Here is a 72,089-nt window from a genome sequence, read left to right on the forward strand (position 1 = left end):
CATTACCCCTTTGGATGGCCAGGTCAGCTGGCAGGCTAGCTGCCAGCTCTCGGGTCCCTGGTTGACTCGACAACTCTTTTCGCAATTTCCTCAAAAAGAGCTCGAGCCCCCGGGCCCCACGGCCCCAAGGTCTCCACACCAAAAGACATGAATACGAAGCTCCCATCGAGGTTTTCATATTTGCGCCTCTTGGCCTGTTTCTATTTATTTTAATTTCCTATTATATTATAATAGAAGATTTATTTATCTTGATAGAAAGTTTGATATGGGTCACTAATTTGGTAGCAGGAAAATCTTTTGATGTTATATCCGCTTCGACTCACTTAGACTTCGTTATGAAAAAAATGGTACAGCGAACAATAAAATGGGAAATTTTCCTATTCTCTTTTTTGAAGTGAGCTCACTTCAAAAATGGAGGAGGTTCTCAATTCGTCGAAATCTTTTTTTATCATGATATCAATGGATCTCGATTTTTATTAAAGACTAGCTGACTAGCTATGGCTCCGGCTTTGCTCTAAGTTCTGGGCGTCTACGTTTAAAAAAAATCGTGCGGTCGGTCGGTTATAGAATAAAAAAAGGTTGGACGAAGAGTTCCTTAGAAGATAATAACATTTTTAATTTTGTATTTTTATGGCGATCATTTTGAAATTCTTATTGTTTGTTGTTATAGCGGCAATAGAAATACAAATTCTATAAAAATTCTAACTCTCTACCTATTTACGGTTCACGAGATACAGAAATCTGACAGACAGACGTACGGACGGACGGACACCGGAGTCTTAGTACCCTTTGCACATGTAAATAGCTAATAAGTAATTATGTTTACTTTGGATTTAAACCAACGTAATAATATATCTAGCAAGCTGTGATAGCCTAGTGGTTTGGACGTGCGCCTTCTAATCGGAGGTCGGGGGTTCGATCCCGGGTACGCACCTCTAACTTTTCGGAGTTATGTGCGTTTAAAGTAATTAAGTATCACTTGCTTTAACGGTGAAGGAAAACATCGTGAGAAAACCTGCATCCCTGAGAGTTCTCCATAATGTTCTCAAAGGTGTGTGAAGTCTATCAATCCGCACATGGCCAGCGTCGTAGACTATGGCCAAAACCCTTCTCACTTTGAGAGGAGACCCGTGCTTTGTAGTGAGCCGGCGATGGGTTGATCATGATGATGATGAATATTATCCCAGAATAAGCAAAATATCATGGACATGATTCAATATTTATTGTACGCACAAAAACGAAATGAAAACCAGTCGACATCACAAAAATGTGTTTGGTTTTGGTTTGTCCTTCAATCACGCCGCAACAGAGCAATGGATCGCGATACGTGATTTTTACATGGATATAATTAAAGACCTGGAGAGTGAAGAGGGGAAGGGGGGAAGCCGACATCCTGGGGGTTGGGACTTTTTAGGATATACCTACTTCTAAGAGCATAAGGAACACGTCATGCGCCAAAAATTAAAACTACGTTATTTATTTTGAGGAAGATCATGCCGGTATGCGCGTGTATCTCATCCGAGCGTTATACGCATACTGAAGCGAAGCGCCGCGCCGCTATGTCGTACTAGCGTCGCTGCACTGAGCTTCGCTGCGCTTCACAATGGCACCGATTCTAAGCACAACCTAATTTTAGAGTATTCGCACCCTCTTCATACTATTGTAATATGAAAAGGACAGAAGCAGTTTGACATTTCTAAATTTAATTTTTAGATGGTAAAACCCGTGTTTTTAGCACGCACTCGCGAACCTACTGTTTAATTTTGTATTGTGCACTAAAATTTACAGTCTCGAAATGTGAAAGTCATGTTCCGTTCCTTTTTTAGCATTGTTAAAAAGAAAAGGATGCAGATACTCTAAATTTAGTTTAGAGTAAGACAAGGGAATCGGTGCCAATATTCTCTTCAGCTGCAACGCGCAGCGACGCGCGGTGAAGCGCTGTGCAGGGCCGCTCTAGAGTCTAGTGCGATATGCGCCATACAAAATGATAGAAATAATATTTTGACGCTCTGTGCCGCGCCCTGCAGTGACGCGCAGCACAGCTCAGGTGCGTACAGATCGTTAAGCTACTTTTATCCCGGAAAATCATAGAGTTCCTGCAGATTTTTTAAAAAACACCTGTGTATATTCCACGTGGATGGAATCTAAATCAGCAAGTAGTGTATTTCTACGGTTTATGCATCATTTAATCAGGTGAACTTTGTTGGGATTAAAGAAATCGTGCTTCTTAACGTGATCCTGTGGAGAATCGCATTTAATTAAACTTTAATATGTTTTTAGACATTATACCTATTTGCTTAGTTCCTTTTATTGGGTTTTGATGAGCACTGTAGACTTAGGTAGAAGTAGGAGGTCCAACTTCCAAGTAACGTTTTTTTTGCTTGCACACACAACATAAAGTAATCATAAAAAAGAACATACTTCTACTAATGATCTTCATCTAATGGTTGTAGCATGCAAAGGCGGCCTTATCGATCCTTAATACTTAATAAACGGAAACTCAAGTTACAAGTTGGCCATTTGCGTGGGTGATAGGTCTGACTCCTAACTAGGTTATCTGTATTTATTTATTCAGATACAGGTTAGCCCTTGACTGCAATCTCACCTGGTGGTAAGTGATGATGCAGTCTAAGATGGAAGCGGGCTAACCTGGACAACCAACTAGTTAAGCTGACAACAACGACCTAAATAGTAAATACAAGCTATTTTATTGAAAAGAAATACGAAAAAATCTTTTACTAAATCGCATTTGGTCAGTTAAGCCTACTTAAGTCGAGTGATATTTACTAAGAAAAATAGAAAAGGAAAGTCATACTCAATTTCCCGTTAATCATTTCTTAATATCTCAGTATGTTGCTGAAGCTTATAGGTAAATATAGGATCAAGAGAAATCCGTCGGAATTGATTTAGGTTCCAAATAGTGGGTTACTGGAAAAGGAAAAGGTATAGAAAAACGGACTTTCGACAAACTTTGTCTTTTTTCAGATACTTATTTACCCTTGATAAGGGTTCCGTACCTCAAAAGGAAAAACGGAACCCTTATAGGATCACTTTGTTGTCTGTCTGTCTGTCCGTCTGTCTGTCAAGAAACCTACAGGGTACTTCCCGTTGACCTAGGATCATTAAATTTGGCGGATAGGTAGGTCTTATAGCAGATATTAGGGGAAAAATCTGAAAACCGTGAATTTGTGGTTACATCACAAAAAAAATATGGTCATAAACTAATAATTAGTATTTTCAATTTTAGAAGTAAGATAACTATATCAAGTGGGGTATCATATAAAAGGGCTTCACCTGTGCATTCTAAAACAGATTTTTATTTACTTTTATTCATCATGGTTTTTGAGTTATAATGCAAAATGTCGAAAAAATACGACTGGATTACGGAACTCTCATCGCGCGCGCCTGACTCGCACTTGGCCGGTTTTTTATTTAACATCACGGTTGGGTCGAGTTTCTGAAATTCCTTTCTAAATGTAGATTAAAGTTATAGTAGGTACGCAACGTTTGTGGCCTGGAGAGTTACATAGACTACTTTTTACCCCGGAAAGTCAAAGAGTTCCCACGGGATTTTTAAAACCAAATATTAGGTATCTAAGTAGTTTAATTTTATTGTGGCTAATTCCGTTGTACACAAACACTAAACTAAACTGGCAATTCTAAATCTATTGCTATCCTTGTCATAATGTTGCTTGCAGAAAAGGATAGCACTAGAGTTAGACCCGTTAATTTAGTTTAGTTTAGATATTATAGTGTACTAGAGAATCGGCCCCGATGTTGGAGTTAACGCTGTAATTTCCACAGTGGTACTGATTCTGAGCACAACCTAATTTTAGAGTATTCGCATCCTCTTCTTACTAATGTAATATGAAAGGGACAGATGCAGTTTGCCAGTTTTAAATTAAATTTTTAGATGTTAAAACCCGTGATTTTAGCGCACAGTCGCGAGGCTTCTGTTTAAAGTAGCGTGCACTAAAATTTACAGTTTTTAAATGTTAAGTTCATGTTCTGTCCCCTTTTAGCATTGTTAAAAAGAAATGGATGCAGATACTCTTAATTGAAATGGGCCTAAATAGCTCAACGGGTAAAGGAGTGGACTGAAAACTGAAAGGTCGACGGTTCAAACCCCGCCCGTTGCACTATTGTCGTACCTACTCCTAGCACAAGCCACGCTTAGTTGGAGAGGAAAAGGGAATATTAGTCAGTTAACATGGCTAATATTCTTTAAAAAAAAATAGTGTAGAGAAAGACAACGTCGGCCCCGATGGTGGAATTAACGCTGTAATTTCCATAGTATTTACTATGCAGGGTTTAATTTGTTTTGTTAGAGTGTCACGTGCTTGTATTACACGAGTCACGAGTGTACTGATAACAAAATAATTATCTTGAAACCCACTGACGGCGTTCGTCACTTTTAACGAGATACTTTATAAACCAATTTTCTCGTGTATTTTTGAAGTATTAAAGTAACTAACAGGTTTGGTCTATCATCTACTAACTGAAACTGTAACCCAATAACGAAGACAGGTGATAGTACTGATGATTACTGATATGATACCAATAACACATGAAAAGAAATAAAAAAAAATCATATATTTTGTAAAATTTCACGATAATATATTGCGAAAACATATTATGACTCATGAAATGAAACATATTATGTCTTTTTGTGGTATCATATCAGTAATCATCAGTACTATCACCTGTCTTCCTTTTTGCCAGCGTTCTGGTTACACCCTGTATATTTAGATTTAGAACAAAAAAAACTGATTCAAAGGGCACGGGCACCATTCGGTGCGCAGATAGGTACGTTCTTATTTTATAAACTCAATTCTCAACACGTTGCCAGGGCCTTGATAGAATTTTATTCTGTACCTAAATAAATACGCACGTAAATATAGCACGATATTTAAGGTTTTTGTAAAGAAATCCTAAAAAGAAATATTTTTTTTTCAGAACACTTAATGATAAGGCACGAGGAGGCACGCGTAGCATTTAACATTTTATCTAGTCTTGTTTATAGAGGTCAATGCTCTGTTAGTATAGTTTCATGTTTCAGGACTATCTAGTAGATACTAGTTGTAAAGTTTCAATAAACTTTACCGCTCTGTAGCGTTTATTTTAGTGGTACTGAATAAATAGTAGTAGTTGTAGCGTAAACTAGCTTATGCTCGCGACTTCGTCCGCGTGGACTACACAAATTTCAAACCCCTATTTAACCCTCTTAGGGGTTGAATTTTCAAAAATCCTTTCTTAGCGGATGCCTACGTCATAATAGCTATCTGCATTCCACATTTCAGCCCGATCCGTCCAGTAGTTTGAGCTGTGCGTTGATAGATCAGTCAGTCAGTCAGTCAGTCAGTCAGTCACCTTTTCCTTTAATATATTATACTAGCGTATGCTCGCGACTTCGTCCGCGTGGACTACACAAATTTCAAACCCCTATTTAACCCCCTTAGGGGTTGAATTTTCAAAAATCCTTTCTTAGCGGATGCCTACGTCATAATAGCTATCTGCATGCCACATTTCAGCCCGATCCGTCCAGTAGTTTGAGCTGTGCGTTGATAGATCAGTCAGTCAGTCACCTTTTACTTTAATATATTATATTTAGATAGAAGATAGATAAATAAGCTTAGTATTTTGTTTTTTGTACATTTCGGAATAAGAAAGCTCAGAGTCACTCAGCGGGCGATGGAGAGAACTATGCTTGGAGTTTCTCTACGTGATCAAATCAGAAATGAGGAGATCCGTAGGAGAACTACAGTAACCGACATAGCTCAATAGTTACGGGTTGCGAAGCTGAAGTGGCAATGGGCAGGGCACATAATTAGTTCGAGAAACCGATAGATGTTGGGGTCCCAAGGTGCTGGAATGGCGACCTCGCACCGGAAGACGCAGCGTTGGTATACCTCCCACTAGGTGGACGGACGACATCAGAAGAGTCGCAAGGATTCAGGCGTAGCAAGATCGTGGTATGTGGAAGTCCCTACAAGAGATCTATGTCCAGCAGTGGACTATGTCTATCGGTTGATGATATGATGATATAGACATCTGAAAATTGTAACAGTTAACGAATTTTGCTCTAGTCGAGTCGTCTGTAAGCTTATTGCATAATATAATAATTCTAATATATTATGCAGTAGTACGTGAACAAAATTTGAAAAACTGCATTAGCATTCAATTAGACAGGTCCCTTGAACTTTGAAAGAAATCACGAGCGAATCAGCTTATTATTTACTGTTTGGTATTTTCATGCGAATTCAAGTGCCAATCACAAAGTTACACTGTAAACATGGTAGGCACCAAGGTCAGGACAAAGATTAAATTATTTGCAGACAACAAACACAATGAAAGATTAATTTGTAATGTTTCTTTTTTAGGGTTCCGTATCAATAGAGAAAAAAAGGAACCCTTACAGGTCTATCAAGAGTCAAAACCCATCAAGGAAATCCAACCCTAAAGGGTTCCCATTGTCCTAGAATCATGAAAGTTGGCAGGTCTATACAAGTAAAGGAAAAAATCTGAAAACTGTAAATTTATGATTACTATAATATTAATTGTAAAGGTGTTATTTTTATACGATATGTAGTAAGTACGGAACCTTTTGTGAGCAAGTCCGACTTGCACTTGACCGGTTTTTAATGAATTTTGTCTCTTGCTTATCAGGCAATTAAAGAAAGATTGCGATTAAAGTTAGTGACCACCATATAAGTTATAGTTGATTGCACATCAGTAATCTGTTGCCTTTAAGTAATTATAATAATTAATGAATAGTGATTAATTAAACAAACTTGTGTTTTTTAATTATTATCACTTGTTTACGAAGTTTCTTAACGGAAGAAGTTTCGCTTCAAAAATTATAATAAAATAGTTTGAATTTAGTAAGGGTAATAATTATCGCACCTGTTCACATTCAGAGTTAGTCAATGACTTCAATGCGGTGCGCCCTTGGTACCTTCGTATAGATCGCCACCCGCATCAAGCATGTCATCTTGGCTACATTCACCAGCCGTGTTTATATAACATTTATTTAATACTTTTAAGGGTTACCGCACCTGTTCAGTTTCAGAGATTATCAATGACTTCAATTCGGTGCGCTCTTGGTACGGATCGATCGCCACCTGCATCAGGCATGCTATCTTGGTAACATTCACCAGCTTTGTTTGTATAACATTCATTTAATACTTGTAAAGGTTACCGCACCTGTTCAGTTTCAGAGTTTATCAATGTAAGGAGACCACGAAGGAAAAATAACTCGAAGACGATTTCACAAGTTTATTTGTCGGTTTTCATTACAGAACTACTTGCCTATTCGGCCACACGGCTTTTTATATCGTTTATCATGAATGAACTCAGACATTAATCGAAATGACGTGAAGTTACCTTCGTTCATTCCTTAAGATTCGTTTTCAACGTATCTTAATTAAAGTCATTATTATGTTAACAAACAAATATATGTAATACTACTTTGATAAATAATTGTAGTAATTTTAACGATTAGCAAACTTAGTAAGTAAGTTACTTTAAATAGATATGCAATTTAGGGATGTGTATTGTCAACAACATTTGATTGAATGAATCACATAAGGTTTAGGTTGCAATATTCTACATTCAATCAAATGTTTCCTTCATATTATATTTAATGCGCTCTATTAATTATGGCCATAGTATTTAACTCTACAAATTTTAATATTTATAACATGATTTCTAACATTTCGGCCATTCTGATAATCATAGTTTGTCCTCAAACTTTTAATTGCATAAGTAGATAATTAACTATAATTGACATTATTTCAGCACCTTTGAATTAAGTGAGAAGAGCGTGGTAAAGAATTTAAAATTTAAGTAGAATTTCCTTCTATTTTCACATAATGTACTTATGTCCACTGTGCTTTTGCTTTCATGAGACTACACCCTGACTACCTCAAACTCAAACTCAAATTGTTTATCCAGAATTGGTAAAATGATATAGTGGTGATAATTAATACGTACTTAAAACAAAAAGAAGAGAAGAGAAGAGCCCACAACAAACTCAGCCGGGTATTCTTTTTATTATCACCACTTTACAAAATCACCTAGAACTAACACAAAGCTGTTAAGCAACTCATTCCCAACCAAGCTTTCTTATCATTCAAATAGTACTTTAGGTATTATTGTAATAGATTTTTTTTTTTTAATAAGTTTCCGTTTTATGAAGACTTTGAACATTGTTGAGAGACACCTCCAATATGTCTTCTGGAAGCTTATTATACTAGCTAAATGTTTTATTACCAACTAACTGAACTAAATATAAAATCCTTGAGATTATTTAAGATCTATTTAACTAATATTACTAAGATTTTAATTCATCTTAATCTTACTCAAGATTTTTAGCTTCCTTAATATTATTTTATACATTTAAAGCAGGATTAAAATAATCGTGAAACTGTAACAATTAAATCAGAATTACAATAATCAAATGAGAATGGATTGATACATGAATAAAGTAATAACTTTAGTATTTGAGTAACGAAACATAATTAGATCTTGAGAACTTGTGTCGCAAAAAATCAATAATTTAATTTATCATAATCTGAAGCATTAATTAAAATTACACTGATTTAAATAAAATCACAGAGAAAATAAAATTCTCATACATATTTACCAATTCTATCTATCTATCTTGTATACATTTTTTATTTTTTTAAATCTCTCGTAGGAACTTCCATAGTCTTGTGCCGCCTGAATCCAGCAGCTCCCTGCTACTCATATCATTCAATTTTCAAATAATGCTTAACATTTTCTTTAAGCATCCCTAATTCTATGCCTGAAATTTTCTTTAGACATGCCCTTAATTTCGTGTCTAGAACTTCTTCAGACATACCCTCATTTTATGCTGGAAGTTCTTTCAGACACGCCCTTAATTCTATGCCTGAAATTTTCTTCAGACATGCCCTTAATTTCGTGTCTAGAACTTCTTCAGACATACCCTCATTTCATGCTGGAAGTTCCTTCAGACACGCCCTTAATTTAATGCCTGGAACTTCTTCGGACATGCCCTCGGTTCATGCCTGGAAGTTCATTTGACATGCCCTTAACTTTATGCTTGGAATATCCTTTGATCCCTTGATTTTTCCGTTAGGTCTTTACTACATTTAATAATGATAATAATGTTGATATTATTATAATTATTTATTCTCTTCACTATCTGTACTATTATTCATTGATTCATTGAATTTGGTTAATGAGTGTACTAGTTCAAGATTTTTCATAGATTACTTATTTATATATAAAAAAAAAATAGAAATGTCATTTTTTTTTCATTTAAAGTTAATATGGCATAATCCAATAAGTGAAAGATTTCTCTAATTTATTAATCCCTTCATCAAAATCTTTAAAAAAAAGACAGTGCTTTAAATAATATTGTTCTCTGAGACTCAACTAAACTAAAACAAATTATCGGGTGTCATAAAATATCATCGAGTGAGAGTTCTGAGTCTATGCATTGGGTTATGGGTACTTCCACTGTTATGTTCCCTAGTCCCTACCCATGTCTTTCGAAAACTCAAGCAAATCTACAATATCCACACAAGCCCTTAAGGTTTTGCGATTAATCGATTGTAATTAGCATGTACTATTTTTTTTTAACATGATCTGAGTCGGGAATGCAAAAGTGGTATATAATTTAGTGCACTCATTAACTTTTGTTGTTGAATCAAATTTAGAGATTATTTTATTTTCATCATAATGCAGTTTTGGAGATTGATCATTGATAAATCTACAAAACTCATGAGCCTCATGAAATCTATATAACTCATATTAACATGTTTACATCGATGCACAATTATCACCATTTGAATTAGCAGATTTTTCTGCTTCCCTCGGTTGCTCTGGTTGGACTACCAGCCGCACCGCGGCGGCCGAGCTCTCGGCCGCGCCGACGGCCGCGCGCTCAGCCACGCCGACGGCCGCGCTCTCAGCCGCGCCGACGGCCGCGCTCTCAGCCGCGCCGACGGCCGCGCTCTCAGCCGCGCCGACGGCCGCGCTCTCAGCCGCGCCTGACGGTCGCGTCCCCGGCCGCACCGGCGGCTGCGCTTCCGGCCGCGCCCACGGCCATACCAACGGCCGCGCTCCCGGCCGCGCCAACGGCCGCGCCGACGGCCGCACTCCCGGCCGTACCAACGGCCGCGCACCCGGCCGCGCCGACGGCCGCACTCCCGGCCGTACCGACGGCCGCTCTCCCGGCCGCGCCAACGGCCGCACTCCCGGCCGTACCGACGGCCGCGCTCCCGGCTGCACCGGCGGCCGCGCTCCCAGCCGCGCCGACGGCCGCACCGACGGCCGCGCTCCCGGCCGCACTCCCGGCTGCGCCAACGTCCGTGCTCCCGGCCGCGCTCCCAGCCGCATCGACGGCCGCGCTCCCAGCCGCGCCGACGGCCGCGCTCCCGGCCGCACTCCCGGCTGCGCCAACGGCCGTGCTCCCGGCCGCGCTCCCAGCTGCACCGGCGGCCGCGCTCCCAGCCGCGCCGACGGCCGCACTCCCGGCCGCACCGACGGCCGCGCTCCCGGCCGCACTCCCGGCTGCGCCAACGGCCGTGCTCCCGGCCGCGCTCCCAGCCGCACCGACGGCCGCGCTCCCGGCTGCACCGGCGGCCGAGCTCCCGGCCGCGCCGGCGGCCGCACTTCTGGCCGCGCCGACGGCCGTGCTCCCGGCCGCGCTCCTGGCCGTGCCAGCGGCCGCGTCAACGGTCGCGCTCCAGGCCGCACCAGCGATCGCGCTTCTGGCCGCGCCGACGTTTGCGCTCCCGGCTGCACCGCCCAGCTGTCCTGCCGGCTGCGCTCCCAGTCGCATCGCGGCGTGGAGGCCGCGCTTCTGGCCGCGTTGCCAGCCGTGTTCACGGCTGTACTCCGGTCACACCGGCGGCTGCGTCTCTGGCCGCACTTCCAGGCTGAGGCTTGCGGCACATCATCGTCCTCGATATGAAAGAACGAAAAAAAAGGACGAATTGAACATTTTGACCATGTAAATCAATGTAATGCGGGTAGATGAAAAACACACATTACTTAGAAATAGATGTTATTGCGTTAGATTTTAACATACTTAATTATTTATAGTTTCAAAATCGGTTAGCTACGTAGATCGGTTAGAGACGTTAGTAACACGGAAAGATCAAAACATGGAACTCGATGAAATACGGGTAGATTAAAAAAATCACTCCTATCTCAGCAAAGTTTCATTTTGTTCCTTTATCCTTTTCGTAAATTATCTTTTGAAGGTGGTGGGTACTTCCATAATTAACTCCATAAATGGATATTAATGAACAGGTTTAAAACACAAAAAAAAAAACATCTCAATTTTCAAATCGCTTTAGACTTATTCACACAATAAAATAAATCACTTATTACCTGCGTTCAGCCGATCGATCCCTGCTTCTGATGTAAGGAGACCACGAAGGAAAAATAACTCGAAGACGATTTCACAAGTTTATTTGTCGGTTTTCATTACAGAACTACTTGCCTATTCGGCCACACGGCTTTTTATATCGTTTATCATGAATGAACTCAGACATTAATCGAAATGACGTGAAGTTACCTTCGTTCATTCCTTAAGATTCGTTTTCAACGTATCTTAATTAAAGTCATTATTATGTTAACAAACAAATATATGTAATACTACTTTGATAAATAATTGTAGTAATTTTAACGATTAGCAAACTTAGTAAGTAAGTTACTTTAAATAGATATGCAATTTAGGGATGTGTATTGTCAACAACATTTGATTGAATGAATCACATAAGGTTTAGGTTGCAATATTCTACATTCAATCAAATGTTTCCTTCATATTATATTTAATGCGCTCTATTAATTATGGCCATAGTATTTAACTCTACAAATTTTAATATTTATAACATGATTTCTAACATCAATGACTTCAATGCGGTGCGCCCTTGGTACGGATCGATCGCCACCCGCATCAGGCATGCCATCTTTATAACATTCACCAGCCTTGTTTGTATAACATTCATTTAATACTTGTAAAGGTGACCGCACCTGTTCAGTTTCAGAGTTTATCAATGACTTCAATGCGGTGCGCCCTTGGTACGGATCGATCGCCACCCGCATCAGGCATGCCATCTTGGTAACATTCACCAGCCTTGTTTGTATAACATTCAATTCGATCATTTTATTTCAAATTTCCGCAAACGCCCTTTTCGCGACTACGGCAAAATACAGTAAGTAGGTATGCAGAAAATAATGTAGACGTGTAAAAGGAGATAGCGGATTTGTAGGGCATTGGCTCTGTCGTTGAGACCGACAAAACGTCAGATAGGTATAAGTGACAGAGACAATGCTTTAAAAAGTCGAAATGTTATTCTAAAAGCCGATGTACATTATTTTCTGCCACGTACTGTAAGAGAGAGAGCTATGATAGCCTAGTGGTTAGGACGTCCGCCTTCTAATCGGATGTCGGGGGTTCGATCCCGGGCACCTACCTCTAACTTTTCGGAGTTATGTGCGTTTTAATTAATTAAATATCACTTGCTTTAACGGTGAAGGGAAACATCATGAGGAAACCTGCATGCCTGAGAGTTCTCCATAATGTTCTCAAATGTGTGTGAAGTCTACCAATCCGCATATGGCCAGCGTGGTAGACTATGGCCAAAATCCTTCTCACTCCGAGAGGAGACCCGTGCTCTGTAGTGAGCCGGTGATGAGTTGATCATGACATGACTGTAAGAGAAGGGCAGTATCTGATGTTTTCATGTATGTGAGTTTCTTTACTCCACCTTAACTTCTAAAGGATTTTCTTCTGAACAGATTTGGATGCATTAGAATAAATATCGTTTATCATCCCGAGTGCGGAATGACACTGGCTATATTTTTTTGAAAAAAAAGCAATACCTATACTTACTGTATTTGCATTCTTTATTTTAAAATGCGAGTCTTCAATTAATTATGTGTTGACAGCTATAGTGTTTTAACTACACTTCTCTAAATAATTTTAAAATATAATCAGAAATATCGGCTCAATAGTGTATGAAGACGGCCAATCTACACTTGACCAGCGTGGTACACTATAGCCAAAACTTTCTCATTTTGAGAGGAGAGACGTTCTCAGTAGTGAGCCAGCGATAGGTTGATCATGATCAGTGATAGCTTTGCTTGCGCTGAATAAAATAAAATAAAAAATATTTTACTCAATTAAACTTTTACAAGTAATTCTGAATCGTCAGCTGCATCTACCACTGGTTCGGAATGCCTTTCCTACCGAGAAGAACCAGCGAGAAACTCGGCGGTTGCTCTTTTCAAAGATTTGATATACAATATTATGCCATGTATAAAAAGTATTTGTAGTCCTGCGCCAGAATGCCAAGCATTTATGAGTTGGCCATCGATATAAATGACAAGATATGCCCAAGCGAACAAAATTTTTTACGGTTTTGGAACCAAATAAATCAGCGCCACCTCTTAGATACTGTAAATGAACGACCCGTTTGAAATACTTACAGACGTCACTGAGGTTGCATTGGTGCTAAAGCACCAATGAGTCGGTGCCATTTTGTTTGTTCAATGCAGCAATGGCTCTGTCGATACGAATCTTTATATAGTATAAAATAAAGTCGCTTCCCGCTGTCTGTATGTATGAACGGGTAGATCTTTTAAACTACGCAACGGATTTTAATGTAGTTTTCACCAATAGATGGAGTGATTCACGAGGAAGGTTTATAGCTAAAGTTTAACTCTCAAAAATTAGAGATCCCTAGAGAAATTGAAATAATGTGAATTAGGTCGGAAAAAAATCCTCTCATTTGAGAGTTTCCGAGGCAATGACACCTCAATGACACCACATTAGTGTCTACATTGCACCCATGCGAAGCCGGGGCGGGTCGCTAGTAATATATAAGTCAATGGAGTTGGCAGAGGCCAATCAAGCGCTTCCCGCCGTCAAGTCCCGGCGCGAAATGCACCGTTCTTTGCTAACACAAGTTCAGGGCCTTGCATTGTCGATTCATTTAGCTTAGACATAGACAAATGGTCTTTTTGTTTGACAGCTACCACCTTGTTTTGATTGCGTTTCGCTATGGTTTCGCTATTAGGTATGTGTCGTATAGAATGACGCACGTTTTCAGATAAGCTTTTGGCTTCTTTACGTCCTCATTCATCATCATCATCATGATCAACCCATCACCGGCTCACTACAGAGCGCGGATCTCCTCTCAGAGAGAAGGATTTTTGGCCATAGTCTACCACGCTAGCCATGTGCGGATTGGTAGACTTCACACACCTTTGAGAACATTATGGAGAACTCTCAGGCATGCAGGTTTCCTCACGATGTTTCGCTTCACCGTTGAAGCAAATGATATTTAATTAATTAAAACGCACATAACTCCGAAAAGTTAGAGGTGCGTGCCCGGGATCGAACCCCCGACCTCCGATTTGAAGGCGGACGTCCTAACCACTAGGCTATCACGTCCTCATTACTTCAGGAATTTCACAACTTTGTTCCTCTTTCACCGTTCTACTACTGAACAGTGAGAAATTGTGTTTTAACAGTTTCTCACTGTTCTGTGGTAGAATAGTCAGCCGCCATTCTTACAGTGTGAAAAGGCTCTCTTGGCACTTGAATGACATGGACAGGGGGGCGATGTTGGTGAACAAAGGCTTAGAATATTCAAACAAGAACAAAGGGGGCACTTGAAGGCAACGTTAGTTCCGATTTTCGCCACGCGCCAAGGTAGCCTTGTCGCACTGTATGTGGTCGACATTTGCTTTTTTTAGTTCGTTTTTAGGGTTCCGTACCTCAAAAGGAAAAAACGAACCCTTATTAGGTCTGTCTGTCCGTCGTGTCTGTCGACAAAACCAATAGGGTACTTCCCGTTGACCTAGAAACATGAAATTTGGCAGGTAGGTAGGTCTTATAGCACAAGTCACTTATTATAAAAGCGAAAGTGTGTTTGTTTGTTGGTTTGTCCTTCAATCACGCCCCAACGGAGCAACGGATCAACGTGATTTTTTGCATGGGTATAGTCAAAAACCTGGAGAGTGGCATAGGCTACTTTTTATCCCGGAACATTAAAGAGTTCCCAGGGGATTATTAAAAAGCCTAAATTGACGCGGACGAAGTCGCGGGAATCCTCAAGTATTAGTACATAGTGAGGATTACTGATGATAGCTTTGCAGCAGATTGAGGCCTGACACGTTCTCTGAAGTAAGGATTTGGTTAATGTTTAATCTGACATCCAAGCCCGAAATCCCTTAAACGAAATCAATGACAGGATATTCTAACCCATAGACAACATCTAACAAGTTCTTACGGAATTATTGATGGATGTAATTAACTGCTACGTAATTGAGAAGCTGGCGAACAAAACGGTGTGGTTCCACTTGTGATCAAAATACTTTTTTCTTCTTTTATTTAGCCAGTTGTTTTTGGCCCAATGAATACAAATCCGACTCATTTCCAAGCAAAACGGCCTAAAACTGTGCTAAAACTGTAAGAGAGTCCAAAGTTAGTGATTTCAATCAAAACGATACAATTACAGTAAAGTTTCAACAGCTTTCATTCAGTTTTTAGGGTTCTGTAGTAAACAAGGAACCCTTATAGTTTCGCCATGTCCGTCCGTCCTCGGTTAATCTCAGAGACTATTAGTGCTAGAAATCTGTAATTTGGCATAGGTATAAATATTAATCACGCCGACAAAGTGGTGAATTAAAATTATGATAAATATTTTTTTAGGGTATAGCTCCCCTACATGTAAAGTGGGGATGATTTCTTTTTCTCGTCTACCCCATAGTGTGGGGTATCGTTGAATAGGTCTTTAAAAAATACTGTGAGTGTGGGAACATCATTTTTCGATTTCTAGCTCCGTTTGTAAAATATGATGTTTTAAAGTGCTATATTTTTTTTTGCTATGTAAACCCCCGGGATGTAAACTAACTCTGTACCACATTTCATCAAAATCAGCTGTTGGGCCGTGACAAGCTAGCAGACAGACAGATGGACGGACGGACGGATCGACGGACGGAAGGACGGACGGACAGACAGACAGACAGACATGGCGGCGTTAGTTCCGATTTTGGCCACGCGCCCAAAGGATCCTTGTCGCATACCTAGTATGTTCCTACACTGAAACTGTGCAAACTATCGGACAATATAAGTCATGTCAACAGTCGCGGACGTAACCTTGAGCGTTTGGGCGTCTTTAGGGTGAGATTTATGAGATCTGACTATGCTTAGACTTAAGACAGAATTAAAACGAGACAGATCTAGATCTATTTATCTCTCACATAAATGTGTGTTTTAGGCTCGTTCTAGGAAAATCAAAGTGCGCTCTATATTAGATCTCAGCCCTAGATATATCACGCAACCCGCTTCCCAAACGGCTGTGCCTTGGATATCAGCCTTGGATGTCAGCCGCTGCTTACAGAGGCGTCCTATGGTTTGTTCCCGCCTTTCTTGCAACTAGATTCTAGATTATATATTACTAGCTGATGCCCGCGACTTCGCACACGTGGATTTAGGTTCTTAAAAATCCTGTGGGGACTCTTAAATTTTCCGGGATAAAAAGTAGCCTATGTCGTTTCCCGGGTTGCAAGCTACCTCTGTACCAAATTCCGTCAAAATCGGTGGAACGGTTGAGCCGTGAAAAGCTAGCAGACAGACAGACAGACAGACACACTTTCGCATTTATAATCCATACTAATGTATGGATATATTTCTACTCACGTATCCAGTCGACGTTAGCCCGACTAGTTTCGAACCCATCCGGGGTCCTTATCAGTTCGCGCACGCGTCGGGTTAGACTGACTAGTCGGGCAAACGTCGACTGGATACGTGAGTATAGCCGTAGAAATATATAATGGAAATCACTCACGATAGTTTAAACGCTAAAATGGATTCTAGATCTAGAATCAACGGTAAATAAGAATGACGCACAGACGTACAGCGAAAACAATTATCGTCCACCCGTAATTGTGGGCTAATAGCCTCAGCTCAGCGTATCCTTATTACATGACATAGAACTGCAGTGGAATTTCTCCATTTCAGGGTTCCGTATCTACAAAGAAAAAAGGAAACCTGTTTTTGCTCTAGATATAGTATCTGCTGAAACCCGACAAAGGAATCAAAACTTATAGGATACTTCCCGTTTACCTAGAACCATGAATGTCTGATGTCTGTCCGTCCGTCCGTCCCTCCGTCCAGACGTTTAAATGTTAATAAGTTATCAAACTTTTCAGGGAGTTGCCACCACACTAAGTGTGTGGCAATGTATGACGTGATTTCTAATAGGTAGGTACTATTTAGAAGAAAATATAAAAAAAATTACACTTTATACTTTGACGTAAGATTTTTTACGCCTTTCATCATCATCATGATCAACCCACCGCCGGCTCACTACAGAGCACGGGTCTCCTCTCAGCGTGAGAAGGGGTTTGGCGATAGTCTAGCACGCTGGCCATGTGCGGATTGGTAGACTTCACACACCTTTGAGAACAATATGGAGAACTCTCAGGCATGCAGGTTTCCTCTCGATGTTTTCCTTCACCGCTAAAGCAAGTGATATTTAATTAATTAAAACGCACATAACTCCGAAAAGTTAGAGGTGCGTGCCCGGGATCGAACCCCCGACCTCCGATTAGAAGGCGGACGTTCTAACCACTACGCTATCACAGCTTTTACGCCTTTATTACCTGTTATCTCCCAAAGCCACCATGATCCAAAGAAACATCCAAACAAACGTTCCTCCCAGTGTTTGGGGACAATACGCAGAGAAACTTTCAGCTTTTATAAAATAAGGAAGTCTGGCACGCACGGGCTCTTAGGTCATTATCATGCTAGCTTAAGGTATGATTCCGAACCACGCTGCACTCAGCAGCGCTGCCGCAACAGTGCTGTCACCAGCTGTCACAGTCCTGTCGTGGCACTACTGGTTCCCATACAATCTCTATAAGCTTATATGACACTAGCTTATGCTCGCGACTTCTTCCGCGTGGACTACACAAATTTCAAACTCCTATTTCACCCCCTTAGGGATTGAATTTTCGAAAATGCTTTCTTAGCGGATGCCTACGTCATAATAGTTATCTGCATGCCAAATTTCAGCCCGATCCGTCCAGTAGTTTGAGCTGTGCGTTGATAGATCAGTCAGTCAGTCAGTCAGTCAGTCAGTCAGTCAGTCAGTCAGTCACTACAATGTTCCGCTACATTGCTGCCGTGACATTGCTGCCTAGCTCGGAATGTAATGTCATTTAGCTTATAGAGATTGTATGGGGACCAGTAGTGCCGCGACAGGACTGTGACAGCTGGTGACAGCACTGTTGCGGCAGCGCTGCTGCGTGCAGCGTGGTTCAGAATCATACCTTTAACCTATAGAATATGTAGGTACGTGTTTGTCTATTTTTAGGTATTAAAGAAGTTTTCTTTCCAAAAATAACCACTGAGCTATTGTAGCTGAAGAATAACGTGTTAGATCCACCGACGCATTAAGGTAATTAGATTACTTTGCCGGCCGAAACGAAACCTTTCAGTGTCTGGCCTGCCTTCGGTCAAGCTGGCGATATCGATATGGCGGAAGGTAAGCAAACAAAATAGTTCATAATATTGTAATATTGTAATTTTGTGGTGCTGGAGGCGGATGCTACGGAATCCGCGGACTGCCAAGCGCACAAACGTGTCTATCCTTTCGCAACTCGGAATCACTGCTCGACTCTCCTCCATATGTTACCAACGATTGCTCTCATATTTCGGCCACATCATACGGCGGGGGGATGACAGCTTAGAAAAGCTCATAGTGACGGGCAACACTGAGGGCAAAAGAGCGAGAGGCCGCTCACCAACTAGGTGGGGCCGACCAGCTAAAGGAGTCCAGCAGGTGTGGATTTTATCACATTGCGAAAATAGCCACCGACAGAAGCCGATGGAAACAGATAATCCATTCGAGGGCAGGTTGCCAGGACCACGATCTTCAGCAATGAAGGAACAACCGGAGAGAGAGAGAGAGAGAGAGAGATTGTAATTATTCTAATTATCATTAACTAGCTTATGCTCGCGACTTCGTCCGCGTGGACTACACAAATTTCAAACCCCTATTTCACCCCCTTAGGGGTTGAATTTTCAAAAATCATTTCTTAGCGGATGCCTACGTCATAATAGCTATCTACATGCCAAATTTCAGCCCGATCCGTATAATAGTTTGAGCTGTGCGTTGATAGATCAATCAGTCAGTCAGTCAGTCAGTCAGTCAGTCAGTCAGTCAGTCAGTCAGTCAGTCAGTCAGGCAGTCAGTCACCTTTTCCTTTTATATATTTAGATTAATGAAGCTATTCATCATCATAATCATTATTATCAACTTATAGACGTATCCACTGTTGGACATAGGTCTCATGTAGGGAATTCCTGCACACGCCAGTCGCCACGGTCTTGCGCCGCCTGAATCCAACTGCTCCTTGCGACCCGTCTGTTCATCTCGGTGCGAGATCGCCATTTTAGGATCTTGGGACCACAATATGTCTGTCAATTTTTGCCCTGCCCTGCCCATTCAGCTTCACCACCAGTTGAGCTGTATCGGTTACTCCAGTTCTCCTACGGATCTCCTCATTTCTGATATGATCACGTAGAGAAACTCCAAGCCTCTCTCCATATCTCTCTCCATCGCCCGCTAAATGACTCTGAAAATTTTATGAGGCCAGAGTTAGCGAGCATGTCTCGGATCCATATGTCATCACTGGCAACATGAATGGTTCGAAGACTTTGATCTTCAAGCACAGGAATTTCGACTGCCCAGCAGAGTTGGATCTCGAAATTTTATCAACTAGCTAGGGTGTGACCCGCGCCTGTTTGCGTCCACTGCTGGACATAGATCTTCCTCTCGTGAACTATTCTAAACTAGCTGACCCACCCCGGATTCGCTCGAGTGGAAATTTTAAAAGTAGGACAGCAGGAAGAAATTCCATACAACTTTTTAATTTTTTCCGAAAGGACAAATACCAATTTCCATAGATAACTTGAAAAATAACGGACCACAATACAAACGGAAATATAATACGATATATCATATAACTGATTTCTAGAAATCCTGAACGACAGAAATTATTATTTTATTATTGATTGCAAGACCAATTAAATACCAGTTTTCATAGATATTTAAAGAATGACGAATTTTCATACAAACTATCCCCAATTTAATCCCCTGAGGTATAAAAATGTTTTTTTTGCTTGGATATACTGTTATCGATGTGGAAAGTGACTGGTTAATTTTTTATCCCACAAAATTAAATATTTGCCATGGAATTTCAAAAATCTAAACCCATGCTGATGAAGTCGCGGGTATCATCAATATGTATAAACACATAAATTCTACTTATAGATACGTTATATATTTTGAAACCATGCAACTGATGTGCTTGAGGAACCGGTTACTAGAAATCCTAATATCCTAAATGTGAAAGTATGGATGTTTGGATGTTTGTTACTCAATCACGCAAAAACGGCTGAGCGGATTTGGATGAAATTTGGAATGGAGATAGATTATACACTGGATATAACACATACCTAGGCTACTTTTTATCCCGAAAAATCAAAGAGTTCCCGAGAGAGAGAGAGAGAGAGATATGAATCCACGCGGATGATGTCGCGGGCATCAGCTAGTCTAATATAAAATGAATCCGAAGAAAAACAATAATAGGGGAAATTATAATAAGTCATACCCGAGGAGCCGATATAACTGTTGCCCTTTATGTCATTATTTTTCGCTATTACCGAAATTGGATGTATTAGGTTTACCCTAAAATAAGAAGGGAAAACAAGGAAAATTCTTTTCCGCAAAGAAAATCGTGAGGAAAATCTCGAATCCTTTCTAATTTGTTCAGTGAAATTTTCTTTTACAATACTTTTAAACTGACATTGCCAGAAATTTACGGTTTTCCTATCAAATTAAGGTCAGTTGCGCTAATAGTCTGGGAGATTGTGGAACATTTTTGAGAGCTGTTGAAATTAAAAGCGTAAGTACTAGTAATAGTACAATATTAAAATTCCTCTAGGTAGGTACATATTTACAATGCCATATTTTGTCCTAGTGATCACAGTGTTCTCAAAAGTGTATGAAGTCTGCCAATCCACATGGCCAGCGTAGTGGACTATGGCCTGAATTATTTTCCTTCTGATAGGAGACCAGTGCTCAGTAGTGAGCCCGTGATGGATTGATGATGATGATGATTATTTGCCATAATCATGCCATGGTGAAAGAAAATATCGTAAGGAAACCTGCATGCTTGAGAGATCTCTATAATGTTCTGTCTGATGTAGGTACCTACCATATCTGAGCAAAATAAATAAATGAAATGAAAATTAAATGAGGTATAACTTGAATATAGTTTATCTTGAATGACGAACTTTCATGCAAACTTTAACACCCTATTTGACTCGCTTGGGGGTAGAATTTTTAAAACTCTGAACACGTTGGGGTAAAATAGAGGTTTGAAATTTGTGTAGTCCACGAGAACGAAGTCGCGGGCATAAACTTGTTAAACTATACGCGCAAACCTTCATTATTCATGAAAATCGCATTAAAATTCGTTGCGTAGGTTAAAAAAGTAGATTAGGGTAGGGACAGACGGCGGGAAGCAACTTTATTTTATACTACTACTAGCTTATGCTCGCGACTTCGTCCGCGTGGACTACAAAATTTCAAATCCCTGTTTCACCCCTGTAGGGGTTGAATTTTCAAAAATCCTTTCTTAGCGGATGCCTACGTCATAATGGCTATCTGCATGCCAAATTTCAGCCCGATCCGTCCAGTAGTTTGAGCTGTGCGTTGATAGATCAGTCAGTCAGTCAGTCAGTCATTCAGTCAGTCAGTCAGTCAGTCAATCACCTTTTCCTTTTATATATTTAAAGACTACGTAGAGATAAATAAAAGAGCTAATTTTTATGAATTATCAAGCACCTTTATAAACTTTCCCACTGTGTCTGCAGCTATGTAGATAAAGTGAGGTTGGTCGCTTGGGCCGTCAATCGGATGAAACTCGAATAAGTACATTCACAGTGTTCACAATGGGCTCAGTTTGATTAATTTCCATCTTTTGGGTACAAATTTACTTATATTTTAAAGGACTTCAAAAAGGAAGCAAGCAAGCTTTCAATTTGAAGCAATTTTAACGTTGTAATTTAATATTTCTAAGGCTGCCTTAACTCTGTTCAAGTTCGGGAAGTAAAGGATTTGATACCCAATAAATTAGATTCATTTTCACAGCTCACCTTTGTTTCAATGAACTAGGATAGTATCGTTAGGTATTTGTTATGCAAGGCTGCAAAGTTTTTATTTTTATTTTATTTTTATTTTGGAGTTTTTATTCAATTCCGAACCAGCAAAAGATTCTAAGATTTCAATCTTAGAATCCTCATATGAACGAAGCGAATAAAAAATTTTTTTCAGGTGCGTTCAAATTCAATTGGGCATCAGCTAGTGATAATATAATAACTATAAAATAGGTAGGTAACTTATAAGTAAAAAAATTTGCGCGGGCAAACAATGTATACGGTGAAAGAACTACGGGTTTTATTATACCTCGCCTTTTAAATCAGCTGCCTTCTTCTCTGGCGGAAAAGGTAACGCGAACGAATATTAAACGGAAGCTGAAGGGATACTTCCTTGGCAACCTATGAGCATGCCGGGTTGCGTCGGGGATATCTCCTTGGCTCCTGTCGTGACGATATAATAGTCGCACGTATAATACATAAATAATAATGTCACCTGTTAAATTATATGTGTATCTGCATGTGTGTGTATATGCATATATGTATGTATATACATATATGTGTAGGTATATGTATTATATGTTCTTTGTTTTTAACATTAAGTTAGTATATTATAATATAGTAATTCTAATTTTCTTATTTCTAATTTTGTTTTTTTTGACAAAAGTAGGCATGATGTAATGCGCAGACGTACGCATTGAGGGTCAAACCTCTGTGGTTTTTTTACAATGCGTACTACCTACCTAATAAATAAAAAAAAAAAAAAAAAAAAAAAAAAATTTACATATATCACATAATAATTAGGTAACTTATAATATGTGACGGTATCACACCCTTCCTTCATTACGCATCCCTAGTCCCTACACATTCCACGTAGAAAATACAACGTTTAATGTACCTAGTTAAAAAGTTTTACGCCCACCGAACGTTAACTGGAAAGTTATACAAAAAGTTCCTGTTTTTGTAACGAAATTCCATAAAAGTTGGGGTTCTCAATTTAGGTTCGTATTTTCCCCGAATTTTTCCGAGATATAATATTATATAAGCATTTGTGTAATCGTTTTTAAGATACCGTACGGTAAGGGTGCCAGCCGCAGCGGGACCCTATTACTAAGACTCCGCTGTCCGTTCGTCCGTCCGTCTGTCTGTCAGCGGGCTGTATCTCGTGAACCATAATGGGTAGAGACCTAAAATGTATATTTTACAAAATGTGTATTTCTAATGCCGCTATAACTACAAATATTAAAAATTTCAAAATTGCCGCCTTGAAAAAAAAGTATTGTCCGTGTACGATGGTACGGAACCCTTCTTGTACGAGTCCGACTCGCACTTGGCAGTTTTTCTTCGATACAGAAACTACTGAACAGATTTTGAATATTCATTCACCGGTAAAAAGCTACACTATTCCCGATGACATAAGATGTTTTTATTTTCAAAAAAATCCCTACGAAAATTGTAACTAATAAGCAATCCGTGCGGAGCTGGGGCGGTTCGCTAGTCTAAATATATAAAAGGAAAAGGTGACTGACTGACTGACTGATCTATCAACGCACAGCTCAAACTACTTCGTCCGCGTGGACTACACAATTTTCAAACTCCTGTTTCATCCCCTTCGGGATTGAATTTTCAAAAATCCTTCCTTAGCGGATGTCTACGTCATAATAGCTACCTGCATCCCAAACTTCAGCCCGATTCGTGCAGTAGTTTGAGCTGTGCGTTGATAGATCAGTCAGTCAGTCAGTTACCTTTTCCTTATATTATGTACTAGCGTATGCTCGCGACTTCGTCCGCGTGGACTACACAAATTTCAAACCCCTATTTTATCTCCTTAGGGGTTGAATTTTCAAAAATACTGTGCGTTGATAGATCAGTCAGTCAGTCAGTCAATCAGTCAGTCAGTTACCTACCTTTTCCTTGTATATATTTATATTATGGGTTCTTGTTGTATATGCGCCTGTGACATAAACATAGCAAAGTGAACTTTAATATAAATCTAATAAAAATAAAATTATAGCTCTTTACTGTTTAGAATAGAATAGAATATATTATTTTTATTCAAGTTAACTTTTACAAATGCTTTTGAATCATCAACTAGTTTAATTTAACCACGGGTTCGGAATACCGTTTATACATTTTATGATTTTACAAAGAATGAAAAACCTTTTGTTTGCATTTTGAGCTCGACTGTTCCGCCCGCCCATTTTATTCTTTTTGAGCGTAGATATGCCTCAGAAAGTACCTACTTTAGGGATTTTCATTCGTTTTTTAGGGTTCCGTACCTAAAGGTTGGCAACGGGACCTGCGCCTCCGCCTAACTCGGGTAGTAAGCTCCGCTCTCCGTCCGTCAGTCTGTCCGACTCCGGATGTCATTGGACTGTATCTTATGAACCAGGGACAACCCTGCACCTCCCATGGCCCCACCAATTTCTGGGTTATATGGGCCGGATTGCGGGAGGGCGCCAGTTCTATACTTGCTCTTGGCGTTTTCCCAGGGCGTCTTCATAACTTCCTACAAATTATTTTCTTCTTCCTCCTTGTCCCTTATGCTCGTCTTCCCCCCTTGGGGGCTAGACATCACTAACCAGCTGAGATTCCCACTGCTGCTCCTCTGTGGTGCCTGAACGCTCCGAGCTGCTTCACCTCTTGTGCCAATGGTGTGCGAATTCCCGTAGTTGTCCGTAGTAGCGGAACAAATTCAAAATGGCAGCCATGCAAATTTTCATAAAATAAAAGTACTTACATAGTGCTATTTTTTTTTTATTCAGATACAAGTTAGCCCTTGACTGCAGTCTCACCTTGTGGTAAGTGACGATGCTGTCTAAGATAGAAGCGGGCTTACCTGGAAGTAGTGTGGCAGTTTTTAATAAACCCATGCCCCCTTGGTTTCTACACGCAATCGTACCGGAACGCTAAATCGCTTGGCAGCACGGCTTTGCGAGTAGGGTGGTAACTAGCCACGGCCGAAGCCTCCCACCAGACCAGACCATAAATTTGGAAATTATAAAATTCCAAACCCCTGCCAGGAATCGAACCCGGGATCTCCCACTAATAAGACCACAGCGCTTACCACTGCGCCAAGAGGTCGTCAAGATCTTGTACGGAACCATTCGTGTGCCTCCGGCTCGCACTTGACCGGTTTTAATTAATTTCGTTTGTTTCAGCAGCAGATACGGTGGTGGCCAAAACTGGTGCCTATAAGTATGAAGATGGTACTCGGTACGTGGGCGAGTGGAACTCCAAGGGCCAGAAGAACGGGACGGGACACCTCATGCTGTCTGATGGGACGAGATACGATGGCGCCATGGCGGCTGGCCTGTGCTCTGGACTTGGAGTCATGGCGTTCCCTGATGGAGCTAAGTAGGTTATACAATTGCTTTTTCCCACGATTTTGCGTAATTTATAGCCTCATAATATATCATCATCATTATCAACCGATAGACGTCTGGACATAGATCTCTTATAGGTAGGGACTTCCATACGCTATCCTCTTGCGTTCCCTAAATCCAACGGTTCCCTGTGACTCGTTCGATGTCGTAGTGTGTGGGCCCGAAAAGTTAAAGGCGTGTGCCCAGGACCGAACCCCCGACCCCCGAATTGGGGGCTGACGTCAAATATTGCTATTTTATTTTAATAGGTGTTACAAATATCAGATGGGAATTGGGAAACCCTAATCTACGCGGATGACAACTAGTAATATAATAGCCTAGAGCCTTAATAGCTCAACCGGTATAGGAGTGGACTGAAAACCGAAAGGTCGACGGTTCAAACCCCGCCCGTTGCACTGTTGTCGTACCTACTCCTAGCACAAGCCTGACGCTTAATTAGAGAGGAAAGGGGAATATTAGTGATTTAACATGGCTAATATTCTTATTAAAAAAAAAAAAAAAATAAGGTCCTTTAGGCTATACCTAATATCGACGTGGCGCGGCGGTCAACCTCTACTGTGATTAGCCATTTATGCGCGGGTTATATTATAGAACAAGTGTGTGCACTCTCTATAGTCTGTTTCCTTATTCTTATGTCCGATGGGATGGCAATTTAGACACGACAGTGGAGAAATTAGGCGCAGAACCGACAGTTGTACGTGCTCCCCAAAGTACAGGGGTAAAATACCCCGTCACCTTCCTAACTTCGGGCTAATATTGAGAATAGGTATTTCTTGACAGAAACATCGAATAAGTACCTAACCATTTCAACGAGACAACGAAGAAGTTTTAAAACAATATTAACTGAGTAGTTTATTCCTGCGACTTCCCTATATTTTACCCCCTTAGAGAAAATATTTTTGAAAAATATACAACCCTATTTTCAGAAATCTTTTCTTAGCGGTTGTCTACGTCTTAATAGATAGCTGCATGCCAAATTTCAGCCCGATCCGTCTAGTAGTTTGAGCTGTGCGTCGATAGATCAGTCAGATTGTGAATTTTTGACGAATAATTTTCTAAATACACTGACTGGCATTCCTGGAATTCGTTAATTAGTAAAAGTAATCCATGAGTTTAATTAACACGAATGCGCGAGATAGACGTTTACTCGAAAAGAAAATTAAATATTTAAACATGGTTGTGCAAACAAGGGAAAATAAAGGCAGTTCATTTCACGAGTTGAAAATGTTCTGAAAACTTGTTTTATTATTTTCCATTTAAAAAGGTTTGCGAATCTTGTGTGTGTGTTAGGATATGAGAGTGAGGGAAAAGATATACAGGGTGTAACCAGAACGCTAGCAAAAACGTTATTGTTATACTACCTAAACACAATCCAATACTAATAAACTAAATTGTCGGAAACACAACTGGGTTTCTTCCAGAAATCAGCGTGCTGTGGCTCCTGTGGCTTCATGGTGAATGGGACACATTATTAAGTTCTATATCGATTGTTCAGTTCATAGAATCACTTTACCCTTTATAAGCATGAATATCGTAAATGTTTCATGAACAAATGAAATGACTTTATTTATTACTAGCTGACGGCCGGGACTACGTCCGCGTGGATTTTCGTTTTTCATAATCGCCCGGGAACTCATTGATTTTCCGGGGTAAAAAGTACCGCGGGGTATTAAAAGCACCGTATATGAGGCGGGGGGACGTCTCGCACACCCGCACAGCTCCAGCACACGAGTAGATCTCCAGTGCTATCCTGGTGCAGGCGAGCGCAGGTGACGTGCGGGTGTGCGGGGCGTTCCCCCGCCTCATACCCCATTTCCTATCTCGACCTGTCGCGTACTAAGTATATATAGTTTGTAAGATGAATCTTGTTATATTCCAGATATGAAGGTGAATTCATGCAAGGCTGGTTCCACGGTCACGGAGTATTCTGGCGATCTGACGGGATGAAGTTTGAGGGGGAGTTTCGAGGCGGCCGTGTGTGGGGACTGGGTCAGTTTTTCCTATATCAAGGCACTCCAGGATAATGTAGCTAATGTAATCAGTGAAAGAATTTTCAGAATCATCTATTTATATTTCAGTCTCTGAAATATAAATTGACTAGATATATTTATATTTCACGGAAATATGCACAAAACTCGCTTTTCTTCATACATTCGATTATCCGGATTTTCGATTATCCGAATCCCTAACGACAACAATTAGTCCGGTTAATCGAGTTTCCACTGTACTAATACTCACTAATGTTCATAGCTTTTCTTATAGCAAACTTCGTGCATGCAGGCTTTGCTCGGATGAAATTCTGAAAATTATTATTTATTTCTTTACTCTACCTACATTATACAGGGTGTAACCAGAGCGATGGCAAAAACGAAGACAGGTGAAAGTACTGATGATTACCTACTGATATGGTACCACAAAATGTGTGTGCGTTTAATCAGTCAAAAATTCCTTTTACGTTGCAGGAAAACACCATGAGAAAACTTGCATGACCGAGAGTTCTCCATAATGTTCCTAAAGGTGTGGGAAGTCTGCCAATGCGCACTAGACCAGTGTGGTGGACCTGCGCTGAATAGCAGACTGGCGATGGACTGATCATGATAATGATCAATTTGTTTGCTTCAGGTCTGGTAACCTTCAATGATGGCAGCAACGGGTTCCCGCGAAACGAGGGTTACTTCCAAGACTGCAAGATGGTGCGTCGCAAGCGTTGCCCAGAAGTGGTGCAGCGAGCACAGAAGGTGGCCTACATGGCCCGCGCACAGTGCCAGCAAATGTAGCAAACAGTAATAAAATAATATGAATAAAACTTAAAGCTAGCCTTATCTAATTGCTATACCCGGTCGCGTGGAATGATGCCAATAATACTGGCTGCATTTCCGCGCTGGACAACCAGGCTGATCCGTTGCGCAAAAAATGAGCCGGCCCTTCTGTCACCAGATGAGGCTATTAGTCGCGGTGAAATGTCTCGTAATTTTTTTTTTTTGCACCAAGACTTCCTGGCCACAGGGTCTCCTACAGCAAACGGAAAAAATGTAACTCTTGGTAAGAGAGGCATACTTGCGCCACTTGCCGTTTTTTAACCGACTTCAAAAAAAGGAGGAGGTTCTCAATTCGTCGGAATCTTTTTTTTTTTTTTTTTTTTTATGTATGTTCCCCGATTACTCGAAGACGCCTGGACCGATTTTGAAAATTCTTTTTTTGTTTGAAAGGGTATACTTCAAAGTTGGTCCCATTTAAATTTGGTGAAGATCTGATGAACATCTTCGAAGATAGATACTGGAACTCCTCAACGGATAAGAGTAAATTGCTCGCGATCAGTGTAATAGCTTAGTAAACAGTCGATTTTTAACCAGTCATAGCATAATTCCATGGGACCACTAAAAATTGTGAAATAAAATTTTTTTACAAAAAAAATAAAAACCGACTTCGATACACAAATACTAAAAATTGAAAAATAATTTAATTTATTACCGAATATATTATGTATACAAGAGTTACTATAGTTCCATAATAATACTTTTTGTATACATAATATATTCGGTAATAAATTAAATTATTTTTCAATTTTTAGTGTTTGTGTATCGAAGTCGGTTTTTATTTTTTTTGTAAAAAAAATTTATAGCTGTTTCTGCTGCGGCTCCCGGTCTTGATGCTAAATTAAAGAGTTGGTTTGAACGAATTACCCGTGTTACCCCCCAAATTTTGAGAAAAACATCAGAATCGATGCCATTGATCTGCTGAAATTATATAGAGACTAGCTGATGTCCGCGACTTCGTACGCGTGAACTACACAAATTTGAAACCCCTATTTCACCCCCTTAGGGGTTGAATTTTCAAAAATCCTTTCTTAGCGGATGCCTACGTCATAATAGCTATCTGCATGCCAAATTTCAGCCCGATCCGTCCAGTAGTTTGAGCTGTGCGTTGATAGATCAGTCAGTCAGTCAGTCAGTCATTCAGTCAGTCAGTCAGTCAGTCACCTGTTCCTTTTATATATATAGACTAGCTGATGTCCGCGACTTCGTACGCGTGGATTTAGGTTTTAAAAACCCCGTGGGATCTCTTTGATTTTCCGGTATAAAAAGCATATGTCACTCTCCAGGTCTTTATCTATACCAATGAAAAAAAAAAATCACGTCAATCCGTTGTGACGTGATTGAAGGACAAACCAACAAACCAATAAACCAAAAAACCAACAAACAAAAACACTTTCGCATTTATAATATATATACTGAGATACTGATACTGGTTATTGTAAAACGTTATGTAGATTACTGTAGGTACAATAATAAAAATGTACCTAATAAAAATCAAACAAATCTCAACCCAACATAATAATATTTAATTGCCATCCTTTACAATTATAGTTACATAAATACATTATAATTACTTAACTAATTTATTATTTATGTATATACATTAGCTTATAATAAATTATGAATAATTTGGGCGACGATCCCACGTTCAGAGGTCTAGAAATCGGTTAGTTCAGTTCTAGAAATCGCAAGCAAGTAGCGTCACCCTATGACAATATGCTACGTACTTATAATTTCCGGTGTTAGCCCCCCAGAGTTCACAAATCATTAAAAAACCGGCCACGTGCGAGTCGGACTCGCGCACCGAGGGTTCCGTTCCACAGTCGTATTTTTCAACATTTTACACGATAATTCAAAAACTATAACGCATAAAAATAAATAAAAATCTGTTTTAGAATGCACAAGTGAAGCCCTTTCATATCATATCCCACTTGATATAGTTATCTTACTTCGAAAATTGAAAATACTATTTTTTTATTTCATGATCACAATTTAATTTTTTTTGTGTGATTTAACTACAAATCCACAGTTTTCATTTTTCCCGTAATGTCTGTTATAAGACCTACCTACCTGCCAAATTTCATGATTCTAGGTCAACGGGAAGTACCCTGTAGGTTTCTTGACAGACAGACATCAAAGTGATCCTACAAGGGTTCCGTTTTTCCTTTTGAGGTAACGACCCTTAAAAATTATGCAAATACGCCCTTTTACTGACAGACAGCGAGAAAATCTGCCAAATCCAGCAAGAGAATCAGACAACCAGAGTCGGTAACTGATATAGGCTCAGCAGGTTGCTGAAGTGGCAATGGGCAGGGCACATAGTTAGAAAAACCGATAGAAATTGGGGTGAAAAGATACTGGAATAGTGACATCACACCGGAGAGCGCAAAGTTGGAAGACTCCCCCACGGTGGACAGACGACATCAAACAAGTGGCAGGGAGCCGCTGGATTTAGGCGGCGCAAGACCGTGGCGTGTGGAAGTCCCTACAAAAGACCTATATCCAGCAGTAGATGTCTATCGGTCGATAATGATGACTATAATCTACCTATATTTTTTTAAAGGTCGCCTTTGCATAAATAGTTATTCACTGCTGTGAACTTACACTCTAAACTAAACTCAGACTGTGGGATCATCGTCTAATTTACTGATACAAAGTATGACGGCATCTGCCCGGCAGTACGTCACACTGGCCGCGCGCTTACATGTGTATAATGTTAAGAAACGAACTGGAACAAAGTGGCACTAAACATAACGTCTCATTCACACTATTCACAGGTACCTACACTGTGTAAATGAAATCGAATGATTAACGCTACTTTTTCTACTATGCGGTTTCTTTAGAGCAGTTAGGGATTAGCGTTTTTCGGCGCATATAAGCATGTACGGCGTACGCGCGTATATTATTACGTGCGCCTTATGTCACACGCGCATCTCGTACGTGTAACACCATTTATAGGTAAGCTCGTGTGTAGTGTCTACACGCAAGCCGTGAAATACGCCATTCCATATTGCTACTGACAGACCCACTGATCCACGCGCGCTCGGTAAAGCGCGAATGGAGCGCCCATATAAGCGCGTAAGCCAAAACAAGCGTGAAATGTGCAGGAAAACGCTAGTCTAAGTCTGTGGCCCAGCTGGAAGCGGGTGCGTCCTGCGGAGCGACCAGCTGGCACGATACCATACTCTCCGACCCGCTGTTGATTAGATAGCGTCCGCGCGTCTTCCTACCAATTTCTTGTCAATTTTTAGGGTTTGCTATACACGCTGGCCGCTCAGCAGGACGTACTCGCACCCACCTGGACCGCAGACTAAAATTGGCACGCGCTATACGCGCGCTACAACTTCTAGGAGCCATGGACACGTTGCTATCGCGCCGCGTTGCCGTCGCGCATTTTGTGTGTCGCAGCTTTTACGGGTCAGTTGTCTTTTAGTTTTCTCCTTTGGATCGTTTCCTCGTCGTCTAAACATTGGCCATATCTTACTTCCATACATTTGCTTCCCTGTAAGAAAAAAAACGTATTACTTACGAATATTTTACACAAATATTGATTGGTGTTTCGGTATTAAGGTTAGAGTTTCCTATCTTTTTTCTTACCGACAAGACCTACTTAATAAGATCAGTGTGATTAGTATGAGATTTTGCATCTCAACAACGTTGATAGAATTCGCGCGTTGAAACATCAAAATAAAATCAGTTAAACCACCAGTTCCGTGCCATAAACAATATTTTTTTCATTTCATATTTTAATTTTCATGGAAGCCAGTTTGAAATTTTTATTAAGTAAGTACCTGTTTGTTGTTATAGCGGCAATAGAAATACACGTTCTGTGAAAATTTCAACTTTCGACCTGTTACAGTTCACGTCATGAGATACAGCTCGCTGACAGACAGACGAACAGCGGAGGCTTAGTGTATGAGTAATAGGATCCCGTTGGCACCCTTCGGGTATAGAACTGTAAAAAGGACTTAATTTTTTTGATTTTATGTCACATACCACTGATTTAGATTTCACAAAGTTTCCGCTTGGGGTGCAGGCTATTTATATATGGACAAACGTGAGCTTTGCAACATGGTAATTAAGATCCATTTTACTTTGACGCTAAAATGTTTGACGCTCGAGTTCGATGTTGAAAACGTTTGTGAGTTAAAAAAATCTTATACTAAGGAAGAGTATCTACCTACTGGCCAGGAAATCTGCCTATTAGTAAGTATTCTTAATTTTATAAAAGGCTAAAATTAATATTTTAAATTGCTAATTTAATATTTTTTTGGAATTTGAAGGATTTTGTTTAATTACTTTTTTTTACTAGGTAGAAAAAAACTGCGCTGCACAATAAACATAGGTACTCTGTTAATTTAATGAGATGAAAAGATAAAGAACAAAAACAACCAAATAAATTAATAAACTCATAATTATTAACTGGGACCTTACCAAGATGGTAAAAAAGGAAGGGTTCCATTTTGGACCGGAACTGTTTAAGTCCGTTTGTCTGTCCATCTGTCACATCTGCTTACTTTAGCAACTACTTATGCGATCGATATCAAATTGAGAATGCGCGAGTAATACAAATGCGAGCCAGGCTCGCGCACCGAGGGTCCCTACTACAGTCGTATTTTTTCGACATTTTGCACGATAAATCAAAAACTATGATGTATAAAAATAATAAATCTGTTTTAGAATGCACAGGTGAAGCCCTTTCATATGATACCCCACTTGGTATAGTTATTGAAATTAATAATTATTAGTTCATAACCATGATATATTTTTTTTGTGTGATTTAACCACAAATTCACGGTTTTCAGAATTTTCCCCTTATATCTGCTATAAAACCGACCTACCTGCCAAATTTCATGATTCTAGGTCAACGGGAAGTACCCTATAGGTTTCTTGACAGACAGACAGACAACAAAGTGACCCTATAAGGGTTCCATTTTTCCTTATGAGGTACGGAACCCTAAAAAAAATTCAAATATGTTCATGAACAATAACCAGTATTTTCAACCTTCAAAGTAAGATTAATATAATTACCAAGTGGGGTATCCATATTATGAAAGGGCTTCACCTGTGCATTCTAAAACAGATTTTTATTTTAGTATTTTTATGCATTTATGTTTTTGATTTATCGTACGGAACCAGTGATATGAACCCTGTATAAGTCAATGTACGGAACCCTCGGTGCGCGAGTTTGACTCACACTTGGCCGGTTTTTAAAGCCTAGCAAGGCACAAAATTAATTTCATCGCGTCACCAAAATAAAAAGTTATGCAAATACGCCCTTTTACTGATAAAATACAGGTTTAGTGACTGTGTCAAGTCGAGATGCGTATTTTATTACCTACTCGCCGGATGTCAGCATGAAAGTAAAACTCAATGATGTAACTATATGCCTCGAATCTGTTACGTGGCGGCTTTCACTCGGAACTTGGGTTACGTAAAACGGAACGTAACTGACCACTCATTACAAGTTATTACAGTGTATGATCACATCTTGGAGCATGATAATCAGTGAGTTTTTTTTTTCTGACTACTTAAAGTAGAAACTCGATTATCCGGCCCTCGGTTATACGGATTCGCGATTATACGGACTACCAACCGAAAATTGTTCGGCCAAGTGCCGCGAGGGTTCCATACTTGGGTATTTTTTCCACCATTTTGTACGATAAATCAAAAACTGTTATGCATAAAAATAAATGAAAATCTGTTTTAGAATGAATAGTCAAAGCCCTTTCATATGATATCCCACTTGTTATAGTTATCTTACTTTGAAAATTGAAAATACTATTATAGTGAACTACAAAGGTAATATGCACAAAACCCGCTTTTCTTCATACTTCGATTATCCGGTTTTTGGATTATCCGAATCCCTAACGGCAACAATTAGTCCGGTTAATCGAGTTTCTACTGTATTACGGTTCAGCAATGTTTGTTGTTCTTCGTTCACTGGTTTCATCATGAGCGTAAAACCACGTTTTTAACCGACTTCAAAAAAAGGAGGAGCTTCTCAATTCATCGGAATCTTTTTTTTTTGATAAATGATCATTGTACAGCACGCGGCCGAAAGTAATGTACATCGGCCTTTAGAATTACACTAGCTTATGCCTGCGACTTCGTCCGCGTAGACTACACAAATTTTAAACCCCTATTTTACACCCATAGGGTTGATCTTTAACTATGAGATTTCAACATAAATGAGCTTTATAAAATATGCCATACTGCTAATTGCAAAAATATAAGCTACAAAACTTCTTTATAGACAATATCGACAACTTCAAAACTGACTGACTTTCATACAAACTTCAAACACCTATTTTACCCCTTTAGGGGTTGAATTTTGAAAAATCCTTTCTTAGCGGATGCCTACGTCATAATAGCTATCTGCATGCCGAATTTCAGCCCGATCCGTCCAGTCGTTTGAGCTGTGCGTTGATAGATCAGTCAGTTAGTCACCTTTTCCTTTTATATATATATAGACTAGCTTATGCTCGCGACTTCGTCCGCGTGGACTACACAAATTTCAAACCCCTATTTTGACCCCTTAGGGGTAAAATTTTCGAAAATCCTTTCTTAGCGGATGCCTACGTCATAATAGCTATCTAAATGCCAAATTTCAGCCCGATCCGTCCAGTCGTTTGAGCTGTGCGTTGATAGATCAGTCAGTCAGTCAGTCACCTTTTCCTTTTATATATTTAGATTTCGGCTTTGTAGAGCGTTGTCTCTGTCACTCATACCTATATGACGTTTTGTCGGTCTCAACGAGAGGGACAACGATCTACAAATTTGCTATCTCCTTCTAAAGGTCGATGTTCATTACTTTCGGCCGCGTACTGTACCGAAATCCTTTCAACAATAGTATTTACTAAAGTGATTTGACCTCCTTTACTATTCAATCTTGCTTGTGGTCGTATTCACATCTCGGTCTCGGTTACATACTCATACTAATCAAATTACTCGTCTTGTAGACTACAATAGAATTATGTTCGAAAAGTTACTTGACCTGACTCAGGTATCATCATCATGATCAACCCATCGCCGGCTCAGCAGAGCACGGCTCTCCTCTCAGAGTGAGAAGGGTTATGCCATAGTCTACCACGCTGGCCAAGTACGGATGTCACACCTTTGAGAATATTACAACTCTTACCGCCGTACTCAGAGTCGCTAACCGTTACTTAAGATTGAGTTAACAAAGCCTCAATAGCTCAACCGGTAAAGGAGTGGACTGAAAACCGAAAGGTCGACGGTTCAAACCCCGCCCGTTGCACTATTGTCGTACCTACTCCTAGCACAAGCCTGACGCTTAGTTGGAGAGGAAAGGGGAATATTAGTCATTTAACACGTCTAATATTCTTTAAAAAAAAAAACGAGACAGATTTATGTGAGAGAGCTCTGTCTCGTTTTAACTAAAATTAAGTAACGATTAAGCGACTCTGAGTACGGCAGTAAGGCATGCAGGTTGCCTCACGACGTTTTCCTTCACCGTTAAAGCAAGAGATATTTAATTACTTAAAACGCACATAACTCCGAAAAGTTAGAGGTGCGTGCCCGGGATCGAACCCCCGACCTCCGATTAGAAAACGAACGTCCTAACCACTAGGCTATCACATCTTCAACTTATAGGTAGGTATACTCAAATACAATTAGGTAAGTACCTACAATCTACATGATCAAAACTAATTTGTAACAATCTAAGCCCTACTTAAATAATATAATTAGATACATTCAAACACCAGCTGTCCATACGATAAATATGATAAACTAGATGATGCCCGCGACTTCGTGGATTTCTGTTTTTTAAAATCCCGCGGGAACTCTTTGATTTTCCGGGATAAAAAGCCGGGGTAGCCTATGTCCCTCCCCAGGATGCAAGCTATCTCTGTACCAAAAGAGATTGGCCATTTTCTTAGGAGCTTTGGGCCCCCCCTAATATAATTGTTGTCACCATGGTTTTAATTTTATTTTGTAGACAAATAATTAACTCTTTATATTCTGCCAACGATTTCTATTTATTCACCCTGGTTATAAAGAAATCTTATTTTTTATTTTGCTGATATTGAGGTTATATTTAATTAATACTTCTTCAAAATAAATGCATGTTTACGATTCTAACTGTAATTGTGGATATTTTCAATAATAGAGTGAAAAAAAGTCGTTATAAAACATAATCGTAAAAAAATAACACATTTAAATATAAAAAAAATAAGTTTTGACACGACGCGCAAAAGAGGGCCCGTTCACGGGCGATCTCCTTTCGTCAAAATCGGTTGAACGGTTGGGCTGTAAAAGGCTAGCAGACAGACAGACAGACAGACACACTTTCGCATTTATAATAAGTATTAGTATGGATCTTACATTTTAGTCCACCACGGGCATCAGGTAGGTAAATTAAAACTAACTGACTATTCATAAGCACTTTTAAAAAGTTTACATGAATAAAAAAACATTCTATTCTATTCTATTCTATTCTAGTTTGTAATATTAGTATGGATGTTTTTGGTGTACCAATAAAAATAAATAAAAGTGTAACTTACCTTCGCAAGGTAGGCATTCATATAGAAGTTGCCAAAGAGTACGATGAAGGAGATCATGTAGATGATGAGCATGTAGTGCATCCAGAGAGGAAACTCGCAGCCGGTCCTGATGCCGTTGATGCCGAGGACCAGGGCACACGTGAATTGGATCTAGAATAGAAAATAAGTTTTGAGGTGGAGATCACTAGCCGCAAGCCATGCTTGATCAGACGTGAGTCAATTTAGAAAACGTGTAATAAAACAAACCATCATTACTGGTTAGACGTGCGGAAACATTTTCATATTTTCTTTTGAAGAGAAAAGTTTGAAATGCCTTTAAAAGAGTATTGTTTTAAAACAACCCTTTGTTTGTAAAGGGTTGTTCCGTATTCATTCTATGACGTCTCATTTCAAAACATTTTTATTTCTTAACTCAACCGATTTGTATTCCTTACTCATCCGACAGCAATTGCTTATGCTTATGCTCGCTGCTTCGTCCGTGTGGACTACATAAATTTCAAACCCCCCCATTTATCCCACTTAGGGGTAGAATTTTGAAAAATCCTTTCTTATTGGATACCTACTGTTTATAAAGAACACACCCTCCAAATTTCATGTATCTAGAACCAGCGGTTTAGGCTTAAGTCAATTAGTCAGTCAGCCACTCCATGAGTATTCCTCACATATTCTAAAACCTTTAATATTGTAGTAAGCGTGTGGTTTACTAAAAATCCGGCAAAGCCGTGCCGCCAAGCGACTTAGCGTTCCGGTACGATGCCGTGTAGAAACCAAAGGGGTATGGGTTTAATAAAAACTGCCATACCCCTTCCAGGTTAGCCCGCTATCATCTTAGACTGCATCATCACTTACCACCAGGTGAGATTGCAGTCAAGGGCTAACTTGTATCTGAATAAAAAAAATTAAAAAAAAAAACCCCGTGGGAACTTTTTGTTCCACCGGGATAAAAAGTATCGCAAGTCTGTCTCCAGGGCGTAAGCTAACATCTTTCGTAGAGATGATTTCAATGATTAAGCTTGGAAAAGATAACAGACAGATAGACATATAGTCCGCGACAGGTTGAGATGGAATTCGGGGTATGAGGCGGGGGGACGGCCCGCACACCCACACATCACCTGCGTTCACCCGCACCGGGTTAATGCGGGGGCTATGCGGGTGTGCAGGGCGTTCCCTCCCCGATTGCGATCTCGCCCAGTTGCGTGCTATACTTTTGCATTTATAACATTAGTATGGCATTAATGGACTTACCGCTGTGATAGCCTAGTGGTTAGGACGTCCGCCTTCTAATCGGAGGTCGGGGGTTCGATCCCGGGCACGCACCTCTAACTTTTCGGAGTTATGTGCGTTTTAATTAATTAAATATCACTTGCTTCAAAACATCGTGAGGAAACCTGCATGCCTGAGAGTTCTCCATAATGTTCTCAAAGGTGTGTGAAGTCTACCAATCCGCACATGCCATGTGCGTGGTATACTATGGTATGGTATACAAACCCCTTCTCACTCTGAGAGGAGACCCGTGCTCTTTAGTGAGCCTGTGATGAGTTGATCATGATGATGATGAATGGACTTACCAGTTGCAAGATGGTGAGGTATTTCTTCCACCACAGGTATTTGGTGACTAAGGGACCGAAGACCGAGAGGCCGTAGTAAGTATACATCAGAACATGGATAGCACTGTTGACCATTGCAGGAAGGAAGGCTGAAAAGAAGTTGTACAAAATTCTATAAAAAAAGACAATATTCATTTCAAATCTCTGCCAATCCGCATTTAGCCAGCGTCAAACTATGGTCAAGTCCTTCTCATTTTGAGAGTAGATCCGTGCTCAGTAGTGAGCCGGCGATGATGATGATTATGATGATTTCAAAACTAGCTGATATACATACATGACATAGACATTAGAGTTCCGTATCAAAAGGGTGTCAACGGGAGCCTTTTTTTAAATAAAAATAGCGAGCAAACGAGCAGGGGGGTGACCTGATGTTAAGTGATTACCGCCGCCCATATACATTTGCAGTACCAGAGGAACCACCAATGCGTTGCTGGCCTTTCAGGAATTTGTTGGTTCGCTCCATGAATAACCCCATGTTGTAATCTAAAGGGAACACCGCCGGAGGCAGATTCCATGATTCCACAGTGTGCATGCCTATTACTAACCCTCCGCTTTCCGTCCGTATGTCCGTCCATCGGTCCGTCCCTCTGTCAGTTCGTCTGTCTGTCAGCAGGCTGTATCTCATAAGCCGTAATAGGTAGAGATACATTTTCACAGAGTGTGTATTTCTATTGCCGCTATAGCAACAAATAATAAAAAAATCATAATTCGGAAAATGGCTATGGAAACTCGCACTTGACCTGTTTTTTTTAAATAGAAAGAAAGAAAGAAAGAAATTCGTCCGCGTGGACTACACAAATTTCAAACCCCTATTTTACCCTCTTAGGCGTTGAATTTTCAAAAATCCTTTCTTAGCGGATGCCTACGTCATAATAGCTATCTGCATGCCGAATTTCAGCCCGATCCGTCCAGTAATTTGAGCTGTGCGTTGATAGATCAGTCAGTCAGTCAGTCAGTCACCTTTTCCTTTTATATATTTAGATGTATATGATTATTCGTTAATTACAAACAAGTGACCGATGACATAGATTAAATCACTTGCACAGCAATTTCAGCGCCGCAAGCGTCGTTAGGTCGCGGACCCAGCACGTCGTCAGCAAGATAATATGACATGTAACTCTAGCTAGTTGTAACGTGACATGACGCTAATCTAATCTAATCTAAATCAGTCTGTGCTGTCCCACGTCTGGGCAAAGGCCTCCCTCCGAACCTTCCACAATTTTCTTTTTCGTGCCTCTTCAGGCCACGTAACTGTAAATTTATCTAATTCATCACGCCAACGTCGCCTCGGCCCACCACGCTGGCGTTGATGATTCTGGGGCGTCCAAAAAGAAGCAGATTTTGCCCATAACTCATCTGGCATACGGCACACATGACCTAATTGGCATTAAATTTACGTTTAGGACTAGCTAATTTCAAACCCCTATATTACCCCCTCAGGTGTTGAATTTTCAAAAATCCTATCTTAGCGGGTGTCTATGTCATAATAGCTATCTGCATACCAAATTTCAGCCCGACCCATCCAGTAGTTTGAGCTGTGCGTTGATAGATCAGTCAGTCAGTCACTAAGTCACCTTTTCCTTTTATATATCTTGATTAAAAAGTTTATTGCTGATTTCTGGAGTGCTGTGAAAACCGCCTTTAAGACTTCGTTTTACGTTCTTCTAAAGTTTGTATAATCTTCTATTAATTCTAATTATCATTTCACCGACCCCCACCCACCTTTCATGGCTCTCCCCTTTCTCCCCTGGCTCCAACTTTGGCTCTTCATCTAATTTTTTGAATTCTTTTATTTGCAACTAGCTGATGCCCGCGACTTCGTCCGCGTGGAATTAGATTTTTAAAAATTCCGTGGGAACTCTTTGATTTTCCGGCATAAAAAGTAGCCTATGTCACTCTCCAGGTCTTTATCTATACCCATGCAAAAAATCAAGTCGACAGCATTGGTGAAATAAGCCGGTGTAATAGACTTATGGACAAACAATGAGGGTTCATTTTTACGATATTGGTACGGAACCCTAAGATGAAAAATATCCTCCATTTTATTCCAACGAGATCTGAGTATTAAAATATGAGCGGACAGACGACAGAAAATAATGGAGCTTAAGATTAATTATTATTGTGCAATCATCTGACTGACTTCCATTATGAATAAATTCTTTGTTTACAAAGAAATAAGTAGGTCGTATTATCTGACTTGAGAGTCGGAAGTAGCAGTATAAAACAGCAGTTGATAAAGCCGACTTTTTTATTTTTAGGGTTCCGTAACTCAAGAGGAAAAATGGAACCCTTATAGGATCACTTCGTTGTCTGTCTGTCTGTCTGTCCGTCGGTCTGTCAAGATACCTACAGGCTACTTCCCGTTGACCTAGAATCATGAAATGTGGCAGGTAGGTAGTATCTGACATTAGGGGATAAATCTGAAAACCGTGAATTTGTGGTTAAATCACACAAAAACAACTAAATTGTGGTCATGAACTAAAAATTAGTATTTTCAAATTTCGAAGTAAGATAACTACTTATATCAAGTGGGATACCATATGAAAGGGCTTCACCTGTGCATTCAAAAACAGATTTTTATTTATTTTTAGGCATAATAGTTTTTGAATTATCGTGCAAAATGTCTAAAATATACGACTGTAGTACGGAACCCACGTTGCGCGAACCTGACTCGCACTTGGTCGGTTTTTTTATTTTTTTTACATACATTATTTGTACCACAAGAAGGATTACAGTAAAAGAACAAAAAACACAGAATGATAATACAAAAGGCGGCCTTATCGTTTATTAGCGATCTCTACCAGGCAACCTTAAGGGGACTCAGTTCGGTACTTTCGTTATACAAACGTAGGAGGGAAATTACAACAATATTCGATATTGTACGCACAATACTAAGAATTATATCGATTTATCTCGTCATTATCTAGGTTTATTGATATATAAAACATTGAAAAAAATATTGATTTAAAAGTTACGAGGCTCAAAAGATTCTTATTTTAACACTAAATTAATGACAACTTTGGGCGTAAATAAATAAGATTAGGGATATAAAAATTCTAAAACAATTTATCATTAGACGTAGTTTATTTATTCATTAGTTGAAATAACTTTACTTTGCAAACATAAATTCAGCAATTTTTTCTCAAAAATACTTTTCCTAAACCCTTTTCGCGCGCTTGATTTCGGTGAAAATCATCGTGCCTCTCAACTTTCTCATACAATGTCAAGTGAAAAGCAAACATGTTACACACACACGTGCGCTGCCAATTTCGGTCGAGCGTCCTGCGTCACCTTAAGAACAGGCAACCTTAGGAAAATATGACGAATAAAAGGATATTTTTCGTTACATATCTACTTATTTATTTTACTTAATTCAATTATTTCCAAGATTTTCAAAGCTTAGACTATACACGGCGTGTTTTTAGAGCCGCGGCTAATGACGCCGACAGAAAAACAATTTAATTATGTTTCAGCGTTCATAATGAGTAGGTTTATCTTGTTACTATTAAAGAGCTGCCCCGGCGAACTTCGTACCGCCTGACAGGCGGCGATTCTTTATCAGGATTTTTTTAAATTTTTCTCTCCGTAAGAACCATCCTCGTACTTCAAGGAATATTATAAGAAAAGAATTAGCGAAATCGGTTCAGCTGTTTTCGAGATTTGCGATCAGCAACACATATTCAGCGATTCATTTTTATATATTACAGAGATTGGCACGGGCTTAAAGGCTCTAGCAAGAAATCAAATGTGGAAATTTATTCAGTTACGTCCAATTTTCCACGAAATAATCAACATAGATCCAAAAATCCAGATAAATTACTCAATTTAAAATGTGCCTTTCAACTTTCCTTTTAAAATAATTTATTTTTCGCCAGTATTCAAATAATGCAATATCTTAGGGGCTTTTGTTTTAAGCAGCAGAATATTTTATAATTTACCCAGCTGCCTTGGATTCGCAGGGGTGGAATTTCTAAAAATTCTCTTCAGAAAAAGTTATTCTTAAAAAGCCTACCTACCTCAGTTTTTGGAATGTAGGCTGAATGTTATCAGTTCATTAGTCAGTCAGTTTATATTTTTACATATTTTTTGAATCTGTATGTCATCTCTGTAATATGTCATGTCTGATAAGATATACATCGATGATAAGATACAACAATAAACACGAAAAAATAAACCTGTATTTTTTAAAAAGTTCGCAATGTAATATAGCAAATAGTCCATCTGACAGATGCTAGAGGTCAAGGAACGTTAAGTAGATAGGTGCCGGGGGTCAATGCCACGTCGTAGGCGGCCCATTGCCCCAAGTTTTGCACGCTATACATTGAGGGGTTGAAAAATACTAAATCACTAAAACTACAAGTTTAGAGCAAATGTTTATTGGTATGGAATTGTGTTTAGATAGTATGATAATAGCGCTAAGTTTTTGCTAGAATTCTAATTACAGTCTGTATAACAGAAAGCCGAGAAAAATATTGGTAATAAAGTCTCTGATAATGAACGTCGAAAAGATAAAATATGTTATATGCTACATAAAACAGCTTTCTTTGCCAAAAGCATCTTCAATATGGCACTGCAAATTTTTAATAAACTACCAGCGTCATTAGCTGGCAGGAATTTGAATATTTTATCTTTTATAAATAAAATAAAAGAACTTTTGTTAAAAAAGTGATATTACTCTATTCAAGACTATTTAACAGACACCTTGTAGATAATAGACCATTTACATGTAATACTGAAAATTAGAGAGTAAGAAAAATACCGACATTTGTTATACATGTAATAGAATAGAAATAAACTTTATTATTTTCAAATTGATTTAATTATTTATAACTGCTAGTATTTAATCGATGAATTTAATTATTATTCTTAACATAATTGGGTTTTAATGTTTTTAATATATAAAATTTAATATTAATATTGTATATTAGAATAATAAGTTATTTTGCATGCCATTCCATGGCAGATTGTAGCTACTGTACCCATAAGCATAACATCTATTGTACCTAAATCTATGCAAATAGATAAATGAAATAATACTCACTAGATCCACTTGGTACCCATTTGATACCAATCCACCAGAACCCGAACATCGTGGAATGATGGTAGACATGCAAGAAGGTCAGCTGCGCGTCCTTCTTTCTCAGGATGAAGAAGAATGTGTCGCAGAACTCTAGAAGTTTCGAGAAGTAGTACCACCATACCGCGTTTGCTATCTAGAACAAAGATAACTATTACGCTAAGATACTATTTTAATCTATACTTTAATTGTGCCTCCTGTGTTTAGGTTATTTTTTAACATAATATTATGTTAATTATTAACTTTTTTACGTAATAAATAGGTACCTAATAACTTTTTTATGTACTTATAAATTTAATGTAGTATGGTAATGTTATTGTGTCTTCATTATAATCTAAATAGAGCCTCAATAGCTCAACGGTTAAGGAGTGGACTGAATTCCGAAAGGTTGCCGGTTCAAATCCCACCCGTTGCACTATTGTCGTACCTACTCCTAGCACAAGCTTTTCGCTTAGTTGGAGGGGAAAGGGGAGTATATAGTACATACTATCTATGGATACTGGATAGGTCTTCAAAAATGATATTGAAGTTTTTAATGACATTTTTATCTAAACTGAATAGTTTGCGCGAGAGACACTTCCAAAGTGGTAAAATGTGTGTGTATGTCCCCCCCCCCCCTGTAACTTCTAAAATAAGATAATGATAAAACTAAAAAAAAATATGATGTGCAAACTTCCACCGAAAATTGGTTTTCAACGAGATCTAGTAAGTAGTTTTTGATTTATCGTGCAAAATGTCGATAAAATACGATTGTAGTACGGAACCGTCAGTGCGCGAGTCTGATTCGCACTTGGCCGGTTTTTTAAACTCCCTCGTGTTTTAATACCATCCACTATGCAAACTTTTCATAAACTAAAATAAAATAAATAAAATAGCCTTTATTCACTGATACACTAGTTATACATCTTATATTACTAACTAACCGTATTACTAATTTCTTATTTCCTATTATTTAATTATCCTATCCTACATAATTTATTCTAAAAAAATTAGTAACACCAGCAATTTACAGTTCAGGTTGTCCTCTTTGGACATAGGCCTACTACATATAAAATATCGGTTCTTCAAATGACACAGGTATATACTTACTTGTAATTCATCGGGATCGTACTTTTGCCGGCACGGCTCACATATATAGCTATACCTCAGCCTGAACGACGCTGTCAGTAGTCTGAAAGCTATATACCCATTTAAAGCGGCCATTGCCAAGTTATAAGGGACTAGAAGCCAAGTAAGCTTGAAGGGACGTCTGTTTTTCATGACCTTAGGCCCGATCCAGACGATGAATAGGTATATTAGTGTGTAGATGACTGTAGGTACGGGGGAGTCTACGAGCGGCCATCCCTCAGTCCTTTTATCTGCAAAAAGAAATAATATTAATTGCTTACTTAAGCGAAGAAGCGAAATTGCTCAGCTTACAGCATCGACGCAATGTCGCCTGTTTGTATGTCCTTTATAGGTACAGGTCAACGAACGTTTAGTAGATAGGTGCCGGGGTCAATGCCACGTCGTAGGTAGCCCGTGACCCTAAGTTTTGCACGCTATACCTACATTGCGGGGTTGAAAAATACTAAATCACTAAATATTAATACTAATATTTCGTATATAGAAGGAAAAAAGTGAGGACTGACTGACTGACTGATCTATCAACGCACAGCTCAAACTTCTAGATGGATCAGGCTGAAATTTGGCATGCAGATAGCTAAGAAAGGATTTTCGAAAATTCAACCCTTGAGGGGATAATATAGGAGTTTGAAATTTGTGTAGTCCACGCGGACGAAGTCGCGAGCATAAGCTAGTCGGACATATTTTAAAAAATATGTTCAGGAACTTGTCAACCTTGTTCCTCCTTCGCCGTTCTACCACAGAACACGTAGAGAAACTCCAAGCATAGCTCTCTCCGTCGCCCGCTGAGTGACTCTGAGCTTTCTTATGAGGCCCATAGTTAGCGACCATGTCTCGGATCCATATGTCATCACTGGCAACACGCACTGTTCGAAGACTTTGGTCTTCAAGCACTGAGGAATTTTGGACAAGAAGACATCTCGAAGCTTCCTGAACGCTGCTCAACCGAGTTGGATCCTTTACCCACGCACAGTTTACATGTGCGTGGGTAAAAGGATCTGGCACCAAAAGGATCATACACCGACGCACGTGCTCCTACATTTCACGGGCGTGACAGAGCAATGCGAGTGCCATTTGGGTTCCCCGACCTCACTCCATGAAGCCCTCGGCAACCTGGGCGGTCTACTTGGTTTCTGGAGCGAGCTTGGATGGCTGGAGTGAAGATTTCAGCGGGGAGGGGCAATGCACGCACAACAGACGGAAACGTTCAAGTGCGGAAACCAGCCCAGAGAGAGAAGAAGAAGGTTCTGACATCTGGCATGTACGGAGTACAATCATCTCACCTGAGAGTGATAAGGTCCATAAATAGTAGTCGTACGTGCCTTTCAGGACAGTTTGAGTGGAGTTCACGATTTTCGCCATTTTCGTTGAATCTCATATGATCTGAAATGAAAGGAAAAACTATGATGCACAAAAATAAATAAAAAACTGTTTTAGAATGCACAGGTAAAGCCCTTTCATGATAAGTACCTCACTTGATATAATTATCCTACTTCGGAAATTGAAAATACTAATTTTCACCATAGGGCATCTATCCTCCTTGGGATTTTCATGGCGGGGCATCTATTCCTATCAAAAGGCATCTATCCCCAAAAAAATGGGTCTGCAAAAATTCAATTTCTGCAAAACCAGTAATTGTTAGGTCATCAAAAACTAGTCGTAACAATACATGAAAGATTAAACTAGCTATACTAAAAGGAATCATTCAAATTATATTATTATTTTTAAAATTAGAACGCTTTTTCAAAAAGTGGGGCATCTATCCCGCCTTTACCCTATAGTTTAAGGTTTCCCCATACTGCCCCAGTAAAAAAGAAACACTCTGTATATTAGGCACAATTAATTATTTGTTTTTGTTAGTTGATATAATATTATAGTTTCCTATAAAACTAATTAATCAGTATATCTACTTTTACTACGTACGGTACGCTTATTTATAGAAAACGTGTGATGTTTTGCATACAATTTGAATAGGTCAAACCGTTAGTTCAAAATAACAGCGAAATTAATTAAAACAGCAAAAAACGAATTCTTTTTCTCTTGAACTGTTCATGAACTAATTAAAATTTGGGATTTAAATGAATGAAATGAATTTTTTTTGTTGTTATGGAGTAAAATAATTTTGACAATCTCCCTGGTACTGTAGTGAGCACCTTGGAAAGTTACGGGTTAGATTCCCGGGAAGGGTACCTATAGTTTGGATCATTATAATTTCTAATTTGTCTCTGGTCTGGTCTAATATGAAGTTTGGGTCTTGGCTAGGTATCATTACTCTCCAGGTCTTAAACTATATCCATGCAAAATCACGTCGATCCGTTGCTCCGTTGCGACGTTATTGAAGGACAAACCAACAAACAAACACACTTTCAGATTTATTTCATTTATTATTATTCTTGCATTCCAATATTGATAAATTATTAAAAATTATATATATTACTAGCTGATGCCCGCGACTTCGTACGCGTGGATTTAGGTTTTTAAAAATCCTGTGGGAACTCTTAAATTTTCCGGGATAAAAAATAGCCTATGGCCTTCCCCGGGTTGCAAGCTACCTCTGTACCAAATTTCGTCAAAATCGGTTGAACGGTTTAGCCGTGAAAAGCTAGCAGACAGACAGACAGACAGACACACTTTCGCATTTATAATATTAGTATGGATTACAATGAAGCCCCGTTGGGGCACAGCAATTTTAGTAGGGAGACGGCGCTTATTAATCGTGAAGTAGATAGTCATTAATCTTGTAATAGGCTTCTTCGATTAAGATTTTTTTTTAATGTATTGATGAACGCTATATTATTCTTAATTTTTTTGATGTTGTCTGGAATTTTATTATAAATTTTCGAACACATGGAGTTGGGGCCCGTACTACTGTGCTTTTTTAGTTTAGAGCTTGGCACGATCATATTAAGTTTACGTGCAGAAGTTCATAATGACGCGACACGTCTTCCAGTTTTGTGAAGTTTTGCGGTTGTTTGCGGACGAATTTGGCTGATTCCAGTATGTAGATGCATGGTAGGGTTAGTGTTTTTAGTGCTTTAAAGTGAGGGGTGAATTTATAATAGGGGTAGTGATTAGTTTTTAGATAAAAACTCTCGGATTCCCTCTACGCGTTGTGATTTGTATCCTTCGCCCTTCGCGTAGTTCTTGGGAGGACATTCCAATAATTCGATTCGTTGAAAATATTTAAATACTTGGCCCCGATTCTCTAGTCTCTCTCAACTAAATTTAGAGTATCTGCATCCTTTTCTTTTTACTAATGCTAAAAAAGGAACGGAACACGACTTTCACATTTAAAGACTCTAAATTTTAGTGCACAATACAAATTAAAACAGTAGGTTCGCGACTGCGTGCCAAAATCACGGGTTTTATCATCTAAAAATTAAATTTAGAAATGTCAAACTGCTTCTGTCCTTTTCATATTACAATAGTAAGAAGAGGGTGCGAATACTCTAAAATTAGGTTGTACTTAGAATCGGTGCCATTTACCTGCTTTTTCTGGGTGACGCTAACAATACGAACAAAGTATCTCAATAAAAAGCTTTTAATTAAACTGTCTATCTCCTACTTTTAACAAAAGTAGGATTAACTTTACTGAAATATAAATAAACGCATGTATTTTCCGTGAATAGCGACAGACCCTTAAAGTACCGGATAGCGGGTAGTCAATCTAGCAATAATATAATAGCAGTCCACAATTATTATATAACACGGATTTCTCCTGTGACTCGACACTCATTGTGGCAGGTCTCAATGCAACCAAACGCTTTCTAATTTATGAATAGGTTTTCAAATGGTCTTAACTAAACTTTCGGTCACAGAAATTTATTTTGGTAATGTCATGACCTTTTACTCATAACAATTTTATTGTTTTCGCTTGAACTAGCTGACTATAGCTGCTGACCCAACCGCATATTACAGTCATCGTCATCATCATCAACCAATAGACGTCCACTGCTGGACATAGGTCTCTTGTAGGGATTTCCACTCCCTCCCTGCGACTCGTCTGATGTCGTCCGTCCACCTAGTCTTCCAACGCTGCGTCTTCCGGCATGTACAGTACGGGGCAGAAAGTAATGTACATCGGCCATTAGAATGACATTTCAGCTTTGTAGGGCGTTGTCTCTGTCACTCACACTAAAGGTCGATGTACATTACTTTCTGCCGCGTACTGTACCGGTTTCCGCTTTCCGTATTCAGTACGTACGCCAAGAAGAAAATATAAGAATAGGAACGTTTATCTAAAGGCCTAAAAGAACATGTAAAATATCGTACGTACTCTACATACGTAGTACATACTTAATATGACCAGTGGTATATATAGTCAATTATCTCTATATTAAAAATGAATCGCTGAATGTGTTGCTGATCGCAAATCTCGACAACAGCTGAACCGATTTCGCTAATTCTTTATCTATACTCTATACTATTTTTTATTATCTAAAGAGGTAATGTCGTTAAGTTTGTTTGTAGGGGGTAATCTTTGGAACTACTGAACCGATTTTAAAAATTCTTTCACCAGTAGAAAGCTACATTATTCCTGAGTGACATTTCTGAGGAGTGAGGCTATACGGGATCTTTAAAAACCTAAATCTACGGAGGACGCCGCGGGGATCAGCTAGTTTATAATATTCCTTGAAGTACGAGGATGGTTTTTACGGAGAGAAAATTTAAAAAATTGCCTGAAAAAGAATCGACTGTTAGGCCGTACGAAGTTCGCCGGGGCAGCTAGTAATTAGATAAAATAGTACCTACCATATGACTTACCTATCTTTTCTTACTTTTACGTTACTTTTTTTCGCCATAGTCGGATTAATAACGAAGTTTTTTTTTATTTTTATTCCAATACAAGTTAGCCCTTGACTCTCACCTGATGGTTAGTGACGATGCAGTCTAAGGTGGGAGCGGGTTAGCCTGGAAGGAGTATGGCAGTTTTTATTAAACCCATACACCTTTGGTTTCAACACGGCATCGTACCGGAACGCTAAATTGCTTGGCGGCACGGCTTTGCCGGTAGGGTGGTAACTAGCCACGGCCGAGGCCTCCCACCAGACCAGACCAGAAATTTAGAAATTATAAAATTATATACCACTGCACCAGGGAGGTCGTCATAAAGTTTACCAAAGTCTTCTCTCCATGTAAGGAACTCAGTACAATCGTACAATTTAATCAACAATGCCATTGAGGCACTTGACTAACAAAACGGACAGTCTTTGTTGAAGATAAATGATTGACGAGTGAAAGTGAAATGAAAGAAAAATATACACTTAAAGGTAGGAGAGACGGGGAAAGCATGCGACGTTAATAGTCTTTGGTCCTAAATCGTAAGTGCGGTTTTACAGCCTGTCGACCTATCTAGTGCATTTTATGTGACTTTGTTTAAATAGGGTAGTGAGGCCACCCTTTGGAAGTTGTTTATGGTAGTTCGTCGTTAAGTTCAACGAATATAAACGAAGCTCAGGCAGTGCTACGTTTATATTACTGTACTTAGACTGCATCATCACTTACCACCAGGTGAGATTGCAGTGAAGGGCTAACTTGTATCTGAATTTAAAAAAAATATATATATAATATGCGAGTAATTACATAAACAATAGCATAGTATGCAAGTCTCTGATGATAATAATTAATGCTTTCGAACTACAAAAGCCGATATTCGATTTTCAATGCAATTTGGATCACGTACCTAGATCTAGTACCTATATCTGAGTTGCACGAGTCACATTCATCTCAAACCGATACCTCTTGCTCCTCTTGTACAATACTGTTTCAGATATTAACAAATTTACTGAAAACTACACTCTATTTCATAAGCAGTAAGGTCCATTTTCTCATTATATCTGAATTCATAAAGCCAGTTAGTTGCATTGTTATTCACTTCAGCTCCTGGTAAATAGTCAGTTTTATTGTATGGTTGTTTCGCTGGTTCTGTTCAAATGGGGTTATTATAGGTGTTCCCTGATTTAATTTAATTATAAAGGTAAGTAGCTTAAACAAGAGGAAACAAAAGACGGTCTCTTAGTCTCGTCTATCTCGCTGTTAAGGAAATGTAGTTTTATTCATAATGCGCTCAAAACAATAGCAGGCTCTCATTAAAATACTAACCAATCAAACTCAATGAAATTTTGTAGATACATTATAGAAACTAAATAATAATATAGGAATGTCTGTGGTCTTCCAGGTTTTCCGTTAAAATATTCAGTTTCAAAATAACACATTTTAAAGAATTTACATACCTACAAATATTTAAACCCATGTAACTTTGAAGTCTAACCATTGGCAGCGCACGCCTCGGAAACTCTCAAATGAGAGGTTTTTTTTCCGACCTAATTCACATTATTTCAATTTCCCTAGAGATCTCTAATTTTTTGAGCATTGAACTGTACCGATAAACCTTCCTCTTGAATCACTCTATCTATTGGTGAAAACTGCATTAAAATCCGTTGCGTAGTTTAAAAGATCTACGCGTTCATACATACATACTAACAGACAGCGGGAAGCGACCTTATTTTATACTATGTATAGAAGAGAAAAATTGCGTAACGCCATCGCTAATCGAGACAAGTGACTAATTGCCGGTCATTTATCACTAGGTGGAGCACAACAAAGCCTCGGGCCCTCATTCTTAGGGTTCCGTACCTCAAAAGAAAAAACGGAACCCTTATAGGATCACTTTGTTGTCTGTCTGTCTGTCAAGAAACCTACAGGTTACTTCCCGTCGACCTAGAGTCATGAAATTTGGCAAGTAGGTATGTCTTATAGCAGACATTCGGGGAAAAATCTGAAAACCGCAAATTTGTGGTTACATCACACAAAAAAAAATTAAATTGTGGTCATTAACTAATTATTAGGATTTTCAATTTTTAAAGCAAGATAACTTTATCAACTGGGGTATCATATGAAAGGTCTTCACCTATGCATTCTAAAACAGATTTTTATTTATTTTTATGAATCATAGTTTTTGAATTATCGTGCAAAATGTCGAAAAAATACGACTGTAGTACGGAACACTCGTTGCGCGACCCTGGCTCGCACTTGGCCGGTTTTTTATGATACAGTTTCCTTTGTGAAAGGAGAGCGTCGCTGGTCCATGAATGGAGAGGATTTGTTACAGTGTTTCCCACTTATCTTGAGAGACTTATCTTAGCAAATTCGTCCCTATTCACGTCTCGAAACTTTAAGCTAAGTTTCTACAAGTGATATTAAATTGCAGTTTGCAAGTGGGTACATTATAAAGTCAACATAATACTGCATGCAGTACTATACTGGCTTATCTGTTATAACGGATTGTAGCAAACAATAACTGTTAAAAGCTTTTTACCGCTGCTTTGGTAGACGTTTTTAAGCTTTTGGGTTGGAATGGATTTTCGTATCAATTGACATCAAAGGCGAGTACCTTCGATTTGCTGATGACAATATATTATTACCTACCTACCTAAAGAAATTCTGGAAAATTTAATTATGCAATGCTCAGTGACCTTAGCATAGTTTTTCAACAGTTAGGCTTAAAAATGAACATATTATAAGGAAGACGAAAATCATGTCTTACGCTCATAACTACCTACCTACTTTTGTCTTTATTACCTACCCTTTTCAATAGACTACTTAATTTAATAATTAAAAGTTTAGTTATACAAACAACATGAAATTTAATTGTTTTCGTGTAGGTAACTAAATATTTACGTAGCGCACGCCACAGAAGCTCTCAAATGAGATGATAGGATAGGTTCACAATTTGAATATCATCATAAATCATAATTCATTGCAGCAGTTTATTTTTGAAAAAATGATCGTAAATTTTAACCTTCCTATAAAATCCCTATCTTTGGTGAAAGCCGTATGAAAGTTCAGTACAGAATATAGCCCGAACAAACATAAACTCAGCGTGCTTTAATATATACTACTAACTAACTTATGCTCGCGACTTCGTCCGCATGGACTACTTTAATTGCAAATCCCCTATTTCACCCCCTTAGGGTTGAATTTTCAAAAATCCTTTCTTAGCGGATGCCTACTTCATAACAGCTATCTGCATGCCTTTCAGCCCGATCCGTCCAGTAGTTTGAGCTGTGCGTTGATAGATCAGTCTGTCAGTCAGTCACCTTTTCATTTTATATATTTAGATAAATGCATGCATTCCTAAATCGTGGTGATGTCACGGGATTTTTAAAGAATCATGCGTTTTAATGTTTTTACGAAATTTGTTACTGAGATATCTTGCATCTCAGGGACGGGCTACAGCGGATAGGCTACTTATATCCTGGAAAATCAAAAGTTCCCACGGGTTTCAACCTAAAACCACGCGGGCGAAGCCGCGGGCATCAGCTAGCTTTTAATAAAGGTACGTAGTGAAGTATAAATTATTATTTGAATACGTAAAATAAATACAGGTTAAGCGAAAACTTTTCCCCGCGATTTCATCCCTTATTTTCTTAGTGGGGGTCCTAGAGAAAACGTTACAAGCTGTACGTTAATAATAATATTTATGTCAGTCAGTCAGTTTCCCGTTTTATACCTACACTGGCTTTTGCTCGCAACTTCAACCGTGGTACATAATATGTAATTTAAAGCCTATGTTACTTCTGAATAAAGCAGCTTTCTAATGATGAAAGAATCATTAAAATCGGTTTAGCAGTTACAGAGTACTAGAGTAGTAGAGAGATTACAAACAAACAAACAAATCTTTCCTCTTTAGCATAGATATTTATTATTATTATATTATTATTCTTTATTATAGTGGATATTATAAATTAAACAATTATTATAATTTTACAATATAGAAACCCCGTTGGGGCACAGCAATTTTAGTAGGGAGACGGCGTTTATTAATCGTCTTAGATTTAAGGTTAGAGTGGTCTAACTAAGGGATCATTATTTATCTTTATGATTCTCAGGTTAATCTAAATATATAAAAGGAAAAGGTGACTGACTGACTGACTGACTGACTGACTGACTGATCTATCAAGGCACAGCTCAAACTACTGGACAGATTGGGTCGAAATTTGGCATGCAGATAGCTATTATGACGTAGGCATCCGCTAAGAAAGGATTTTTGAAATCCAACCCTTAAGGGGGTGAAAGAAGGGTTTGAAATTTGTGAAGTCCACCCGGACGAAGTCGGGAGCATAAGCTAGTTAAATATATTATGTTAGCAATTACAATACTATTAGACTAAACTATCATTAAAATAATTTCAAAATAGCCCGCTTCCCAGTTGTCAACCTGAATAATAACTACCTACCTATTACACAATAATTATTACGACTTTATAATAAGTAAGTAATAGAGGATATTATATATTAATAATTACTGATAATTATATGCTCCAGCATTACGTAGGGATAAAATTAATATAATTACTATTAATATACCTACCAATAATTATACCTAATTTAAATTTTTAATAACAAGATACTTATAACATTTTTTAAATAATATAGCCCAGCATTTTGAAGTAAATTTAGTAAACTTTTTATTTTGAGCAATACCTACATCTATCTCAAGCCAAAAAAAATATTAGTTGAAATTTTGGCTGGTTTTTTTAATATTTAAAAATACTATTCCGATGGAAATGATTTTCTACACAAAGTTTAATATACAATATATCGAAATTTTGATTTGTTTATGAGATTTATTGAAAAACCAAAAGGGCTGGTTTTTCACCCCTATCTTCAATTTCCAGTTTCCACCCTCTTATTTAATAGCACTCCGCGGTTTTCCTGCAATATAAACCCGGAAACGTCTTAGGTCCTTTCTTTAAGACATGACCATAGCCTAAAAGCTGAATTTCTTTATCACTCTTATGTCTAGAATCTAGATAATATCGTCTATCTGCCCGTATATGTGTCCGCGCATCTTTCTTCCGATTGAGTTGAAATTTTGTATAGTTGTTGTTGATACTTGCAGGAAGGTTTCTGATATAGTAATTAGTGGGTACCATCAACGTACGGATAGCAATTAGTACCCATGCTGGGCAAAAAATAGTAAATTATAAAAATAAGACGACTTACCTAAAAGTCCTAATTTTCATAGACGTAACATAACACACACATGAACAAAATCACACACTAACGCGGCCTGAGCGCGCAAGCTTTGCCCACCTACTGAAAGGCCTGTATGCGCCGGCGCAACATCAATAGTTCCGTTGCTGAACTAAAACGGCGCTAAGTGCAAAATAAAAAGTTTTGAGGAAAATTAAGTAGGGTGAAAAACGACGAAAAATATTATACATAATATATTTGAGTTATAAAGGTGTAAAAATAAATTCCCAATAAAATAAGTAGCTTTTTCATTGCTTTAAAAAACTAGTTATTTTACATTATTTCAGCTGTTAATTTAACATTTAAGTTTAAAAAGCAGTTTTTAATTATCAATTTTTAAACCGATGAGAGGTATGTGCCAAGTAAGCCCGCTTCCATCTTAGACTGCATCATCACTTACCATCAGGTAAGATCGCAGCCAAGGGCTAACTTACCTATCAGAATAAAAACCGGCCAAGTGGCAGTCAGACTCGCGCACTACAATCGTATTTTATCGTCATTTTTCTATTATTCCTAAAAATAAATACAAATCTGTTATAGAATATACAAGTTAATCCCTTTCATACGATACCCCACTTGGTAGGTATACTTAGTCATCTTACTTTGAAAGTTGAAAATAGCAATATTTTTTCATGAACACATTTTAATTTTTTTTTCTTGTGATGTAACCACAAATTCAAGGTTTTCAGATTTTCCCCCTCATGTCTGCTAAAGACCTACCTTCCTGCCAAATTTTATGATTCTTGGTAACGGAAAGTACCCTATAAGGTTTCTTGACAGACAGACAGGTAACGAAGTGATCCTACAAGGGTTCCTTTTTCCTTTTGAGGTACGGAACCCTAAAAAATAAAAAATCGCCAATGTGTGACTTAACCCCGTTTTAGATACCGAACGGAAGAGTTACATGGCTACATTTTATGGGGGTTTGCACTTTACACACTTGTTACGTCATTTAGCGTCACTTTCTGATTGTTCTACGGAACCGATGCGAAAAGGTGTGTACTTAACTTGTTTGGTTTGCTTAGCATAAATAAACTATCCGTAAAGTTTTGAGTAAACAAACTCAAAACTTAACCATTATTAATAATATAAACCTATAGTCGCGATAAGTTGGAGGTTTATACTTGCTTTAACGGTGAAGGAAAACATCGTGAGGAAATCTGTATGCCTGAGAGTTCTCCATAATGAGTGACCAATGTTGTGTGAAGTCTGCCAATTTGCTAGCGTGGCGGACTATAGCCTAAAATCTTTTTCATTCCGTGAGACCTGTTCTCACTAGTGGATGATGATGATGATGATAAGTATAAACCTTATGTTCATATTCATAGGCTCTTCCTAAAATTTAAGTATTTGCATACATGTAAAGCGATCAATTTGGTGTTGAGGAAAAAGAACAGAATTACGAAGATTTACATAATAATTTCCTCGAGATATTCAATAATAATATGAAAATAGATTGTACTAGTCTCGAAATACAATATATCAAAAGAATTGGTAAAAAATGCGATAAACCTAGACCTGTTGTCGTTAAACTTTCTACATTCAAAAGAAAAATTGAAATTATACGTAATAAAAAAACACTTGAACAGTTGAATTACTATATAAAAGAAGACTACCCATTAAAAATTTTACAAAAAAGAAAAGAACTTCAAGAAATGGCGAAGGAAGAACGAGAAAAAGGCAAAAAAGTAATAATCAAATATGATAAGTTAATTGTCGTTCCACAAAAAGAGACAAGTGAAAATACAAAACGAGGGAATAAACGCAATCTTTCTGAAACCCCTCCCGATAAGCATAGCAAATTTACAAGGAAACCAAAAAAGACGTCCCAAAACCAAAAAAATAGCACCTTGACATCTTACTGGACCAACATAGACACCCCAAACAATCAAAACGAAAAATGCAAGAATCCAGAGCCTACAGCAACACCTTAACATAATGTATAAACAGAGTTATCTAATAAACATAAAACTTACAACCTAAGGTGCCTCCTCCTCCTCCAAGACGGCCGGTCACCGTGGAGGAGTACGACCGCAACCCCCCCGGTTCTAATATATTAATCACTATCACTCAAAATACATATATACATAAATATTTATGATAAATGCATATATAATATATTTACATATGTTAAAAACAGGTATTATTTACATAATTAAGCAATACTTACCTACGAAAGGCTATTAAGATATTTACTAATGTGTGAAAGGCTATGATGATACTAATGTGACTCGTGAAGAATCCAAGGAAGAAAAATATAAAAAGAATTTACCTAACTAATTTATATAATTATTATGGAATTTTCAAGATTTTGCTTTTAGGAAATATAGAAAATAAAGACAGAACCGGGGGGAGGCCTTATACCCAAATATGGGATCCTTATCTGGACTGAATAGTGAATACCTATCTACTAAATACTACTACTAAATAAATAGATAATTAGGCAATAGTAATTAGCAATAGATATAAATGTAGGTATATACTAGTTTAAAACTTCTGTAAACTAACAGTTTTACTAACCGACACTGCACATAACATTATATTATACCTAACATGTAAACCTCATAAACGCATACACATACAAATGTCAAAACATATAATATACTAAACACATATTAACAAAACTAACATAAAGGTAAAAATTGTAAAATAATTAACTAGATAGTTGTAAGAAAGCTTATTGTAATTTTAAAGATAAGGAAAATAAATAAAGGCTTAATAATAATAATAAAAGCGATCAAATTAGGTATGATCCTTTTTTTTCATTTAACGGTGAAAGAAAACATCGTGAGGAAATCTACATGGCTGAGTGTTCTCCATAATGTTCTCAAAGTGTGTGAAACGTAAAATCTCACGGTTCTTGGACAAAGCTCGCGTCAATCGTATATCTTAACTAGCTGAGGCCCGCGACGTCGTCCGCGTGGAATTCGGTTTTTTAAAAATCTATGGGATTTATAAAAACCTAAATCCACGCGGACGAAGTCGCGGGCATCGTCTTATTATATAGATTAACAAACAAATACACAAACACGCTTAAAAATCACAATTTCGTTATTCGTGACACTTCCGTTTCGTGAACGTGTAATAAGGTTATGTAATACGTAATTACTATCGTATGCTATAAGATACCTTTAATCTTATGCTATACAAGTGTAATTTACTCGGCGTTATTTAACGGTCGCATGCTCCACATTTATTTTGCTGTGGATGAAAGTGAAACACGAAAGTTAAGAATTTCAAGTTAATTATAATATTAATAATTAAAACTTTCCCGTACAAACTTTCATCCCCTATTTCACCACCCTTATGGGCGAATTTATTAAAAATCCTGAAACACGTATTTCCTCATTTGTGACCGAAAACCCAAACACCAATCTTCATGCAAATAACTTGACAAATGACGGACTTTCATACAAACTTCCATCCCCCATTTAACCCACTTAGGGGTGGAATTTCGAAAAATCCTTTCTTAGTAGTTAGTAGATACCTACTCTTTACAAAGAATAGACCCTCCAAATTTCATGTCTTTAGGACCAGCGGTTTAGTCTGTGCGTTGATTTCACATACAAACTTTCATCCCCTATTTTACCACTCTTAGGGGTGGAATTTCGAAAAATCCTTTCTTAGTGGATACCTACTCTTTACAAAGAATAGACCCTCCAAATTTCATGTCTTTAGGTCCAGCGGTTTATGCTGTGCGTTGATATCTATGTCAGTCAGTCAGTCAGGACTTTGAATTTTATATATATAGATATACCATACCTATTACAAGAAATAATTTATTACAAGTATCGGATTTATGAATATAATTGGATATATACCCGCGACTTCATCCATGTAGACTATAAGGTTCATCGTAATCTTCATCTTCAGTTTAAGTGCGGAAACCAGCCCAGAGCTAGTTTCCGCACTTGAAGGTTTCCATCTGTTGTGCTTGCATTGCCCATCCCCGCCTAATTCTTCACTCCAGTCATCCAAGCTCGCTCCAGGAGTCGAGTAGACCACCCAGGTTGTTGAGGGCTTCATGAGGTTTGGTTAGGGATCTCAAATTGCGCTCGCATTGTTCTGCTACGCCCGTGCAGTCTAGGAGCACGTGCTTCGGTGTTTCATCTTCGGAGAATCCAGCCTCATTCCTTATTAAAATTATTAAATTAAAAAAAAAAAAAAAGGAAATCATTGAGTAAAATTTTGAGCTTTCTAGGTCCAAAGGTTTGCGCAGGGATGTGTCAGTCAGTGAGTTAGCATTTTGTTTTAATATTTAAATTATAGATATGGAATAACCATTAGTTATAAAAGTCATAGAGCAAAATAAGAAGAAGAACCATTCGTCTATAATGATGTTTAAAAAAAATTTAAAAAACCGACTTCCATAACCACTACAAAGTAAAAAATAATTTTTGTTTCTGCAATATGTGTATGTACATAATATTATGTTGAAGTCGGGCGAGCTTACGCTTTGATTTCTAGTGTCTGTTATTATCCTCGCCCGACTTCATACATACATAGTACATACACGCGTAGAAACAAAAATTATTTTTTAGTCGGTTAAAAAGAGTAAGTAAGTAGTCCTATTTTACTTTTTATTTTTTTGTACAATTTTTCCTTCTCGATTTCCCATCGTTTTAGAAACCATATTCAGAATCGAGGAAGTTCGTTTTCACAATATTGACTAATTCTAGAGAAACATAGTCGACGGACATAATGTTGTTTAACAAACACACCTATAACTTACTACACTTGAAGGAAGAAGGAACTTTATTAGTATGCAGTCCTTATTTTCTCTCATTGGTTCTTGATTTTCAGGTACCTACGCACTCTTAAATAGTATCCAATAGAGTGAGAGCCCGCAAGAGCCAGACCTTCGTTATTTTATAAAAGCTGAAAGTTTCTCAGCGTATTGTCCCCAACGCAAGGAGGAACGATCAGCGTCTATGAAGTTTGGATCATGGTGGCTTTGGGAGATGGCAGGTAACAAAGGCGTAAAAAAATCTTACGTCAAAGTACAAAGTGTGATATTTTTATAATTTTCTTCGGAATAGTTTTAGGAATCACGTCGTGTATTGCCAGATATTTAGAGGCATGGCAATCCCTTGCCAGACAACTTTAAATTTTAATAATTAAACTGGAACGCTAAATCGTTTGACGTCACGGCTTTGTCGTCAGGGCGGTAACTAGCCACGGCTGAAGCCTTCCACCAGGCCAGACCAGAGACAAATTAGACATTTTAAATTCTCAAAATTCCACTGCCGGAAATCGAACCCGGGACATCTCACTGGGACGGTTTCACATTTATAAAATGGGAGCACTTCTCTTATAGGGTCAGGTGGTAAACAGTGGCCCAGTAGTACACAGTGCACCACCACTCATATCTCAAAAACGCGACGTTGCAAAACCGTACTGCAAACGCGAAACAATTTGCCTTCTACCACCTCCCGCACTCCCCAGTCGACGGCGCTCTCCCGCCCGTAACAGTGGCACAGTGTATGGTTTTGTCCTTGAAGCCAAAAAAAGTAAGTACACGTGTTTTCATTTATTTTCTTTCTAGAATCGTTGTATATTTAGTAACATTATATTGGACTGTTTCCATGTGTAAAGTAATTGTTCCTTAATAACTTAGATATATAAATATCCTTTGAATTTGGTATGTTTAATAGTTATGTAACCTTAAAGGTTAGAAAGTGGTGTCTGCACACAGTGGCTCAAAACCGTAGGGTACACAGTGAACCATGGTTCACTGTGTACCAATCACTTTGTTCATTATGTCCGATACAATTTATGCATTAACTTTCAACTGTGATTGTTATGAACAAAAAAAGGCGTTAATAGAAGATCTAATACTTAATATAATAATAGTAATCTTTTTGTTTTAGAATGTGTCGAACTACAGTAAAATATCGAAAAATTGGCGGACATGATGCAAAAGACATGAAAAAAGCTGTAGATCTTGTAAAGAACGGAATGAGTATACACAAAGCAGCACAAGAATGTAATTTAAAATATTCAACTATGAGAAGATTTATGTGAAAATACTAATAAGTGGAAATATAAAAATCCAAGCTTTAATTTATATACCTAGTCAGTATTCCTAATTAGATTTGTAAGTTAAATTAGTGTCTACTAGTTTGTTTTTTGTACTGATTTTATGTGATTGTTGCTGAAGAATACAAATATTTAAAGAAATGATTAAATATTACTTTACTGTAGTTTTATTAAACGACATTTATATCAATAAATATTTTTAAATATGTGACAAATGTAGGTAACTAAAATGATGATTCACTGTGTACACATTGGTTCACTGTCGACTCACCCCCTGATTCACTGTGTACATATACTGGTACACAGTGAACCATTCGCCGTCTTTTAAATAAAACAATATTACCTATAAACTATTACAATTAGTGCTGAAATTGATATGCAAAACACAAGTTTAATAAATTACCTTTCGTCTAATGCCAATAGTTCTTAACTAAATTCACGTACGGTGGATCTATAAATGTTTGAAATTTTAGTGGTTCACTGTTTACCATGTCACCCTATACTTTCTGTGCTATTGGGTAGAGTTGATACTTTAGGGACATGTTACGGATCGACCTATTTTACCATCCAATGGTTACAATCCCATAGCTCAGCAGAACTAAACCCGGACTTCTACTAGCATGACTTGCTAAATGTGTGTAACGATTTTGTAAGAGTCGAAAGCAAGTAGGTACCTAACATTTTGCCTTTCACTACTTGCTTGTTTACATGCTCCAAGAGCTAGTGGAAATATTCGACAACCTACTTTAATTATATATTTTTTTAATAGATATAGCGAGCAAACGAGCAGGCGGGTCACCTGATGTTAAGTGATTACTGCCGCCCATGAACATTTGCAGCACCAGAGGAGCCGCCGATGCGTTGCCGGCCTTTTAGGAATTTGTTGGTCCGCCCCTTGAATAGCCCCATGTTATAATCTAGCGGGAACACCGCCGATGGGAGTTGGTTCCACAGTTTGCACGTGCGTGGAAAGAAGGATCTGGCGCAGCGGACGGTCGAAGTGCACCAGACACCCAGATGGTGATTTTATTTTATTGTAAAGGCACACAAAACAGGTTGTAACTATACAATAGTCTAAATACAAAAACAATAGATTAGGATTGTTATTATTAATATAAGTAGGTAATATTTTTAATTTAAAAAATCGGTGCGAGTCAGACTGAGGGTTCCGTGCTTTGAAAATATTTGACATTATTATCTGATATTATTATCGAGTAACTGAAATTTTGACGATCACCCTGACACGTGATGAGCACTGTATTATAAGCGAGAGTCAGAAACCGAGGACGGGTTACCCCACAGGAACAATTTGGGGACATATGATAATTTTAAAATTGCCTCTGGTCTTGTCTGGTGGGTGGCATTATCCGTGGCTAGTTACCGCACTACCAGCAGAATCGTGCTGCTATCAATTAATTAACGTTCCGGTAACTACCGCGTAAAAACCGATAATACCTAGTAATAAATTAATTTACATTGGAAATGCTTATCTCTAAACAGAGATTTATTATCAATAATTATTTATTTATTATTTAAATTTCTTACTCACCTTTGAAATGACAATTTACAATTTAACAGCTTTTATTGAATTCTACCTTCTCTAAATCTCCCGTCAGTTCTTAGGCTAAAACGAAATAGCGTTGAAGTTTGTTCGCGGAACGCCACTTTACGCCACTTTTGACGGTAACTTGTAATTTTAAGCGGTATTATATATATTATTATGCATTGTTCTTAAAGAATGTTGTTTTTAGCGAGGTGTGTTTGATTACTTAACTTGAGGTCGTGTGGCAGACGTGCCCTTTTATTTTTACTCGAGAACACTACGCTTAGAACAAGATTTTATGTCTCACCAACGTTGATAGTATTCGAGTGTCGAAACACTTCCACGTTATAGTAAATTGGATCTTAACAGTCTTGATTTAAAGCTCAACTTTGTCTACACATTTACAGCCAGCGCTCAAGCAAAATCAATTTTTTTGACTTCAATTCAAGGCTCTTTAGGTCCATTTTACTTTGACGTTATTGTGTTGCGACTCTCGATTTTTAGCAACGTTGGTGAGACGTAAAATCTTGTACTAAGCGAACACAATGTGCATAACTCGGTGATAGATTAAGGAGCTGGCGGATAAAACGGTGTACATAATTGCGCGAAAAAAAATTACAAGAGGAGCAAAAAACTGAATGAAAGCTCCTGAATATGTGGTACCGTTTTTATTGAAATTGAGATTGGCCCCGTTGGGCGAAATTCTCTCGGAAGGACATTACGTATTATAATTTATTATTATATTATGCTTTGTTTATAAAGAATGTTGTTTTTAGCTGAGGTGTGTTTGATTACTTAACTAGAGGTCGTGTGGCAGACGTGCCCTTTTATTTTTACTCGAGAACACACGTGCATAACTCGGTGATAGATTAAGGAGCTGGCGAATAAAATGGCGTACTTACTTGCGCGAAAAAAAAATTACAAAAGGAGCGAAAAACTTGAATGAAAGCTCCTGAGTATGTGGTACGGTTTTTATCGAAACGTGGGCAAACGCTCGGAAGGACATATAAGTAAATCATTTATTATTTTGAGTATATGCATTGTTTTAGTTGAGGCGTGTTCGATTAGTTAATTAATTTGAGGTCGTGTGGAAGACGTGCCCATTTATTATTACTCGCAAAAACACGTGCGATGAAGAACTCCAGTGCCTCGGAGAGCACGTAAAGCCAGCGGTCCTGTGCCTGATCTCTCTCCGTTAGAGTCGGATTTCCGTGCCATCGGCGATGAGAATAAGGGAATAGAGAAATGCTCAGTGCACCTGTTTTTGCGCACACACGCACGCACGAGATATTATTATAAGTACACAAATTGTCCACGTTGTCTGTCCCGTTTAACGGGGACAACGGTAATTGAACAAAATTATTAAAAGTGGCTGGATGAGGAAGGCTGAGGACCGGGTGTGGTGGCGCTCTTTAGGGAAGGCCATTGTCCAGCAGTGGACGTCCACAGTCTGATGATGATGATGATGATTATTGCAAATCAATCCCGTTCCTCCGTTGTCCCCGTTCTCTATTCCCATTCAATTTATAGGTACGTCTCCTTGATGCAACCTCGTTGAATCGTGGAGAGGTAACAGAGGCAGACAGACACTTTCGCATTTATAATACTAGCTGATGCCCGCGACTTCGTCCGCGTGCAATTAGGCGGGAACTCTAGGATTTTCCGATATAAAAAGTAGCCTATGGTCTTTATCTATACCCATGCAAAAATCACGTCAATCCGTTGTACCGTTGCGCCGTGATTGAAGGACAAACCAACAAACCGACAAACAAACACACGTTCGCATTTATAATAATAAGGGTACTGATATAGTTAAGATAAAATAAATTCGCAAGCTATGTTGCGTGGGTCTAAGTATTCGTTATTAAATTGTATAAGGTTCGTGATTGTAAGATTTTCCCTCTATTGTTTACCGTTGTTTTACCATTAAGTAAAAACACGTTTACAGTTAATTTCATTTAACGAAGCCCTCTGCCCTACACAGCTTAACAAAACAATCCCTTTGTTATTTTCAGGGAATCTGAAAGTAGACAGCAAAGAATTATAGAGAATGAGCCTATGAGGGACAGACCTTCGTTATTTTATAAAAGCTGAAAGTTTCTCTGCCCATTGTCGCCAACGCAGGGAGGAACGATGAGTGATTTTTAAGTCTGGGTGGCTTTGGCAACAAAGACGTATAAAATCTTTGTTATGTTTCTTGTTGTTATCTGCCAAAGTTAAATAGTTATAGATAATTTACTAACAAATAGGTTTAAGATTCGTGTAATTTACTAACACCAATATGATCCGTTAGTTGGTCGAAATGAAAACTTTTTTTAAAATTTAATGTCACCATTATCCAAACTTCATAGTCGCTGATCGTTCCCCCCTGTGTTGGGGACAATACGCAGAGAAACGTTCAGCTTTTAGAAAATAACGAAGGTCTGGCCCTCACGGGCTCTTAGTCCATTAAATCACATCAGCGCAGACATAAAATAAACCAACTTATTAATTAATTTAGGTTTTGTGCCTTTACTTAATTTAATTTTAACTAGCTTATGCTCGCGACTTCGTCCGCGTGGACTACACAATTCAAACCCCTATTTTACCCCCTTAGGGGTTGAAATTTCCAAATCCTTTCTTAGCGGATGCCTATAGCAATCTGCATGCCAACAGCCCGATCCGTCCAATAGTTTGAGCTTTTGCGCGAATATATCAGTACCGGGAAATAATGACTAATGGTTATGATTATTATTCATTCATAGTCTGTGGCGCAACGGTGTCTTGTTTACTCTGTAAAATAATGCAAATAATAATTAAATAACAGCTAATTTTTCGTGTCTATTTATATTTATATAATTATTATTTTTTAATTAAGTTTTAATAGTAAAATTACCTGACACTTTATTCGCATGCGGTGATTACCTTTAATTAGCTCGTCATTTTATCTAAGAACTTTTGTATTTTTAATTTTTTGTTTGATGTAGATGTTGGTGATCCTAATAAATGAAAAAAAAAAATTAAGGAGATGCCTACCTACCAAACAGATAAAGGGGTAGTAGCTATGTGACACGTTTGTCTGAAAGGGTCTATCAATACTTATAATATATATTAATATAGAAGCTCGGAGTCGGAATAGAAGTCTTTCATCAAAGCAAGTGACTTCAATAAACCAAAAGCAAATACAGAGTCACAAAACATTGCTAATATTATCGCCATAGGAGTTCTATATTTTTGTTGGTTTCTTTCTGTCTGTTCAGCCCCCCAATTGTGTAAGAATAACCATTTCATGGCTATCGCAATCGTCAAGAATTCTGCCCTTTGATTGGCTGTGAAAAAATGTAAACAGCGAATCAACCAATCAAAAGGCAGAATTTCTTGACGATTGCGATAGCCATGAAATGGTTATTCTTACGCAATTGGGGGGCTGGTATGGCACAGAGTAAATGATTCTATGGTCTCTGCCGTCAAACTAAATAGAACAATATAATTAGTTTGATTTGTATGTTTGACCTAATTTCCTGATTTGACCACTCGATACTCAGTACATACACTCTGTACCTAGTTAAGTTAGACGACTTCAAACACTCGCAACTCTGCAGGGAGCTGCTTTATTTATTCTCCGTGTGTCCCTCTGACTAGCAGAGGGCACAGTGGACGAGGCGAAGAATGGGACGCGGGCAACGTGCGCAGGATCGCGTTGTCGCCCGTTGGGTCCCCGGGGGAGGGAGGCGCACCGCACATCGTTTGGTGCGCCTCATACGTGTGGTGGGGGACCTTGTGAGTGGGTCCCCCATGGAGGGTCCGCCTCGGCGGATGTCGCTGGTTGGGTCGCGGTTGATTGCTTCGGTGTTCCCGTGACCCAGTCGCGACTACGGGTAACTTACTACAACTACTTTTATCCCGGAAAATCAAAGAGTTCCCACGGGATTTTTAAAAACCTAAGTCGACGCGGATGAAGTCGTGAGTATAGTAATTATAATCCACGAAACTACAAGGCCTACAGCCATAGTTTGATATCTATGTTGCATTGTGAGAGTAGAATCTTACCTCTGATTCTATTTTTGTTATGGGTTGTGCTGGGTTTTGGTGGATATTCCGGTCGCTTCTCGGCCGGCGAGTCCCACATACCTTCCTTCCAGTTGGCTGGCTGGTTGGGTAGCTGGCTGGCTTTCAGGGAGGGGGGATGCGTAAACGCATTTCCCAGCGAAAAAAAATATGTCGGTACCTAATTGGATTGACTGACTAATTTTAAATTACCGATTGACTCTCGGTTAACGTTAAGTTGACAAAAAAAGGATTAGTGTGAGGTTAATATATACGACTCATTAATTAAACAAGATTCTTGACTCATAACAGTGAGCCATGCAAATAAGTTATTTTAATCTACACTATGTGGTATCGAATTCGATCACTTAAATTGATTGGTAAAATATACTCGTATTATTAATTATTGATCTCTACTTATATTGTGAATTAATGGCCAATAGCACGTGCTCGCCACTAATAATAACAAACACAAACTTTTTATGAAAGACTAGCAACCGCCCGCGGCTTCGTTTCTCCTTCATTTCGCATTTTCTTACCAAGGGAACCTCTGCGCAAAATTTCAGCTTTTCTAGGTTCAAAGGTTTGAGCTGGGCGTTGAAGATTCAGACTGTGAAAGTATATTATCTACCAATTAAACGCGGGAAAGTTTTCAGGATTTTGACTTCATTTGTTTTTAACTTCCTGTACATATCTAACTATTTCATTTTTACCTACTGTTAATCTGTCAAGTTACTCTGTACGTTATTAAGTAAGTCTGTCTGTTATTAAGTTAATCTATACTTTTAATCTGTTAAGTTAGTGCATGTTAGTTTATAAGTAAAGTTTTCACCTGTAATTGACGACCATACTGTTTATTGTATGTATTTAAATGTGCGGTCATTTATGTATGGAAGTTGTCGGTGATAAATAAATTAAAAAAAAAAAACTTAAATGTTACTTTAAAGTTCTGAATACAATTAGTGTTATCATGAAAAAAATGCATTTTGTTATGATTTAAAATGAGAATGAAAATGATTTAAGATGATTTAAAATTTAGAAAAATCGTGAGTGATCGAATTCAATACAACATAGTGTATTTCAATTTTAGTTAAATAGGTATGGTTTAATATAATGTTATTAATATGTAAATCTAGGTTAATTACTTAAATCTATATGAGATCTAAAAATAAACGAGGTTTAGGACAAATGTTTATGGTATAGCACCTAGGTAGGTACATACTGTTTTCCTTTGTTCCATTTTATTTTATTTTGTAGTTTTTTAATTTATTTTATTCGATTACAAGTTGACTATAATTAATTCATCTGGGGCATCGCTTGACGTTAACTAGCCACGGCCGAATTGTAGAAATGATTGTAGAAATGGCCTCTGCCGGAAATCGAACCCAAGTAGTCTCTGTCGTTGAGACTGACAAAACGTCACATAAGTTTGAGTGACAGAGACCACGCTCTACGAAGCCGAAATCTCTTTCTAAAGGTCGATGTACAATATTTACTGCCAATATTTGATACGACAGTTGACATCATCATCGTCAGCCGATAGACGTCCACGACTAGACAAAGGTCTCTTGCAGGGACTTCCACACGCCACACTCTTGCGGCGGCGCTGCCATCCAGCGGCTCCATGTCTCTCGTTTGATGTCGTCTGTCCCCTAGACAGGAAGGCCGCTTTATTAATTGCAACGCAAACCGACAGAGATTCCAAAAGGCAGACCCTGAGAAGCACTGGCGTTTTTCTTGATAACAACTCAAACTAATCTTATTTAAGGTATAAAGGCATCGGTACGCGAAGCGTTGGGAGACACCCACTTAGTGGGAGTCTTTCAACGCTGCAAAATTTTATATTTACCTACTGCAACCAAAACATGGAGGAGACTCAAAGGATCCCCTGTGCACTCCTGTGTGTTTGTGCATTGTGCGTATCGCGCACCGATGCATTTATACCTTAAATTAAGATTAATTTGAGTTGTTATCAAGAAAAATGCCAGTGCTTTTTAGGGTCTGCCTTTTGGAATCTCTGCCGGTTTGCGTTGCGCTTAACAAAGCGACCTTCAACTTTAAAACTAGGATACCAGGTAGGTATATATGTATGTAGGTATTTCAATGAAGTGTTTTCGCAACATGTAAAATATATCTCGTATCTATAGGACTGGTACCCTCCCTATCACATCAAGATTACGTCTCAGATAAGAAAGAACAAGACAAACCTATTCAGATCGATAGTTTTTAGAGATGCGTACCTACCCGAAGGGTGCCAACGAGATCTTTTTACTAAGTCTCCGCTGTCCGTCTGTCCGTATGTCTGTCAGTGGGCTCTATCTCGTGAAACGCAATAAAGAAGAGCAAGAGTGAATATGCATCTTCTGGGTAAATGCGTCCCATCTTAGGCCACATCATCACTTTTCATCAGGTGTGATTGTGGTTTGCCTTTAGAGTTCCTTACCCGAAGGGACCCTATTAATAAGCCTGCTGCGCCCTGCGTCTGAACCGTTAGGCAGAGAGTTGAAATTTTCTAGAGTGTGTAGGTATTTCTATTGCCGCCATGGCAACAAACAATAAAAAACAAGATGGCATAGGTATTTAAGAACGGCTGCCGTACAAATAAAAAAAATAAAAAATACATGATATCTTGTACCTACGATGGTACGGAACCTTACGTGTACGAGTCCGACTCACACTTAGCCGGTTTTATTTCTTACATGAGAATAATCAGTTGAACTGGTACCTAAGTACATTGAAATCAAACTTATAGAAAATATTCATATCCTTCTATTGTTGCTATAGCGGTGATAGCCTATTTTTATGATTAAGTTTTCGGCTTACTAGATTGCGGTTCAACTCATATCTAACTAACAGGCACGCATATCTAGCTTTTCTCACTATTTTTTCTAACAATTAAAGATTATCTAAATGATAAAAAAATGGGCCGAATTGAGTACCACCTCCTTTTTGGAAGTCGTTTAAAAAGAGCGTGGACTTGACCTGCAGATCGTTCCAGGAACGCGCGGGTTGCAAATACTTTTTGTACATGGCATACCTACCTGCCTACTATTACCTATACATAATAGGTACATCAAATCTTTGAATAGAGAATCCGCCGAGTTTCTTGGTGGTTCTTCTCGCAACCAGTGGTATCAGCTTAATAAAGCTTAATTGAAAAAAAAATCTAAGTATTTCAGAATTATAGGCGTTTTAATCGATAAAATATCAATTTTATTTTCCTTTATTTACTTAGGGACTTTTATACCTAAGTAAAATGTCAGCCCCATTATAATCTAGGTAAGTAGGTAGGTACATGAAATGAAAACAAGAAATTCTTAACCAAAGTAGCACAAATTGAAAAAAAAGAAAAAGGAAAACAAAATGAAAGTTAAACAGTCTTCAAGAATTCAAATAGACTTATCGCATCCTTAGACGCAGGACGGGCAAGTATACAATTATTAGCTGATGCCCGCGACTTCGTCCGCGTGGAATTAGGTTTTTAAAAATCCCATGGGAGCTCCGTTATTTTCCGGGATAAAGGTAGCCTATGTCACTCTCCAGGTCTTTATCTATCTATACCCATGCAGAAAATCACGTCAATGCGTTGCACCGTTGCGACGGGATTGAAGGACAAACCAACGAACTAACAAACTTCACTTAAACAAGGAATTTCACCCTCACCATCTGGGTGTCTGGTGCACTTCGAACGTCCGCTGCGCCAGATCCTTCTTTTCACGCACGTGCATACTGTGGAACCAACTCCCATCGGCGGTGTTCCCACTAGATTATAACATGGGGTTATTCAAGGGGCGGACCAACAAATTCCTAAAAGGCCGGCAACGCATCGGCGGCTCCTCTGGTGCTGCAAATGTTCATGGGCGGCGGTAATTGACCCGCCTGCACGTTTGCTCGCTATATCTCTTAAAAAAAAAAAAAACTAACAAATCAAAAAACCAACAAAGAAACACACTTTCGCATTATAATAAGGGTACCTAAGGGTACTGATATCAGTTGCTTTAACGCCCCTCGGTAGTATCATTTAATGATCAGGGCAAAATAAGCAAGAAATGTGATCAAGAAAAAGTTTTAATGCGGAACGAAGCCCGACACCTTGGACGATTAAATCGTCCAAGCCCGACACAATTTAAAAAGAAAAAGTGCTTACTTAAGGTTATAAAATCGAAATTATAAACTTCCTATAAAAGTTTAAGAAAGTTCTAAACGTTCGTAAACGGCTCATTTAGAAACATTCTAAAGTTGAAGGCACATTAACTTGGTCTTTGAATGTAATCAAAATCATCATCATCAGTAGTACGCCCAGAGGCGGATTAAATATCGAGAGCGCCCTAGGCAAGCACCTCATAGGCGCCCTTTCAACAGCCGTATCAAAAAATTTACTAATTTCAAATGAACGAGGAATCCTCTCTTTGCATAGCTGGTAGTTGGTGATTATACTATTTGTGTGAACTAGTGAAGAACATCATGTCATGACACTTTTCTATATTAAAGAAGAACCAGTTCCGGTCAATCCAAGATAATATAGTAGGGATAATTAGCTAGGCCAGGTAATGGAACTCTACATGATCGCGCGCGCCTCTTCGTAACCTCACGCCCCTAGGCACGTGCCTAGTTTCAGCGTCTGAGTACGCCACTACTGGCCACAGGTCATCTCTAAGTTTGAGAAGTGTTTAGGCCATCGTCGATTACGTTAGCCATGTTAGTATTGGTAGACTACACTTTTGAGAACATTATGGAGAACTGTCAGGCAAGGAGGATTCCTCACAGTATTTTCATTTACCGTTAAAGCAATTTGATACTTCACGATCAACCCATAGCCAGCCCACTACCCACTACTGAGCACGAGTCTCCTCTCAGAATGACAAGAGCTTAGGCCATAGTCTGCTTTGAGAACATTTTTTGGAGAACTCTCAGGAATGCAGCCCATGCAGGTTTCCTCACAATGTTTTCCTTCGCCGTTAAAGCAAGTGATATTAACGCACATAACTCGGAAAAGTTACAAGTGCATGCCCGGAATCGAACTCCCAAAAATAAGGAGGATGTCTTAACCACTTGGTAACCACCGCTCACTGACTTGATACTTAATTTGCTTAAAACCATAGAGTTATAAATATATAGATAAATACTCCTCAAAACGCACATAGCTCCAAAACGTCATCGAATCTCAAACCCCCCGTTTAGGAGGCCAAGGTCTTATCCAATTGGCTATCACAACTAGGCATCAATCAAATCAACTAGGCAACTACAGAAATATTTTTCTTTTATCTTTGGAATTTAAAATTGTGAGTTCAGATAAAGTGCGTGAAACGACACACTCGGAAACATTCGTGTTCGTTTGAAAACTCACTAATTTTAAAAACACCATTTTCGTAAACTATTGTTGTTTTCATACTTTAATTTAATTTGTCAAATATTATAATAATAATAAATCTTTATTTGATATATGAATTGAATATTATAGTTCGCAACCTAAAAGCCTAAAATAGATTGATTCGCAAAGTTTTTTTTTAAATAGAAATAGCGAGCAAACGAGCAGACGGGTCACCTGATGTTAAGTGATTACCGCCGCCCATGAACATTTGCAGCACCAGAGGAACCGCCGACGCGTTGCCGGCCTTTTAGGAATTTGTTGGTCCGCCCCTTGAATAACCCCATGTTGTAATCTAAA

The 72,089-nt window shown here is 38.7% G+C and overlaps 2 protein-coding genes across 3 annotated transcripts; one reads left to right on the forward strand and one right to left on the reverse strand.

Moving 5' to 3' along the window:
* The first annotated feature begins 18,432 nt into the window (after positions 1-18,432).
* Positions 18,433-28,435, forward strand: rtp (MORN repeat-containing protein retinophilin). 2 transcript variants are annotated; one of them, XM_034969464.2, is made up of 4 exons: positions 18,433-18,557; positions 25,402-25,594; positions 27,503-27,612; positions 28,246-28,435. In XM_034969464.2, exons 1-4 carry the CDS (start codon positions 18,548-18,550, stop codon positions 28,398-28,400), a joined length of 468 nt encoding a protein of 155 aa, XP_034825355.1. In that variant the 5' UTR covers positions 18,433-18,547; the 3' UTR covers positions 28,401-28,435. The 2 variants fall into 2 exon arrangements, with proteins under 2 accessions (XP_034825355.1, XP_034825354.1); XM_034969463.2 differs by having other exon boundaries at positions 18,497-18,557; positions 25,399-25,594.
* A 1,511-nt stretch (positions 28,436-29,946) lies between these two features.
* Positions 29,947-54,877, reverse strand: LOC117983008 (very long chain fatty acid elongase 4-like). The gene is made up of 7 exons (XM_034969462.2): positions 54,784-54,877; positions 46,060-46,159; positions 44,741-45,009; positions 43,616-43,787; positions 38,536-38,663; positions 36,968-37,117; positions 29,947-31,941 (listed from the first exon to the last, which is right to left on the reverse strand). The coding sequence occupies exons 2-7, from the start codon at positions 46,136-46,138 to the stop codon at positions 31,858-31,860; spliced, it is 882 nt and encodes a 293-aa protein (XP_034825353.1). The 5' UTR covers positions 46,139-46,159; positions 54,784-54,877; the 3' UTR covers positions 29,947-31,857.
* Positions 54,878-72,089: the final 17,212 nt, after the last annotated feature.

This window comes from Maniola hyperantus, chromosome 6, assembly GCF_902806685.2.
Source record: "Maniola hyperantus chromosome 6, iAphHyp1.2, whole genome shotgun sequence".
NCBI classification, from domain to species: domain Eukaryota; kingdom Metazoa; phylum Arthropoda; class Insecta; order Lepidoptera; family Nymphalidae; genus Maniola; species Maniola hyperantus.

Bases quoted from the DNA above. Each gene is read 5' to 3' on its own strand.
- LOC117983008 (XM_034969462.2), bottom strand. From the start codon at position 46,138: ATGGCGAAAATCGTGAACTCCACTCAAACTGTCCTGAAAGGCACGTAC. The intron at 38,664-43,615 runs GTGAGTATTATT...ACTTCTTTTCAG, and splicing joins ATGGGTACCAAGTGGATCTA to CCTTCCTTCCTGCAATGGTC. The intron at 31,942-36,967 runs GTAAGTTACACT...TTTTTCTTACAG, and splicing joins TGAATGCCTACCTTGCGAAG to GGAAGCAAATGTATGGAAGT.
- rtp (XM_034969463.2), top strand. The intron at 25,595-27,502 runs GTAGGTTATACA...GTTATATTCCAG, and splicing joins GCGTTCCCTGATGGAGCTAA to ATATGAAGGTGAATTCATGC. The intron at 27,613-28,245 runs GTCAGTTTTTCC...TGTTTGCTTCAG, and splicing joins CGGCCGTGTGTGGGGACTGG to GTCTGGTAACCTTCAATGAT.